The sequence below is a fragment of the Dipodomys spectabilis genome, unplaced genomic scaffold (assembly GCF_019054845.1).
Source record: "Dipodomys spectabilis isolate Male_0828 unplaced genomic scaffold, ASM1905484v1 ptg000018l, whole genome shotgun sequence".
NCBI lineage: Eukaryota > Metazoa > Chordata > Mammalia > Rodentia > Heteromyidae > Dipodomys > Dipodomys spectabilis.
In genome coordinates, this window is record NW_024870695.1 from 21838215 (window position 1) to 21909418 (window position 71204).

Genomic DNA, 71204 nt, shown 5'->3' on the forward strand with positions numbered 1-71204 from the left:
AGTATTGGTTTGAAACAGTAAGAACAATCATGGTGATGGACTGTCTTCTGAGCACACTGTCCTTGGGCTTTGCTAATGTATTATTCTTCTTTAGGATCTGTTCTGGAAGCTTTCCTCATATCCTCTGGGTGACCACACCGACTTCCAGTCCAAATCTCTGCCCTGTGATGCACCTCTGTGCACACTGCCTACACTGGACACCTCAAGTTCAGAGGCTAACATCAAATACAGAGAGTTCCCTCCCCACGCCTCCACATCTGAATTATCTGAATGCCACCTTACTACCAGAGGCTGCAAATCCCAGCACATCCCTCCCCACCCCTTTCTGAACATTCTGTGGCCCTACTCCTAGGTCCATCAAAGCCCTAGATCTGTTCATGCCTCCTTTACAAGGGTTTCCTGGATTCTGGTATCTCCTACTTACTCATTTCTTCATCAATGGTACCCGAGGACCTTCTCCAAGACTGTACCCTCTCTCCCTCCTATAAACCCCTCTTCCTAGGATGTACACACACAGAGCTTCATGGAAAGGAGCAGGGACCAACACCTTGGGCTTCCCTTGTCTGATGTATGTATATCTTTAAACCATTTACTTAACTCTCTCTGTGCCTTGGCTTTTTCTGTCTGTGTTTGGAGTTAACACTGGTGTCTACCTCAAAGGATTCTGGTGAGAATGGAAAGTCTGTGTGTAAGAGCATCCCCGACAGCTCCTAACACGTGACATGTGCAATAACAGCTAGTATTATTATTAAGGTTATGGACCCACTTCTCAGGTGGAGTGTGCTGATGAATGCCTCCCTGCAGTCTCTCCATCTTGAGTCTCTATCTGGAATGTGTAGCTGCCATTCATTGGCAGGCTGATCCATGGCCACTTCACCTTTACGGTGGCCAGTCTGGAACCTGTCATGTCCATATCCTCCCTGACCAGAATAAAGACACCTCTCATTCACTGGAGTTAGAACTCACATGTGGCCTCTCCTATCCCACATGCAAACCCCACAGTAAACTCAGGGATTTCTACTTCCTGGATTTCCTACATTCTTCCTCCTCTTTATTCCCACATTCTGCCCTGGTTTAGGCCCTGCCATCAGGGCCCTGCCTGCCTTAGTGGTAGCAATTGTTTTTCTAAAGAATAAACTGGTGGTATCTTCACTCACCAGGTTTGGGTTTTTTTGTTTTTTGTTTTTTTTTGTTTTTTTTTTTGTCAGTTATGGGACTTGAACTCTGAGTCTGGCTGCTGTCCCTCAGCTCTTCAGCTCAAGGTGAGCACTCTACCACTTGAGCCACAGTGCCACTTCCAATTTTCTGATGGTTTATTAGAGATACGAGTCTCACAGACTTTCCTGCCTGAGCTGGCTTTGAACTGTGATCCTCAGATCTCAGCCTTCTGTGTAGCTAGGATTACAAGCATGAGCCACCAGCACCCAATCACCAGGTATCTTTTTTTTTTTTTTTTGTCGGTCGTGGGGCTTGAACTCTGGGCCTGGGCGCTGCCCCTCAGCTCTTCAGCTCAAGGCGAGCACTCTACCACTTGAGCTACAGCGCCACTTCGTTTTCTGGTGGTTTATTGGAGATAGGAGTCTCATGGTCTCTCCTGCCCGGGCTGGGGGCTGGCTTTGAACTGAGATCCTCAGATCTCAGCCTCCTGAGTAGCTAAGATTACAGGCGTGAGCCACCCGGCACTTTTTTTTTTTTTTAAGAAAAAAACAAGGGCTGGGAAGGTGGCTCAGTGGTAGAGCGCTTGCCTTGCATGCTCAAGGCCCTGGGTTCGATTCCTCAGCACCACATAAGCAAAAAGAAAAAAGCCAGAAGTGGTGCTGTGGCTCAAGTGGTAGAGCACTAGCCTTGAGCTGAAAAGCTGAGGGACACTGCCCAGGCCCAGAGTTCAGGCCCCACTACTGGACCCAAAAAAAAGAAAAAAAAAAGTGCAAGTGTGGCTCAAATGATAGAGCCAGAGATGGTGCTGTGGGTTCAAGTGGTAGAGTGCTAGGTTTTTTTTTTTTTTGTTAGTCATAGGGCTTGAACTCTGGGCGTGGGCATTGTCCCTCAGTGGGCACTGTCCCTCAGCTCTTTAGCTCAAGGCTGGTGCTCCACCACTTGAGCCACAGCACCACTTCTGGTTTTCTGAGTGGTTTATTGAAGATAAGAGTCTCATTGACTTTCCTGCCTTGACTGGCTTTGAACAGTAATCCTCAGATCTCAGCCTCCTGAGTAGGTAGGATTATAGGCACCAGCCACCGGCGCCCAGCCAGAGTGCTAGTCTTGAGCAAAAGAACCTCAAGGACAGTGCCCAGGGCCTGAGTTTAAGCCCTAGGACTGGCAACAGGGAAAGGCAGAAGGAAAGAAAGAAAGGAAGGAAGAAAGAAAGAAGGGAAGAAAGAAAGGAGGGAGGGAGGGAAGGAAGGAAAGAAGGAAAGAGAAAGAAGGAAAGAAAGGAAGGAAAGAGAAAGAGAAAGAGGGAGAAAGAAAAGAAGGAAGGAAGAAAAAAGAAAAATAGGAGGGACTATATACTACATTCATGCTATCAGATTCCAAGCCTCTACTGTTGAGTACACATTGCATTGTGATTTCCCTGCTCCCTGATCTGTCTCTTCTGTCAAGTGTTCTGCCACTTTGGATCCTCTTGAGGTCATTCTCACTCACCTTTGTGTAGGATCATTTATGCCTTGGTGGGTGTATTTCAAGTCTCCTGGACATTGAGACTCATCTACACAGCTGACAGTCAGCAGAAATCACAGCTCTCATAGCCTCCACGAATTTGGGATGAGAGATTTTAGGGATGTAGCAACCTTTTTAAAACCTACCATTCAATTTAGGAACTAGCCTCCCACCCTTAGAGTGCTGGACTTCTACTTTTAACATCCTCCAAGTCATCCAAGGAGGAATGAACCAACGGTCTGCAGTTTCAAAGGGAGCAACATTTAAAGTGGACTTTGCTGGATAACTAGGATTCACAGTGGAGGAAATATGTTGGAGGGCTGTTTATGGCAAGGCATTTTAAGCCAAGAGAACAGCATAAGCAATTGCTGTCTCCTTTTTCTCTTTCCAAAGACATCCCCTCCCCCTTTCCCCAATTCTTCTCCCTCAGAGATCCCTAAGGATCCAGGACCTCTGTTGTTGACAAGGTGACAGAACTCTCTTGTTGTGGACAGGGCCACTCTGAAACCAGAGCCTGCATTCTTGGGATAGGATCCCAGGAGGGAATAGGTCCCTCTCTTCCAGCAGAAAGTGACTTGTGGGTTCTTCCTGCAGAAGGATTCTGTCCTAATCAATTGGATTTTGCCTTTTTCTTCAGTTATTGATGTTGTCTTTATCTGGACAAACAGAGCACATCTTTTCTACCTATTAACAGAAGCTGAAATGATCATAGGCTAGTAGCCTATGAGTCCTCTGAATAATGTCCAGCCCATAGCAGGAGAAGGGTTGGGGGTGATACCATAGGTAACACAAGGATATTGTCTCCAAAATCTGACTCTTTTTCCTTAGCCTCTTTGCAACGTCACAGACTTCTCCCCCTACTTCCACATGCAGAACTGATTTCTCTCTGGCTCTTTTCCCACCACTAACAAAGACAGGAATGTTTGGGCTTCAGAGCATGGGACTTGGAGGATCCAAGTCAAGTCATACCTTTGAATCTGGTTGACTCTGTAGTGACCCTGGCAGAAAAGGCTCTGGTAGCCTTCAACTGTCCTTTGGATTGATAAAGGTCTTACTTTTCATCCCAGTTTCTGAAGCTGACTTTCATCTCTATGAACAGCTTCTAAAGTAGATGTTTGCCCCAGCTGTGGACCTGGGCATTGACAGACAAACTGAATTGCTAGACCTGTTACTGAAAGGGCATGTTCCTCCCCTTCTCCTTGTTCTCCTCCAACTCTTCAGCTTTCATGCCAAAGGAATAGCTTGCTGAAAAGAACAGAATGTTTTCCTCAAACACCCATCTTTAGCTTGGGCTGACTCAGCTAAATGCAGGTGAGTTTCACTTTGAGGAAGCCTGATTCAACAATGCAAATTTACATGATCAGGGGAGAGAATCCTTCCTAAGTAGTTAACAGTTAACTTCTTCACACTGTGCCCTTTTCAGAGATATATAGGGTCTGGGAAGAAGGTGGATAGTCAGGGATGAAGAAAATTTCTGAAATGATGATGTAGTCAGTGGTGATATATTCCTGTGATATGCATGGACCATCGGCAAGAGCCAAACCAAGTGCCCATCTTGGGGGAAGAAAACTAGTCAACTCAGACTGAGTAGGTCTGAGAAAGCTAGCTCACACAAAGACCTAAGTTCCTTCACTCTCCATTCCTCTCTTGGTAACTAAAGGGCTTTCGATTGCCCATAGGTGGCTGCCAAGAGAAGCTGGAATCTGTACTACTACCCAAACTCAGCCCTGGATCATTGCACTCCGAGCTGTTGGCCTCAGCAAAGATGATCCAGTTACCTGCCAAGGGCAGTCCGGCACTCCCCAGTGATTTATAGACCCAATATTCTTTCAAGCTATAAGACTCTTTCTGTCCAGTGGTCATAACGAATACTAAAGTAGAGGCCAGAGGCATGGCTCAGGTGGTAGAACAGTTAGGGAAAGTGTCAGATACCGAGCTCAAGTCCCAATCTAGGACAAAGAAAAAAAAATACTAAAGTGGAAATGTCAATTATCCAATCTACTTCAGAACCCAGGTGTCTCCAGAGGACCAAATTGAAGGATCCTGTTGAGACGTCTGGAAGCTGAGACTGGAAAGGCTAACTAATACCTCAGTGAAAACTCTTCCTTGTTCCTAGGACAAAAACACCACACTTTCCCTCTAACTGTATTCAGTCAAAATTCTAAAGCAATTTTCACAGAAAAATTTGGAAGGTCTCAATTCTACATAAAACAGATATAGAGGGGCTGGGAACGTGGCTCAGTGGTAGAGCGCTTGCCTTGCATGCCCGAGGCCCTGGGTTTGATTCCTCAGCACCACATAAGCAGGAAAAAAAAAAAAAAGCCAGAAGTGGCACTGTGGCTCAAGTGGTACAGCGCTAGCCTTGAGCTGAAGAGCTGAGGGACAGCTCCCAGGCCCAGAGTTCAGGCCCCACAAAAAACAAAAACAAAAACAAAAAAAAACAGATATAAATATCCAGAACTTTTCCAGGAAAGTGTCACTCACTGCCTTGCTATTCAGTGATACTGTCTTTTGGGTACATCTCCCTTAACTGCCTCTTGATGTCCCAATCGTTAACATGCTTCTCAATGCCTGGCACATTGCTTACTTGTGGTCAGCCGAGTTGTACAGCAGGGAGAGTGCCCCTTCTAGTCAGCCTGGTGCCTGTCTACCTGTCTTTTGCATGGTATGGAGATACCAAACAGCCCAGCACTGGCCCTCCCCACTGTTTCCAGCCCTGTCCTGAGAAGTAGTGCTTCGTTTTTTCTATCATCACAGTGAACTGATGAAGCTTCAGCATTAAGCAATCCATCATAGCGTTTGTGACTGGTTAACTTTTAATTTGTCAAAATAAATCTGCAGTATTTTGCATGTTAGTAATACAGTGCTGGTATTGACAGGTAGAATCATCATCATCTGCTTACATAGAAACCTTCATTTAGGAGCACACCTTAGGAGGGAAATGGATACAGAATAAAAGGCAAATGCAGGCCAAGCAGCAAGCCCTAGAGCATAACAGGCTGGATGTCAGATTTGGGGATTATCTAATACAACTGTTTAGCTGCCAATCTGATAAAGGGGAAGCTCTCAACCAGGTTACAACCAGAAGGGAAAAACATATTCTGCTTTTCCATAGAGTGGTGATCATCATGCCTTCACCTGGTTGATTCAGTTCATCAGCATCACAACTCAATTCCAGTTCCAAGACTTAAAAGAGTGTCACCAGACAACCTGTTTGGCCCCCTCTGCGATGGCCTGCCTCACCATCATCCTGCCATCAACTCTCTCCCCCCCAAAAGACACGACGTGGCTTTATTATTGCAGACAAGCTTAAGTGAATAAAGAATGCATACAAAATAGCATTTTAACCGAAGTCATACAATGAACTCTCACTCCTGTTTACCATACAATGAATGGATAAAACAACCATTTCTAGTATATATCTTTAAAAAAAAAAAAAAAAGAACTAATACTTTCAGATTCTGACGACCATACTCCCAGCCTTCAGGTAGGGCCCACACCTGCCCCTATTGAAGATTGCTCCTTTAGCCACTGTGGAGGAAGCCTGAGCTATCTGAATCATGAAGGATTGTGACTTCCAGCCTACCAAAGACATGATAGGTCCCAGAAGGCAGAGCCAGAGCCCAGTCTTGGATATGCACGGAAAGATATGAAGGCTTCCTCCAAACGTGTGCCTTCCCAATCCAGACCTCAGCAGGGCTACTCCTGGGCCTTTTCTACACGAGTCCTGCCAGTAGTCCACACATAATGCTCTACATATTAAAAACAAACCATTTTTGTACTGTGGATAAGAACAGTTATAACAAAGTCATAGCTACATATTTTTCTCTACATTTTGTTTATTGAGACAAACTAATTAAAAGGCACAAACATAGGGCATGTTTACATGGACATTATAACAAACATATACATTAAAAGTGTAGGAATGTGTTGCCTTCCTGCTAAACAGAAAGTTCCTAAGCTTTTATATATACAAAAGTTGTACAATTTAATGTCCTAAAGTACAAAAGATCATTTATAAAATTATTTTACACTAGGTACTATTTATTTAATTTTTCTTTACTATGTAGTTCAACCCCCTAGAACTGTTTTGAATAATGACACACAGATAGATACCTGTCCCTGATGTTCAGAGTCTGCTTCAGATGCAAGGTATTTTGATGCTTGAACTGACACAGTGGGGTATAAACGGAAGTCGCCCAGTTTGATAGTCAGTCCTGAAAACATTCTGCAGAATTAACACAACTAATTTCCATTTCTCTTAACTGCAAGATTAAAAAAATGAAAAGAAAAAAAAAACAAAAAACATATTGCAACTTAAAAAAAAAAATCACAGCGTCTTGGTTTTAGTTAGCTTCTTTAAAAAAACACAAAACACAATGCTTCAAAAACATTAACGTGTGGCATGATGGTGTAGAGTATCTGTTTTCTTAGCTTTTGGTTTCTACCCTATGTACAGAGATAAAACATCCTGTTAAGAAATAAAAAGCACATGTCTCAACATGCACAATCATTGCTGGGTTCCACAGAGAGTGCAGAGCGTTGTCTCCCTGAAAACACCACAAAGCTGATACAAATGTTTTCTAAAAGAAAAAAAAAAGTGACGTCCATATTTACACAGTTGAATGAACAAATCTGCACAATACTTGATTAAACGGAAGGAGGATAAAAAGATACACGCTGCTTGTTCTGAAGGGGCATACTACCTAGTTAGTGGTTAGAATAAAAACTGTATACAATTTAATATAAGACATAAACTCTAGTGAGCATCTAACACATCTGTCCCTGTTGTAACATCAACAGGCTCTGATTGGGAGAGAGAGGGGCATATCACATCCCAGTGCCTCCAGCGTCTTCCAAATTAAAGCAATATATGAGCTGTTCCAAAGTACTCCTTGGCTCCTGAAAAGGAGTCCCACTGGCCTCCATTTGTTAGGAGCCTGTCTGTCTGCACACTTGACTTTCCTCTGTCAGGTGCAGCCTTTTCTTATCAAAAACACATTTTTTTTTTGTTTTTTAATTTTTTTAAAAAGTCAACTACAGTGCTATATTCCATCAGGATTAATATGCTGAGCAATATTTACATCTCCAAATATCAGGTCACAATCCCTATTATATGTTGAAGTTAGAATGATAAATTATCATATGCTTTGCATATCAGAGCTGGTATCACCTTTCCCATAGGGAATGCTGCCTGAAATTAACATATTCCCAAAGGTAAAATGCATATTCTCTGAAATGCATTTTATTACAATGCATGTACTTACTCATAAAAATAATAAACACAGACAATTCTACACTAGCTCTCAATCTGTGGATTTCAGATTATAATTTCAGTATAAAATCAGCCATCCACCTTGTAATATGAAGAGCTCTGCTAGTGTTTAGAATAAAATGACTCCTTGGGATTAGAAATGGTAAATGCTGTTTTTATTTTGAAATGGGCTTTGCTTTTTTATGATAGGTTTTAATTCTGGCATTTCATCCTGCCAAATACTATCTTGTTTAAGCAATGCTGTCAGCTAAAAGGAATCTCTGATTAAACTAAAGTGGTCCAGTGATAAATTACATATTACCCTACTTTGAATAATCCCAGCCAAATTGGAGGAAAACACTACTATAGTCTTATTAACTAATATAATAAAATATCCCAATTTCATTATTTGCTTTTTGTTTTAATCAACTAAAAAAAGCTGCTGGCAAATATTTACTTTAACCCATATTTCAATTGTATAATACTGTTTACCAAGGCGGAGACGTAGGCAAAGCTTGGGGCAAGAAAGGCATGCTTTCTACAGGCCTCATTGCTATATTGAGAGGGGCAGCTAAAGTCATAGGCGTGGGCAGATTCATTGGAGATGTGATTGTGACAGGGTGTGCTATATTCACTGGGGCAGTGACAGGAGTGGGAAGGTTGACTGGGGTAGTGAGTGTTAAAGGAGAGGTCATGGATAATGGGCTGGTTATAGTTACAGGATGTCCTATGTTCATCGGGCTGGTTATGTTAACTGCACTTGAAACATTTACTGGACTTCTCATGCTCATGGCAGCTGCCACTGTGACTGGGTTTGACATAGTCCCAGATGACACAGAGGATGTTATATTGAATGGAGTAGTGAGAGTCACAGGTGTCGTAGCAGCCGTGGAGGTTTGGCACAGGTTAGCAGCTTCTAAAATGAGAAGACAAAAGGGCCTTTAGACTCTCAAAACAGTGGACAAAATTCACAGTTTCTGAATCAACTTCTTTTACAAGAAAGACAAGCATTTAATAAATCAAATTACAAATTTTCTACCAAATGATGAACAGGAAGAGAGGATCCTCTGTACCCAAGCCTGGGAGCCAGGGACCTATGTGCGAATCTCTTCGCAGATGCTTTACCTCCTGCAAGGACTTAGGCAATTTGTTTAGCCTTGCACTTTGGGTTTCAAGTTTAGATTTACTTACCTACCTCACAGTGATGCTGGACCAGTTAACTTCTGTAAGGCACTCTGGGGGCAGAGATACCAAGTAGGGCTAAGTGTCCTCACTACCACTTCATGCAGTTCTTCTGAGTTCTAAAGACTTGGGAAGAGCCAACCACCAGCAGGCCAGGCGAAAAGAGCTTGTTTACAGAGCTGGGCCAATGGTTACACAATAACAGATAATCAGAAAAATCTTCTCATAAGGCACACTAGCAGAGAAAGGTGTGTGTACTCAATGACATGTTAAAGTCTTCTTAGAAGTGAAGTCACATTCTGTTAAGCTTTTTAAAATGCATAATTAGAGAATGATAAATAAGCTAGAGTCATAGGAAAACTGTTCTAATTAAATACATTTGTACTTTCTGCTTACATTTCTTAATTATGTTAATATAAATACTGCTCAGTAGGTCTGTGTTGTCCTTGTCACTTGTACTTCCTCTTCCTTCAAACGTTGACCTAATCACCTACTTTATTATTGAATCATTTAATCACACATACTATATATACTACCAAGCATACCCATGAGTACTAAGGCAAGGACACCCTGCAGTGGATTGGGGTATACTGCAATACCTGGACATTTCTTTTCTTTTCTTTTTTTTGGTCAGACCTGGGGCTTGAACTCTGGGCTTGGGTGCTGTCCCTGAGCTCTTCAGTTCAAGGTGAGCATTCTACCACTTGAGCCAAAGCGCCACTTCTGGTTTTCTAGTGGTTTATTGGAGATAAGAGTCTCACGGACTTTCCTGCCAGTGCTGGCTTTGAACCATGATCCTAAGACCTCAGCCTCCTGCGTAGCTAGGATTACAGGCGTGAGCCGCCAGCACCTGGCTACCTGGACATTTCTTAAAGGAAATTTTCTTCAAAGGTGACACCCCCAACTTAATCCCCAACAAATTTTAGCACCACTGGCTGATTTGGCATAAAATGGTATTGGGGGAAAGTGTGGGCTGGTGGTGACTTGGGTGTAAAAACAGAAAAACCCATTCAAAACTAAAACTAGAAGTCTGCACATGGACGGCATAAGGGCCATATTACCTCAGGTGGACCCCTAAGTAAGCAACTGTTCTTGAATCAATGATCTAACTGCATATTCCACACCAGTATCCCCAAAACTAGAAGATGATCAAAGTCATCTATCGATCTATCGATCTATCCATCTACCTACCTACCTACTTACTTATCTATCTAGGAAGCTTCTTAAAAAAAAACAGATTTCCAGGATATTTAATAATAAAATTTACATGGAATCTAGGAAATTCATATTTTTTAAAACTCCCCTGATGATCTGATTTCATGAAGGTTTGAGAATCTAACTATCTATGTATCTATCTATAAGTTTAGAGTAAGATATTTTATTTTCATTTTTATTTGCTTTGTGGTACTTATATCTGAACTCAGGCACTTAAACATGCTATGCTGGCACACGACCACTTTAGCTATGCTTCCAGCCTTGCTTTTTGCTAATTATTTTGAAGATGGAGTCTATTGAACATCTATGCCAGCTGGCCCTGAATTGTAATCTTCCAGACCTCAGGCTCCTGAGTAGTGAGGATTACATGCATGAGCTACCATTGCTTGTCTAGACCTAATATTTAAAGAGACACTGTGATTTAACTTTAGATTTTCAGTTCAGTAATGTCTTTTCCCCTAAAATATGACTCTACTCAGAAGAATATAGAGGTTTCTAAAACAAGTGGTCATTTCCAGAGAGATTCATGCTACAAATAGAAGCACAATAGTATTTTGTTTCAGAAAGGTCAGAAGATGAGCTAAACAATCAAGTCTCATTGTGCAAAGCAAATTGAAATACAATACCAAACAAAAGAATGCAGAAACAAAGAATGGGAGAGAAATTCAACTCAATTCTGAGGTAATGGTAGCATTGCTAAAGTTCTTCTACTGTTTTCCTGAAAAGATTTTCACTTTGAGAAATGCAGCGCTACTAATGAGCTATTAACAGTGTTTCTTCAGTATGACTTAAAACTCTTTTACTCTTATTCCTTCTCTAAGTAAAATATTCCTCAATGTATTTTCATCCCTGCAATATAATTATCATAGCATTACATTTTTCTCTCCACCCTCCACTTTTTGACAAAGCATTTGTGTGCGTGTATGTGTGTGCACATAAATAACAGTCCGGAAATAAATAAATAAATTAACAGTCTGGGAGCTTGAACTCAAGGCCTGAGTGCCAAGTGCTGTCCCTGAGCTTCTTTGCTCAAGGCCATCATACTGTACTACTTGACACACAGCTCTACTTCTGGCTTTTTGGTGGTTAATTGGAGATAAAAATCTCATAGGTTTTCCTGCCTGGGCTGCCTTTGAACCATGATCCTAAGACTCAGCCTCCTGCGTAGCTAGGATTACAGACATGAACCACTAATGCCTGGCTTTGACAAAGCATTTTTATAAAAATAATGACAAATCTTCATTTGGAAGATAGGAACAAAATCACTGAAGGTGTAGCTTAAGTGGCAAAGCACTTGCCTAGTAAGCTCAAGGCCTGAGTTAGTAAACAAACAGACAAAAAGAAGGAACAAGATGTGCCCTTTTTCTCCAATGCCAGTAGATGTATGAAGATGGTACTATGCCTTTTATTTTATCCAATTACAAGATGTTAGAAGAGATCTAAGTAAAAGAACAAACATGAAAGCAAAGGAAGGAAGACACTAACTACAAAGTAATAGAATTACATATAGAGGAAACTACTCACAGAGGATCTCTTAGACTTTAAAATAGAGGGGTAGTCTGGGCACTGGTGGCTCATGCCTATAATCCTAACTACTCAGAAGGCTAAGATCTGAGGATTGTCATTTGAAGTCAGCCTGGGCAGGAAAGTCCATGAGACTCTTATCTCCAATTAACCACCACTAAGCCGCTGGAAGTGGAGCTGTGGTTCAAGTGCTGGAGCACTAGCCTTGAACAAAAGAAGCTCAGGGAAAGCATCCAGGCCCTAACTTCAAGCCCCTAAACTGGCACAGAGTAAATAAATAAATAGATAAAACAGATAGAAATTTAAAAATAAAATCAAGGAGTAAGACAGCAGGGCTAGAGGAGGAGGGAAAGAATTCAGGAATCTGCCCTACGACTGATAGTATAGTAACAAAATGATTCATTTGAAATGGCTGCACAGTAACCTATAAGTTAAAGCTGTAGCTAGTAAGTGGACAAGCATGTTGAGATTAATTCTTTGTAAGATATACAGAGAAATTCTGAACTTTGTAATAAATATAGTAAAGTCTCTATTAATAGAGGTGCAGACAGGTGTAGCTAAAAGCAGCCCCTGTAATAAACTGAAGGACATCAAGGGTAAGATCAAAAGAGAAAACTGCAGAAAGTAGAGAATGAATCATGTACTAAATAATCCAATGTGGAAAAGATCATTAAAAAAGCAGAAGATAACCCAAGTTACCCAAGTTACTTACGTAAAGACAAGTATATTTCACCTACCTCTACAACTGAGAATAGTTTAGAAATAAAAAAGGAGCCCACAATGCATGGAAGCTGGCATTAATCCTTCACAACAAAGGATTAATATTACCTCAAATTTGTAACAAAATCAAAAGAACAGAAAATACTGAGAATTTTAATTTCCTAGTTATAAAAACTTACCTTATAAAAACTTGGCTTGCTGCAACTAAACTTGATCAGATATTTCCCAGTATGTAACATTTACATGTTTCCATAACGTTTCTCTCCTTTGATCATTTTGTATACTACATGAAAACATGTCTCCAGTCACACCTAAAGCACTAAAATCTCCATCTTACCTTTCTTTCGTGCTTTGACAGCTTCTTCCCACAATCTCAGGGTCTCTACCTGCTTCCCTGGCCAGCTTGTCACATGTTGCTGCTGCTGCTGCTGCTGCTGCTGCTGTTGCTGCTGCTGCTTCTGATTGCTGGTCTCTTCACTCATACATGCTATATATTACAAAACAAACCAGAAACACTGTGTTTAGCTTGAAAATGTATGGCTAATTCTTCAAAACCCCAAACTTAAGATACTTTTGATTCCTCATGTCTATGAATTTTATTATTTAATGCCTCTTACTACGTTGCTGTTTTTATCTGCTTGTGTCTCCATTGATCAAAATAAAGTAGTGCATTTTAAAATGTAGAGACCTAAGGAAAACCAATATTAAGAAGAAAATAATTGTTTGCTACATTAAAACAATAAGTGTCCTAAAAAGTGGAGAGCTGTGGCTCAAATGGTAGAGCAAAATTGAGGACCCGAGTCAAGCCCCATACCTAGTGCACGTGCACACACACACACACACACACACACACACACAGTGGAAGACAGGTAATATTATCATGGGCTCAATATTCATTATACTAATATATTCGCATACTTAACCACAGTAATATATGCTAAAAATAAATTTTAAAGTATGACACTGCAGATAATTCAATGTACTAACAAAAGGAGATGAGATTAAAACACATTAAGCTTTCTGTCCCATTCATTTAAGCCATCCATGGCTACCTTTTTTTTGGGGGGGTCCAGTCGTGGGGCCTGAACTCTGGGCCTGGGCGCTGTCCCTCAGCTCAAGGCTAGCGCTCTACCACTTGAGCCTTTTTTTTTTTTTTTTTGAGAGTTGGATATTTCTGTCACATGCAATCTATATGTAAGATACAGAATTTTAGGAAAATACTTTCTACATTCTTCTAGCAGAAATAGGGAAGCATTTTTTCAAGAAAGGCCGTCTGAGTATGCATAGTATCACGGGCCATATAAAATTATAGACAGATGGGCTGTAGGCAGCCAATCAGAAGAATTATGTGTCCTGTCCTGTAACAAATAACTTCATGGATTTATATAGCCTGTAGGCCAGAGGTTCCTCACTCTTAATCTAGTGGTTAGAGTAACCCCCCAAAAGAGGCCTAGGTAAAATCAAAATATTAAAATTTACCCTTAAGTCTCTGGAATATTTGCTCTTCATCTCTAAACTTAAGGCAAGCAAAGTATTTAAACCTTTAAATGACTATGATATACCCTGTTCTGCTAAAGGTTTGGGTTTGAAAAAGAAGCATTTTTTTTCTTTTTCTTTTTTCCCCCGGTTGGCAATGGGGTTTAAACTCAGGCCCTGGGAGCTTTCCCTGTGCTTTTTCACTCAAGGGTAGCACTCTACCACTCTGAGCCACAGCACAAGCACAACTTCCAGTTTTCTAGTGGTTAATTGGAAATAATCTCATGGACTTTCGTGCCTGGGCTGGCTTTAAACTGCATTCCTCAGATCTCAGCCCCCTATGTAGCTAGGATTATAGGTATGAGCCACTGGTGCCCTCCTGAAAAACAAGCTTTTTAACACTACCTTCACACCTTTAAAATTATTATTATTAGGGACATTTATTAATAAAATCAGGAGTTAGGAGACACATACCTGAGATTCTTCCTGAGTTTAACAAGTAAAATTACCTAGTATAAAACAAGCTTCCTAATGTGGCTCTGTTGACTCAATTCTAACACAGTAGAGCCTTTTATTCAATCCACATGAAAAAAGAACACAGGAAAAAATAGCTGTAGTCTGCTATATTGGTATTACTAGATAAGCACAGGGTGAAAACAAAAAGAGTGGAAAGGTTATCAATACAATTTGCATGCATGAATGTAATGCACAGCTTTGACACTACCACATTCTCTCTATTAATGTCTATTCACCATTCTGGTGACAGGAGGAAATATATTAAATGAACATTAATACAGTCATGAGAACACAGCAAAATACCTCTATTATAGGAAAATCTAGGTTTTATGAATATGAAATGTAAAAGACTACCTCTAAAGCATCACCTACTTTTACTGATGCCTTGTTTACATGTGTTACAGTTGATACTTTGGCTCTGCCCATGTGTCTTTAAGTGGCTGGTGATATACGCTGCACTCAGGAGCTTCCCACAGATGTTACATGATACCTTGCCTTCATGGCGCACCATGTGTGTCCGTAGTCTGTCTTTGGTAGCAAAGGCAGCAGTGCACGTCTGCATGAGGGAGGAAAACTTTTTTTAAATATAGACTATCCTGTTCTACTCGTTTTAAAGTACGTTATATTCTGTGTATTACTCTATTCATGTCAGCAAGTCAATTTAGTTAGTTGACTTTCCATTGTATATGTTACTTAGCGAGTTATAATCATACTAAAACACTTGGTGAATTTTAGATTCTCTCTTTGGGGAGAATTTAAGTTGAGCTTTACAATTTACTAAACAGTTTAATATTGAACAAGTTACTTAACCTACATGATGTTCTTTATCTGCAGAGTGGTGATAATACCTACCATAAAACTATTGGGGATTAAGAGCCTGACACACTTAGCAGACACTAAAAGATACTAACATCCTTCCTCCAATTAGGTTTTTTTGTTTTTTGTTTTTAGACCTCAAATAATTTACTTAATAAAACCAGTTATTAACAAACTTAACTGATTGAAAGCACTGAACAATTCCAGCAACAAACTAGGATTAGTGATGTCTAAAATAGTCATTTGATATGGCAAAATTGTAAACTGAAACAGTCATTACCATAACAAGTCAAGTAAAATCACTAATCTAAACATATTTTCAAGTAACCAGAAAATTATCCATTTTGGTAACAGCAGACAATAATCTAATCAATGAAAACAGGAAAAAATTTCTCTATTTCTATTATACTTAAAACTCCTTAGCCATCAACCCAAAAATTAATTTAAAACTCTTCATTCCACCCCCCCCAACAACGTCTCACTGTTGCCTACATTTAAACTCTTCATTCTTTTATTCATTTTGAATTCACAACAATCTCCACATGATTATAAATATTCTCATACCAAAAATGCTGCTAACCAAGGAAAGGGAAATATAGCTTAATAAAAATAACACACATTTTTAAATGATCTTGTCTTATACAGAAGCTGTCATTTATATTTTATAAAACTAGAATCAAATGGACCACATTTACTCGAGTCAGTGATTTGAAAACTGTTCAAGAATTGTGAGATTTGACTGGCTCAGACCTTTTGGATACTGTGCATTAAGTGCTACACTAAGGATAAGTCATTTTAACTCTTACTTGGCATTTGAAGGGTCTTTCTGTTGAATGGACATGTTTTACGTGACAGCTTAAGTGGTCAGGCCTGTGAAAGAGAGTTTCAAACAGAAGATGTAATGGAACACACACAGAGAAATGCTACTTATGTGATGCTTCTATGCTTGGTAGACCAGAGGGGGGAATTTAAAGAAAGCTAGCAGAATTACCAACTCTTCCCTCTTCCCCAAAGTCTCCTTACCTTTCTTACCATAAACAAAACTCAGTCCTTCTAGCTGTTGTTTTTCTCCTAGTTAACATCAAATGATATTAGGTTCTTGACTCTCGAATTACAAAATACTCAAAAGTGTTAGTCCTACCTAACAGGATCAGGAATACCTGCCACTAACTATATTAATTGGGAAAGCTTTCACAAATGAAGATTTCAAGATTAATAAAATGTTAATGTCCACAGAAAAATGGAAAAATGTACTGTGAGTATCCAAGGTCATCCCAACTTCCAGGAAGTATGTTCCTTTGATTTGCTCAGTGAACCTCATCTCTAGTCCTCTAACACAGGTGGAAACTGATGGTCTATAAACTGGCAAATAAGAAGTATCCATACGCCACATGAAGGCCTGAGTCTATCAAGGCACTTCTTAGATGAAATAACAGGTTAATCACTCTGTCACCATTTGTCAACCACACCAAACTGACCTAAAGGTATAATATTTATATCACCAATCTCCTTCAATAACACAGGTTTGCCCATATCTATTCTCATATAAACCTAGATCCCAGAGACAAAACTAGAGTTCACTGACACCACAATGGAAAAAGCAAAGCAAAATGGAGTACCTCGAGAAGCCTTTCCCACAAACACTGCAAGTATAGGGTTTGGTGATGCCTCCTTCATGAGACCTCACATGGTAAGTCATCCGGTCCTTTCTCTTGAAGCGCTGATTACAAATAGGACACTCAAAGGGCTTTTCATCTGAATGGGAGAGCTTGTGCCGATTGAGGTGGTACACGTCTCGGAAGGCCTTCCCACACATCTCACAAGCATGGTTCTTCTTGACAGGCTTACTTGGTTTCTTGACAGACTGGGTGACGGGCATAGCTGTGGTGCTGGCACTGCTACTGGGGTTGGTGCCCGAGGAAGATGTAGTGACTGTTGACAAGATGCCTGCAATGGTTGAGACCAACGAAGTTCGGCTGCTGTCCCCAGCGATGGTGGAGATAAGGGGAACCACTGTAGTGGGGGTTTTCTTTGAGCGGGACACCAACTTGATCCCTGTGTGGCAGGATACGTGGCGCCTCAGGTGATAGCTGTCCCTGAACGCTTTACTGCAGTAAGTGCACACAAATGAAGTTTTGGGTTTCTCTTTTTTAATCCCAATAGCATCCTTTAATGTTTCTGGTGCAGCCTGAGGTTTTTGAATTATTGGTATTGGAAGCAATGGTTTCTGATCAGGGGGCTCCACAGCAGAGCTCAGGAGGGGCAGTAAGCTGTTCTGTGCTGCCTGCTGTTGGTGATGGGAGGCTTCCTGGGCCTAAAACCAAACATTTACACTTGAGAAACTCAGCCTTTCACAATGACCTTCAAAATTCAACATGCTCCAGACCATAGAGACTAGAAATCAACAGTCCAAGAGGTATTTTCTGCAGTAGAGATCCACCAAAGATCTAGTTAACTCGCAAAGCTTCCAATACAAAGCATTCAAAATTACTTTGCACACACAAAACTTTTGCAACTTAAGTTGCTTACTTGCTTAGTTACCTGCTTCATAAGTACCATACCAGCTGAAATCAGTTTGCACTAGTCTATCAGAGCCAAAACCAAGTTTAAGTAACATGTCAAGAAAAATTACACTCCAGACTTAAGTATTTATCATACCTTACTACAGCAACCACACACACACACACACACACACACACACACACACACACACTCACTCACTCACTCACTCACTCACTAATAATTCTACTTCTTATCTCTTAAGCATCCTTGTTGCTCCCTTCCTCCGAAGAAAACTCTTAGTGACTGAGAAAGGGGCTGTTGCTAAGTGATGAGAGGAATCTAGTTATCTGAATGCACATGCTAATTGTTTATTTTTAAAGTTTTCACTTAATTCTTTTGAAAGATTTGGTTGAAACAAAACCTGCTGTTAATCAACGTGGAAGGCATCTGATGGTAGTCTATGGCAAAACACCTGGCAGTTGTTTTTCAGGTCATTTAATCTCCAGTAGAATCTGTATCCTTTAGCAATACTAGCTGTTCAGACTCTATAAACTCACCAAGATAGAAAAACAAAACTATAAAGACTTAAATTCCTTTTATGTCCATCTTCTTCCAGCAGTTGAAGATTTTTGGTAAAGCGCTAGACATTTTCTATGATAATGTGCTTCTCCACTCCAAAACTGGACACTGAAAAGTTTCTTTAGCTGCACTGAAACCAACATTTCAATGTGGGTTGGGTTCTTGGTATTTATGAATAGTTATTTTCTTGGTTTTGATTCTCACACATCCATATGGATAAACATTTAGGAAATGATGGAAACAATTCCTGAAATACTTCTTCCTAATGTTCTTTATACCACAATTGTTTTTGAAACTCTCTTGACAGTGAGCCCAAGCTCCTATGCTTGAGGGATTTTTGTTGTTGTTGTGTTTTGTTTATTTTTAGTCAATACCAGGATTTGAACTCATTTGCTTGGTTGGCATTCTACCACTTGAGCCACACTTCCAGCCTTTCTTTTTGCTCATTATTTTGGAGATGGGAGTCTCAAGAACTTTTCTGCCTGAGCTGGCTTAGAACCACAACCCTCCAGGTCTCAGGCTCTCAAGTAGCTAGGATTATAGGCATGAGCCACTAGCATCCAGCTTATGTTTGTTTTATAATCCTAAAAAGATATATGCACTAAGAAGAATTCCAAGTATATTAAGCACACTATATCCTAGGAAGAGCCCACTCCATCATCTCAGACACTTTAGACAATTATTTACCCTCTGGCTCTACAATCACTTGATTAGCTAACTTGATTGAAGAAAGGTAGGGAGATACAAGAAAACATACACACATACACAACCACACATACAACCTCCTCTACTGATGGCTACCAACCACACATTGCTTCAAGTTTATAGCTATAAAACAGCTGAACCTGGAACTACTTTCCATCAATGACTAGGAGATATGGTATCCAAAGCATCGGTTTCAATTTAATAATTCTGACTTAAATATCCTTTGGATCCTGGAGGTTCATTCAGAAGTTGTTTGATTACTTACGAATATCTTTCTAGACTTAATACTTAACACTAAATTACAGTCCATATGATTCGTAGAGCTCTTATAAGTATCAGAGTCTACCACCCAAGTGACCTCAGTAGAAAGTTCATAGAATTCAGACTCTAATCTTACCCCTTTCTTTTCCAACTTGGCTGTAGAATACCCATTTCAATACAGCATGCAAAACTTTTATAGCTGAAGATAGCTCAAGATGTGTAATTTCAAAGGCTAATAGGTCAAATAGTCTAAAATGCAAATCTTCTGTACAAAGTTCAAACTTACAACATTTTGAGGCATTTTTCAATCATAAACAATCATTAGGATAATGAAATACTAAAAGCACTGTCATTTTACCAATTCAGATGTCTGTAACAGCATAAAGTATTTTTACAACATTGCTATGCTCTCTCTTATGAGGATCATACCAAGTTCCCACTTCTTGAGTAAAATGCCGTAGAACCTCTACCAAAATAAATCACTGAGGATTCCTAGGATCCCCATATTTCTACATGATTGATGTCTTTTTAAAAGGGGCACTGAGTTTTCACAACAGATAACAAGAGTAAAGAATAACAACCATGGTCTGACTTCAGTTAAGGGATTTATTTTTTAAATATAACTTCTAAATTTCTTTTGATTAGCATCATGAAATCAAACTTTTCATTTTATCTCCTATCTCTCTCAAGAACGGCTTTTTAGTCCTGCCCAAGCTTTACCTTATTTCTAAGACTGACAAAAGCAAAACAGAAGTGTTACTTCATCACTCAGAGTGGTCGGTTACCGCATCATGAAATCTCCAGTGCCAGAGGGTAAAAGATTTTGTACTGAAACAAATTAGCATTGGTGACTCATATCTTGAATGTCCTGTAAGGAAAATCATCCATCAAACATTTTAACACCTATGACTTTCACTTTTCACTAGGCTATCTGGAAAGCAAGCAGGTATTAAATTATTTTAAAACTATAAATTCAACAGGATGTTCCAGGAAACACACAATAGAGCTTAATTCAACATTTCTCAGGGAAAATTACTTAGTTAGAATTGATTATCTATTCATATTTTCCACAGAAAAGACTGATAATATTCTATTCAACTCCTCAACTCTGTTAGAAGTTTTCCAACAATTTTCACCGCATACATTGCAAGACCGGGATCAAATATTAGCTTTCACACATTTCCATAAGTTGGAAAAAAATTCATCAAAGCACAATCATGCAATTTGAGATCAGAATGAGAAAAGGGGAAAGTCCATGGGTTCCATAATTTTAAGAATTTTCAGTTTTATCAAGTCCCAATATATGCGAGTTCCTTAAAAATCAAACTGCCCACATTTGAAAAATGTCTTAATAAAACAGACCAGATCTACACAGCAAGTAATTCTGAACTCCTTCCCTATTTTGCTTCCATTGGGATGAGCCAAGAGATGCTGGAAGGACTTTTTAATTCTACATCCATTCCTCATTAGCGCCTAAAGGTCGCAAGCGCCTAAGCCACACGTCTGCGAGTCCACCAAATGCTCCAAGAGAGAAAAATAACGAGAGAGGAGGGGAAGGAGGCACGCAGAAGTTTGCGAACCTCCTCGGGTTCCCCAGGTTCTCTCCGAGCTCCCCGCGACTGCCCACTAAATGCTTCATTTGCAAACAGAAACGAAGCCAGGGGCGGGAGTGAGGCAAAGCTCCAGACAGGAATCTTCCCCCCCAAAGACGTAGGGCAAGAGGACGGCCGAGGTACCCGCTACGGTCACGCTTAAGTTTCTCGCGGAAAGAGCGGACCAACACGCCAACGAGTGACTCATCTGGGGCTTTGTGAGCGGACTCGGTCCGCGCTCTCCCCTCACTCGTCGGCCCACTCGGCTGGAGGGGCCCTCGGAGCCAGCCGGGAGAGAAAGAGCGCTGCGAGGAGACCGTGCGGGGCCCCCGCCGCGCCCGGCCCGGCCCGGCTGCGGGGATCCCCCGGACTGAATGGGACGCGCGGGAGACTGGACGGAAGACGGAGGGTGCCAGCTGCCAAGGCACGGCACAAAATCGAGACCCAGTGAAAAAGTTTGGGGAGGGCAGACACACTCCCAGCACCCCCCCCCATACACACACGGCGTAAACACGGGGGGGGGGAACCGGCGGGAAGGGGGAGTGGCGGGGAACCCGGGGATACCCGCTATTCGCGGGATGTGGGAGGAGGGTCAGAAAGTCAACACGCAAGCACACACACAAAAAGAGGAGAGGGAGGTGAAGAACACGGAGCGCGGGGGAAAGATGGACGGAGCGTGCGGGGGGAGGCGACTCGGAGCGGGATCGGGGACCCCCCCCCCCCCGGTCTCACCCCACCTTGCGGCCCAGGCCCGATGCGCAGGGGCCGAGCGGCCCGCGCTCTCCAGCGGCCCGGCGCCCTTCTTTCTCCGGGCCGCGGGGTGGTGACAGCGGTCGGCCTCCTCCCTTCCCCTTCAGGGCGGGCGGGAAGGGTGTGCGTGTGCGTGTGTGCGCGCGTGCTTGTGGGCTGGGGGGGCTCCGGGGTTCACCCCAAGGCCTGCTTTCTCCACCGCACCCCGAGAGGCCGCCTCCTTTCACCTCAGCTGCCGGGCTCCGCCGGGGCGGGCAGGCGGAAAAACAAAGGGGGATTAAGGCCGGGCCGGAGCGCGGGGCCGGGAGGGAGGGGAGGAGCGCCCGCCCGCCCGCCCGCCCGCCCGCCCGCCCGCCAGCCCGGGGCCCGGCCCCCCTGTCCCCCCCGCGCCCCCCCCCGGGGGGGCCCCCAGTACCTGGAACAGGAACGCGGTCCAGTTGGCCTCCATGGCTGCGGCGGCCGACCCCCCTCCTCCCCACTCCCCCCGCTCGGGGAGCCTCCTCAGCCGGAGGAGGCGACAACAAAGCGGCGGCGGCGGCGGCGGCGGCAGCGGCAGCGGCGGCTCCTCAACATGGCAGCGCCGAGCGCGGCCACTTCCGGTAACCTCCGGGACGCACCACCGCGGCGGCGAGCGCGGGCGGGGGGGGAGCCCCGGCCCGGCCGCCGCCGCCCCCAGTGGCCCCGACCCCCTCCGGGCGTCCCAGCCGCCGGCCGGCCGCCTTGGAGCTCAGCCAGTGCCCGCCGGCGGTGGGGTCAGAGCCCCCGCGGGGGGGCTGGGGTGGGGCCGGGGGCGGGGACGGGGCGCGGCGTCCCCCCCCGCGGGGGTGTGTGGTGCTGCGGTCCGTGGCTCAGGCAGCTGGAGCAGGGGGAGCGCAGGAGAAAAGATGGAGGACGCCAGGGTCTGGCGCTGGCCCACTGGGCACCGCGGGCGCTCTCTGGTGACTCGGACTCCAGTGTCCGGCTGCGCAGGGACCCTATCCGAACCTCGGCGGAGGGCACAGGCCGCGGCGGCCACCTGGCTCTGCAGTCACCCACGCGCTGCACAGCCGCCACCTCCGCCTTGGGGGACGCTCGCCTCCCGTGCCTCTCCCCTCTGGCGTGTCATTCCTGGCCGGCTAAGCCCTCTGCTCTCGTTGATAAGCCATCGCCCTCTGAATCGCCTCCTCACCCGAACGGGAAATCCCACTGGGTGCAGCCTCAGATCCTCCCAGTGAGGAGGGAAACACTTCCCACGCGCAGAGATGTCAAGTCTGGGTTATATTTGGGTGAAGGGCTGAGCTTCCCCATCCTCCTCTGCACATACGATGTGAAATTACACCCGAAAACCCCTCCTTTCCCATCAGAAAAAGAGGCAATAAAAACAAACAGGAAAGTATTGACATGAAATTCTTTTAGTCCTTTAGTACAGTCTGCTTCCTTCTTCACCCCCCAAAACAAGCATCGAACTTCTGGTTGGACAGCGTCAAGAGATGTCCCTGAGGTGACCCCAGACTCTGTGTGCAGTTTCAAGTCTTCAGTGTAGGCATCACTGCTACTGGAACTTTGTAGGATCAGGAGCCTTTAGGATGTTGTCAATGTTTTCTATCCTTTCCTTACATAGAGGTAGCTACTGGGAATATCAGAGACAAGCTATTATTAAACAAGTGTCTCCAGGCCAAGAAATCTGTATTAGTGTGGTTATATCAACGGGTATTTTTATAAACTCTGTTTTAAAGATTTCTCAGATGGGCATGCTATTTCAAGACTTTAATATCTTTAAAAACCAACTGATTCTTGTCTTACCTCTTCCATTTTTTCTCTTCCAGACACTTCTAATGAAGGTCACATTTCCAACTCCCCCCAATACATACACAATACAAATAATGTTTGCAAAAAGTAAATCGACACTTTTTTTACTCACTATGCAAGCATATCCCCCTCCCACTCTGTCATCAGTCACCAGAATGAAGGGGCTGGAAATCATTGGTATGGTTCCTTTTAGAGCTGATTCCCCCAATGGATATTGCCTGGAGACTTTGGAGATGAATGAATTCTGTGGTTTGGATTAGTAGAAGCAGGTAACACACCAGAGAGATAAAAGGTCAGCCTAAGACAGGAGGGGACAGAAAATGATAGTTTCTAAGACTCAGCTGAACTGTTATAATGACCTCTGTGTCTCCTATAAATGTCCATTAAGTTTATTTTGAAAAGAAATATAAATTGGTTCAGGAAGCCTAAGTTTATATATACATGCAAGCTAAGGAGGAAACTAAGATGCAAACATAAGGTAAAAATCTTTATGTTCTTACTCTGACCTTGGACATTGCATGTCTTTGTATTTTCATTCAGTGGATAACAGTCGTTGTCTTTTCCCTGCCTTAACATACCCACTTCAAGGTCTCCATAGTGCATCTCCTCATTTTACCTCCTTCACCTATGAAGCTATTGTCTTTCCAACTGTGCTGAAAATGAAACTTCAAGATTAGAAAAACTAGTACTTAATGAATATCATTATTCTAATGACAATACTATGGACTGTCTTGTGTTTCTTATCTTGGAATCTTAGGATTCCTTTCCTCTAGTTTTTCTCACAGCATCTGGAAAGGGGTTTCCCCACTAACAGGAAGTAGAAGTCAAGTGAAGACAGTCTAGTTCTCATTATTAAAGAGCTAAGATACAACTGTCTTACTTTTGAGGAAAACTGATCAAGTATTTCTATCCATAAGACAAAAAGAAATCCTGAACTGTTCCCCAAACTCTCCCATAAAAATAAACAACTTTTTAAAGTCAGATGGATTTATTTTTATTTTTTGCTATGCTAGGGATTTGCACTTCAATGCTTGAGCCACATCCTAGCCCCCAGTGAAATTTTAAACAGGATATTTTCTGGAAGGAAAATACCTAAAAACAAAATCAACAAAAACAACCAGCTCCACTGTTAGAAAAATATAATTAAGTTCCTGAGTTATTTCTCTCTCTCTCTCTCTTTCTCAAGGCTAGTGCTCTACCACTTGAGCCACAGCTCTACTTCCTGCTTTTTTTGGGTGCTTATTTGGAGATGAGTCTCACAGGCTTTCTTGTCCCAGCTGGCTTTGAACTTCAATCTTCAGATCTCAACCTCCTGAGTAGTAAGGATTACAGGGGTGAGCCACCAGTGCCTGGCTAAGGTATATCTACATTTAAAGTCAGTATTTTAAACCGTAATGAGCCCCTCTCTTCAGGCCTTCTTCCACAGACCTCATGATAAGATCCAGACAAAATGACTACAAATATCTATAGATAGTAAACTTAGTAATTAAAATCAACTTTTTGTGAATGGATTAATGGTGTTACCTTCAGACATGATGAATATCTAAAATATTTGGTGTTTAAGTAAAAACTGTGTTGTACCTATATCTGACAAAAGTCAGATTCCCAAACTGGGTGCCAGTGACTCACATCTGTAATCCTAGCTACTCAGGAGGCTGAGATCTGAGGATCTCGGTTCAAAGCCAGCCCAGGCAGGAAAGACCGTGAGATTCCTATCTCCAATAAACCACCAGAAAACTGGAAATGGCACTGTAGCTCAAGTGGTAGAGCGCTCGCTTTGAGCTGAAGAGCTGAGAGACAGCGCCCAGGCTGAGTTCAAGCCCCACGACCGACAAAAAAAAAAAAAAAAAAGAGGTTGAGATCTGAGGATCACTGTTCAGAGCCAGCCAGGGCAGGAATATTCATGTGACTCATCTCCAATTAACCACCAGAAAACCAGAAGTGGTGCTGTGGCTCAAGTTGTAGAACCCTAGCTTTGAGCTGAAGAGCTGAGGGACAGCACTCAGGCTCAGTGTTCAAGTCCCAAGACCAAAAAAAAAAAGTCAGACTCCCAACTTGTTTTCTGTTCAGATTGCTCTCCATACCAAGTATGTATGACATATCATAACTTTTCAGGGCCTCAGTTTCCTCATCTAAATAATCAGAGCAAAATATTTATCTCACAAGGGCAACCTGTGGACTAAATGATAAAAGTCTATAAAAATTCCTAGGACGTACCTAAAATGCAACAGATGCTAAGTAAATATTTTTATTGTTTCATTAACCTTAGGGCTAGGAACTCAGTACAGAGGCTTGGGGCCAGTTACTTAGCCATCACACTTTCTCTCAAGATGATGTGGGGCTGGGAATACGGCATAGTGGTAGACTGCTTGCCTATCATGCATGTAGCCCTGGGTTCAATTCTTCAGTACCACTTAAACAGAAAAAGCTGGAAATGGCGCTGTGGCTCAAGTGGTAGAGTGCTAATCTTGAGCAAAAGCAGAGCAGGGACACTACCCAGGTCCTGAGTTCAAGCCCCAGGACTGGCCAAAAAAAAAAAAGAAGAATGTGCTTTCTCCTATCCATCCAGAGAGCTCCAAAAAGTAAATGTGCCAAAGGACATATCACAAAGGAACATTCCATTCCTATTAAAATTTGTTTTTCTAAGCTGGGCACTGATAGCTCACACCTGTAATCCTACCTACTCAAGAGGCTGAGATCTGAGGATCACTGTTCAAAGCCAGCCAGGGCAGGAAAGTCCATGAGACTCTTATCTCCAATAAACCACTCAGAAAACCAGAAGTGGCGCTGTGGCTCAAGTGGTAGTGGTAGAGCGCTAGCCTTGAGCTGAGGAAGGGCTGAAGGACAGCACCCAGGCCCAGAGTTCAAGAAGCCCTATAACCAACACACAAAAAATTTGTCTTTCTAAAGACAACTTGTAGCAAATATTAGAAAGCAACAGAGTATTTCCTTCTTTGTTAGGAAAAGATTTTAAAGCCCTGAGAATACAGAGGCTGGAATACAGACTTTAGAACCTAAAAAAAGAAAGCAATTTCTGTTGTCAATTCCCTATTCCTAGGTAAGACTGTTCAACAAGCCAAAACCAATCAAACACAATACTTTTAGAAGAATATCTAGTTAGAAGAAATTCAAACTTGCTAGTTAATAAATTTCATTAAAAAAAATAGAACAATTAACAAATTGTAGTGACAACCAAGATTGTAGACTGGGAATGTGGCTTAGTGGTAGAGTGCTAGTCTAGCATGTTTGAAGCCCTGGGTTCAATTCCTCAGTACTGCATAAACAGAAAAAGCCAGAAGTGGTGCTATGGCTCAAGTAAAAGAGTGCTAGAGTTCAAGCCCCAGGACTGGCAAAAACAAAAACAAAAAACATTGGCCCAAAACAAATGTTCCCTTTGAACTCTCTCCTACTACCAACCTGCTCAACCAGAAAAATCCCCAAGCTTCTCTAGGAAAAAAGAACAAGGGCTCTCCTCTTCCTGAACTAGATAACCATACTAAATGATTACAGCCACTTGCCTGTGGCACATGTGGTTGGAAATGGTGTTTGTGTCATCACTAGTTATGTCTGTTTTAACTGGCAAAGTAAGGAGGAAGAAACAATGAAGATTTTTTTTCTTCTGAATAAATACTGCTTAAGTTCATTGACAACTGGAACAGCAAAGACCAAAAGAACAGAGAACAAATATGCTCATATCCCTGGGTAGACAGAAGTAGTTGATAGTTGAAGAAGGTTTTTTTTGTTTTGTTTTGTTTTTTTGCCAGTCCTAGGGCTTGAACTCAGGGTGTAGACACTGTTCCTGAGCTTCTTTTGCTCAAGGTTAACACTCTACCACTTGAGCCATAGCACTATCTGGCTCTTTCTGTTTACGTGATATTAAGGAATCGAACCTAGGGTTTCATGCATGCTAGGCAAGCAATCTACCACTAACTCACACTCCCAGTCCTGAAGAAGGCTCTTGACTAAAACATTTATAAGAAAGGTCATACATCCTAGATTCCAAAACATCCAAAGTCAAAGAAAAACATTTGTCTCTTTCACTTTTCTTGACTGTGGCAGAAATCAATGCTAAACATATCAGCATCATTCATAAAGGATTTGTGTAGAAATACTTCCATTTTATAACTCTTGAATGACTGACAGAATATTCAACAAATAGCAAGCAAAATAATATAGATCACAAGTAGGAAAGAAAATAAGACAGATCAAAAATACACCAAGTAAGAAATTCAATACATCTGGAAAATATACTCAGTCACCAACATTTCTCCTTTGGACACCTGTTCCTCATTGCCCTCAGATGCCCCAGGCCTAGATAATTGGCTGAGTTTGGAAAGAGAAAAAGAGAAAGAGAAAGGGGGGGAGGGGAGAGGGAGAAGGAGAGGGAGAGAGAGTGAGATTGAGAGAGACCTAACCACACAAATTTGTCAGGTCTGAACAAAGTTTACATTTCAGTAAAACATTGTGCTAGTAGTAAAAAAAAAAAAAAAAAAAGGAAATTCTTAAATAAAGTTGCTCTGATATACAAAAGTGGATCTCTTCTCAGTAGCTAATGTCTTCATCATAAATACATTGAATGTAATGACATTAAATTACACCGCCATCATCTAAACTAAAAATGCTAATTATGTTAAAAAATATTTACTAATTGTAATACCTTCCTATAAGTACAGAATAGATGCATGGCATAAACAACTTAGTGAATACCCTTTACCTCAGCTCCAACAGTCACATTCAGTTTTTTTACTACTGGATCAATATGATGTTAGCATGGCAACAAAGGGAGGAACCGTGAACAGTGAAACAGGTGATAAAGAACCTATGCATTAGCTTTCTGGTCAAAGGAACTGAGCAGCAGTGAACTATAGTACTAACTTGATGACATAAAACTAACCAGATTAAGCTTTGAGAAGGCTGTTCCATTCTAGAAAGAATGTCAACAAATGTCAAAAGCCAAAACAGCATAAGAGCTGATTAAGGTTCCGGAAGAAGGAATCAAGTCATTTCAGTATGTTTCTTGACTTTTGAGTCTATATACTAGAAGCTATCTGAAGTTTTGATATTCAAAACTTGGCCAAGCATAAAGGGCCATGTAAACTAGTTGTTTAAAAAAAAAACAATATTTTTAAGCTACTAGGTTTTAAGTCTTTAAGTTGTAAATAATGTCTCAAGCTTACCTGTTCCTGTACAAATATTTTACCCTTGGTTGCCTGAAGAAATGACCAGAATTCCAGGAAGGATAGTTTTTCATGTGATGAACAAGTTATTAAGGTACCCAGAAAAGAATCAACATTTTCCTTTGAAGTATCTGTAGTCTCTTTTAGCACAGTATATAAAGCTTTACTCAACCGACAGAATTAGCTCTTTATTCCCAGGGCTTGACCCTGCCCTCTACTTTTTGTTTTACTGACCTTATGTAAGTGTATCACACATTCAGCTTCCAGCTGTTTCCTCTTATTTCTCTAGCTTCCTCTTTCTCCACCTCTCCTTTCACTTTCTCTCCCCTTTCATTCAGCAGTGAATGCTCAGGAACAGATGGTTAGTAGTCAACCCAAGCCAGTGAAAACACTTCCTGTGCATCAGGTATGAAGCAAGCCCTGAAATAGATTCTGTCAAGGTTGGAATACACATAATTTCTGACTTTTCATTTTAGATGGGGAAGTCACAATACACTTATTTTCAGATCAATTCTTTACGTAATATATGGGATGATAAAATCCATTAGTAATACTTCTCAGGGACAAGACGGTTATTTGCATCAGATCTATTAACTATTACAGCAATTTTCACAATTTCCTATATAGTATGTTTAGTAAAACTGATGCCAGAAGTTGTACAGATTTCGTTAGACACAGATTTAGCTAAGGTAGTTTACTCTGATCATTTAAGGTAAAAAGGTCCAAGTGTGAACTATAATCTGTAATCTGGTATGATTAATTTTCTCATCAGAGAAGAGGACAGGCCCAGGTACCAGTGGCTCATGTCTGTAAATCCTTATTGTTGAGGAAGCTGAGATCTGAGGGTAATGTTTCAAACCAGCCTGGACAAATCTGAGATGCCAATCTCTAACAAAAAAAGTTGTAAATGGAGGTGTAGCTCAAGTCATAGAGCACCAATCTTGAGTGGAAAAAGCTAAACAAGAGCAACAAGCCCTTTAGTTCAAATTCTAGTATTGTTCTCCTCCCAAAAAAGAATAGCCGAAGGCTGGTTAAACAGCTCAAGTGGTTAGAGGGCCAGCCTAGAAAGCACAAGGAGTAATGCCATCCCTATCCCCTTCCCTCTCCCTCCCACCTCCGCCTCCCCCCCCCCCCAAAAAAAGGCTAAGGGCTAAGACACTTGTTTAACATGTGTAAGGTCCTGAGTTTCAGTACAGTGAAAAGCAAAACAAAAGTAAGCTCAAAATAAACCATGTCCTAGAGCAGGTTCAAGATGGAAACTTGTGAAAAAGCATGGAAAGTGGACTGTACACAAGTCCTGTATCTAGAACAGTAGTTCTCAAATAGAGGATTCTCATGGTAGCTTGAAGAGCTCATGTATACCACCTAATCCACATTGCATAGATGTCACCTAAAGAAAAAAATCTTAGAGGGGCTGGGAAGGTGGCTCAGTGGTAGAGCGCTTGCCTTGCATGCCTGAGGCCCTGGGTTCGATTCCTCAGCACCATATAAGCAAAAAGAAAAAAGCCAGAAGTGGCGCTGTGGCTCAAGTGGTAGAGTGCTAGCCTTGAGCTGAACAGCTGAGGGACAGCGCCCAGGCCCAGAGTTCAGGCCCCACAACTGGACCCAAAAAAAAAAAATCTTAGATACAGTCCCAAACTAAGGCCATGATAATTCCAACATAAAACAATGCTCTGAATATTTAATTGGAAAAACAAAGACCTCTCTCTTTAGAAAAACTGTCACAGAATTATTGCATGTTATTTCAGTAAACAAATATTTATTGAGCACTTACTAAATGCCATAAATTGTACTAGTCACTTGGAATAGTTTCAAGGGTCTCCAGTGGCGAAACCAGGACTTAAAAATAACTATAATCCATTTACACATTTGTACAAAGCAGAAAGGAGGCAAATTTTTAGAGGGGCTATATGTTCCTTATATAATAATACCAAATCAGACTTCCAACTCATGGGCACTCACATTAAGTGATGGCTTTGCCAATGTAGATCATCTAAGGTTATTGAATATATAAACTAATAGAAGGATGAACCCTCAAGCTAAATATAATGCAAAATTTTTTGACTATGTGCCAGTCCTGAGGCTTGAACTTAGGGCCTGGATGCGGGTAGAGTGCTTGCCTAGCATGCATGAAGCCCTGGGTTCGATTCCTCAGTACCACATAAGCAGAAAAAGCCAGAAGTGGTGCTGTGACTAAAGTGGCAGAGTTCTAGCTTTGAGCAGAGAGCTCAGGGTCAGAGCCCAGGCCCTGAGTTAAGCCCCAAGACTGGCAAAAAAAAAAAAAGATTGGTGCTCTACCACTTGAACTACAGCTTCACTTCCAGCTTTTTGGTGGTAAACTGGAGATAGTAGCTATGATTACAAGCATGAACACTAGCACTGGACTTACAAATATTTTTATTACAAAGTAGAAAATGGACAGTTGCCACACACTTGCTTTTAAAACTTATCCAGAGTAGTAAATAATCTAGTGTTGCTTTTTTTGGATCTTACTAAGAGAAATTACTATTAGGAATTTATTTAAGTGTATACTTGGCTATTGACTATATGCAGATATTTGTAGACATTTACCTATTTCTAGGTTATTTTGTATCTTGTCTTTTATAGATTGCTGCCTAGTTACAGGGTGGCTGATCAGGCCCTAACTTCTGAAGAGCCTGCTGTTTTATCTTAAGACTGGTTTGCCTAGGAGTCACAAAAGGGTAAAAGTCACTGAGAGCTGGCTGTGCCGTGCACATTGAAAAGCAAAGGAGCAAAGCACTGTCTTGAGGCTGAGCTCTGGGCCATGGGCACTCTAATTACATGAACCAGTCTAGAATAATCTGGAATAGCCCCCAGCTTCCAAGGTTAAGAACATGGATGGAACACAGCACCATGGGACACTCTAGTGGCAGGAAATAGGTATTACAGGTGTTCATGAGTCAGACAACATTCTCCCCTTAGAAAACCTCCCATCTAGCAAAGGCAAACTGGCAAAAAAGCAGAAGGGTGATAGGTGACCTAATTCAAGTTTTGGTCCTGCCACTTCAGCATCTCAGAAGCTGTTTCCTCAAATTGCCAAGTGAGGCTAATGAAATTTAAAGCGTATTGAAGAATAAAACAAATTAGAGTCTTATCTACGTGGGTTTGATTACAGAAACTAATAAAGTATTCTCTAAATAATGAAAAAAAAACAAATTAGAATTTATGAAACATCATGCAGTGGCTCATACCTATAATCCCAAACTATTTTTTTGGGGGGGTCCGGTTGTGGGGTCTGAGCTCTAGGCCTGGGCGTTGTCCCTCAGCTCTTCAGCTCAAGGCTAGCGCTCTACCACTTGAGCCACAGCACCACTTCCGGCTTTTTTCTTTTTGCTTATGTGCTGCTGAAGAATCGAACCCAGGGCCTCTGGCATGCAAGGCAAGTGCTCTACCACTGAGCCACCTTCCCAGCCCCTAATCCCAAACTATTTAGGAGAGAGTGGTTAGGAGGATCTCAGTCTGAAGCTGGACCCAAATTAAAGCCCAAGACCCTAACTGAAAAATAAAACAAAAAGGGCTGGGAGTGCAGCTCAAGTAGTAGAGAACTTGCCTAGCAGATGTGAGGCTGAGTTTAAATTTGAATGTTGAGTAGGACGCTGATGGCTCACTCTATAATCCTATCTACTCAGGAGAGGCTGAGATCTGAGAATCATAGCTAAAAGCCAGACAGGGCAGGTTAAGTCCATGAAACTTCTCTCCAATAAACTACTCAGAAAAAGTCGGATATGGCATTGTGGCTCAAGCAGTAGACCTCTAGCCTTGAGAAAAAGAACCTCAGTGCCCAGGCCCTGAGTTCAAGCCAACAACCAGCAGGCACACATGTGCACATACACACACACAGCCACAGGATTCAGTGTCTGGGGGAAACACACAAAACTAGAAAACAATATTAAGAGGATATAACTACATGTAAATATGATACACCATATAAACATGCTGAAAGCAAAGCATAGAATGCAATTAAGAATGCTTCAGAGCAGGGTTCCATAGCTCATGCCTGTAATACTAGCTAATGGGCAGGCAGGCTAAGATCTGAGGATCTGTTCAAAGCCAGCCCAGGCACAAGTCTTGAGATTCTTATCTCCAATTAACCACCAGAAAACTGAAGTGGCATTGTGGCTTAAAAATGGTACAGTGCTTGAGCAAAAAGATCTCAAGGAGGGGCTGGGAATGTGGCTTAATGGTAAGAGTGCTTGCCTAGCACAAAGTTGATTCCTCAGTACCTAAACAAAAAAAAAGTGGGAAGTGGCCTAGCTACTCAGGAAGCTGAGATCTGAGGATCGCAATTTAAAAGCCAGCCCTGGCAGGAAAGACTCTTATCTCCAATAAACCACTCAGAAAACTGGAAGTAGTGCTATGGCTTGAGCTGAAGAGCTGAGGGACAGCGCCCAGGCCCAGGGTTCAACCCCTATGACCAACAACAAAAAAGCAGCTCAGGGATAGTGCTCAGGCCCTGAGTTCAAGCCCCAGGACTGGTCCCCCCCAAAAAAAGAGCTTTGGGAGAGAAGGGTTGACCATTGTCCAAAAAGAAATGTACTCGCTAGCAGGGTGCTGGTGGCTCACGCCTGTAATCCTAGCTACTCAGGAGGCTGAGATCTGAGGATCGTGGTTCAAAGCCAGCCCGGGCAGGAGAGACCTTGTGACTCTTATCTCCAACAAACCACCAGAAAACCGGAAGTGGCGCTGTAGCTCAAGTGGTAGAGCACTCGCCTTGAGCTGAAGAGCTGATGGACAGCGCCCAGGCCCAGAGTTCAAGCCCCACGACCGATAAAAAAAAAAAAATGTACTCGCTACCTGACCTGTGAAACTGTGACCCCTGTTATGTCACCTTATAACAAGTTTAAAAAACAAAGCTTCAGTCATTAGCTGTCCGAGATAAAAAGCTTGCTGCCCGTGGAATTTGGGGTACAAAGAGTGAAAATGTATGCACATTGGGAGCCTGGCTTTGATAAACTGATTTAGATAGTTGGTTTTGATTAGGTCATGTAATGTTTGACTTCCAAATAAAAAAAAAAATGTACTCTCCACTCTCTTTAATCTCAATATAATCTTCATATATGCAGCCTACAGAGGTATAATCTGTAGTCCCAGCCCTTGGAAAACTGCAGAAGGATTTTGAGTTTGAAGACAGTCTATCTCAAAAACAACAAAAACAGCACCCAGGTTTCCTAGGTAAGAAGCTAAGAACGTGAAAAGGAGACTGGAGGTGGTTTTTGTTTAAAGACGTGTGGTGTACTCCTGTCTAACCTCCCTAACCTCCCAACTTCTAAAATTCAAGATGTGAGCCACTACATTTGGCTGATGCCATTTATCAGTTTCTTTGAGTCTCAGCTGTGTAGCTGAGACTGGCCTTCAACTAACAATCTTCAATCTCAGCCTCCAAAGCTCTGGAAGCCTGGGATTACACTTATCTGCCATTTCTAGCTTTATGACATCAATCCCTTAGGATGCTTTTTGGGGGGCCTAGGCCTGGGAGCATATACTTGGGTCCTGTCCCTTAGCTTCTTGAGCAAAGCTAAGGCTCCATCACTTGCGCCACAGCTTCACTTCTGGGTTTTTGGTGATTAAGGCTCATAAACTTTCCTGCTTGGGTTAGCTTTGAATCATGATCCTCAGATCTCAGCCTCCAGCGTTGCTAGGGTTATAGGCATGAGCCACCAATGTCCAGCTAAGTATGCACATTTTACGAGCAAACTAATCTTTCTTAGCCTCACATTTGAAGAGGAATTATTTGAACAAGTTAGAATTACAATACTTTTCTCCAATAGTCCACTCACAGTTACCCAGTTTGTGAACTAGACTTATCTATAACACTTTCTTCCTAGGGAATACTTATTTCCATTTCCTGTCAATCAATAATTAACCCTCATCAGTATTATATTTGGTTCACTGAGAAATACAAAGTGCAATTTTTTCATTAAGAAAAATTATATAAGACACTCAGTAGTAATTTACAAGGAACTAAATGCATGTTGGAGAAAGCTTTAAGTAGCTTGCTTTTTATAGACTCAAGAATCAAGGGGCTGGAAAGGTGGCTCAGTGGTAGAGCGCTTGCCTTGCATGCCTGAGGCCCTGGGTTCGATTCCTCAGCACCACATAAGCAAAAAGAAAAAAGCTGGAAGTGGCACTGTGGCTCAAGTGGTAGAGCGCTAGCCTTGAGCTGAAGAGCTGAGGGACAGCGCCCAGGTCCAGAGTTCAGGCCCCACGACAGAACCTCCACCCCCCCCCCCCCCAAAACAAAAAAGCATCAAGTATGAGCCAGGAGCTGGTGGCTCATGCCTATAATCCTAGCTATTCTGGATGCTCAGATCTGAGGCTCACAGTTCAAAGTCAGTTCAGGCAATAAAGTCTGTGAGACTCTTATCTCCAATGAACTACTCAGTAAAAGCCAGTAGTGGTGCTGTGGCTCAAGTGATAGAATGTCAAGCTTTAAGCAAAAAGGAGCTCAGGGACTGTGCCCAGGCTGAGTTCAAGCCCCAGAACTGGCAGGGAAAAAAAAAAAAAAATCAATTATGACTTGAGCTGAACCTTTGAGGATGGCTAGGATTTGAAGGAAGGTATTTGCAAAGTGGGGACACGCAGAAACAAAAGCAAACATGGTATTTACCAACTAAAATCAGATTTAATAGTGATAAATGGACTCACATTAAGTGAGTGATAGTTTTTGTAGGGTCACAATTGACCTTACTATATACAAAAGTGAGTCACTGAAACCAGTATGAAACTTTAGTAGTGAATTTGGGTGGGTGCAAAGATAAGGATGCTGGAATGGAGTTGGGAGACAAATCCAAATACCACATTTTAAACTCTTTTGAAAGGCACAGAGAAGACTGATTCAAAGCCAGCTTCAGGCTAGACTTGAATCAGTCTTATCTAGTTAGGACACTCAGAAACAAAACAATTTAAAAACAAACCCCATATATTGGCAAATGAACAAAACTTTCAATGTGAATATTGTAGATGTAATGGCACATGCAACTTGATTTGCTGCAATTTGCAAACTGAATTTAGAAAACAAAGGAGTCATTTTTATTTTGTTATAGTATGCTTGTTGTACTGCTTAAAAACATTTTAGATTTCTAGTTAATGTGAACTTGACAATTCTAGTTTCTAGGCATGCCTCTGCTAAGGATAAAAGATATTGTGCCCAGACATTCACCAGGCTGATAATTCAAGGTTCAAAATCAATGTGGACAGTAAAGACTCTAATTTATTTCTTTGCAGTCAATCATCTCCCATTTAACCAGCAAAAAGCCAGAAATGGAGGTATGGCTCAAGGGGCATAGGGACAGCTTTGAGGGAAAAGCTAAGCAAGAATGTGAGACCAAGTTCTAGCCCCAGTACTGGCATACATATACAAAATTATCTGCCTAAGACTCAGTTCCATTCAAGGTTTCCTTTTCTTTCTAGATGCTACATCTATTGTCAGTCCTGTAATGGCTTGAGCACTGTCCCTGATCTTCTTTTGCTCAAGGCTAGCTAGCACTTTACCACTTGAGCCAAAACACCACTTCTGTTTATGTGGTACTAAAGAATCAAACCCAGGGCTTCATACATGCTAGGCAGGTACTCTATCACTAAGTCATATTCCCAGCCCTAAATCTACTCTTATGTAATGAACTTTGCTACCATTCATCCCAAACTAGTAAAAACTTTCTAATATCCAATACCTCAATACTATCTCGTCTAGCTTTTTTTTTTTTTGTCAGTCATTGGGCTTGAACTCTGAGCCTGGGCACTGCACCTGAGCAATTCAGCTCAAGGCTAGCACTCTACCACTTGAGCCACAGCACCACTTCTGGTTTTCTGGTAGTTAAATGGAGATAAGAGTCACACAGACATTCCTGCCCAGGCTGGCTTTGAACTGCTATCCTCAGATCTCAGCCTCCTGAGTTGCTAGGATTATAGATGTGAGCCTCTAGTGCCCGGTAGCTTCTAGCATTTTAACCAGTCCAAGTTTAGTCACTTTTTTTTTGGTCGGTCGTGGGGCCTGAACTCTGGGCCTGGGTGCTGTCCCTCAGCTCTTCAGCTCAAGGCTAGCACTCTACCACTTGGGCCACAGCGCCACTTCCGGCTTTTTCTGCTTATGTGGTGCTGAGGAATTGAACCCAGGGCCTCACGCATGCCAAGGCAAGCACTCTATCACTGAGCCACCTTCCCAGCCCCTAGTCACTTTTACAAAGGGAATTCGATTTTCATTTGTGGCTTGAGAACCACTTTTGTCAGCTATGGCTATTGGGCTTGTACTCAGGGCCTGGCACTATTCGAGCCTCTTTGTGCTTTTCAAAGCTGGAGCTCTACCACTTAAGTCACAGTGCCCCTTCTGGTTTTTGAGTGGTTAACTGGATAAGGGTCTCTTGGGGATTTTCCTGCCTGGGCTGGCTTTGAACCACAATCCTCACCTCAGCCTTCTGAGTAGAGGATTATAGGCATGAGCCACTAGTGCTAAGCTTGAGTGCCACTTTCATGTTAGCTTTTTTGTACTTAATTCTAGGAGAAAGTGCTTACTTCCGGGGAATAAAGGCACTTATATAGAAATAATTTTTTAGAAGAAATGTTAATATTATGATTACCCGAGTACACATCTGGCTCAGTTACATATTCCCATGTTTGTTTTTTGCGACACAACCACCCTGTACCTCAGCTGATATGCTACCCTTCTTTTACAGTAAATTTCCTCGTTTGTGTCATAGCTCCCCCTAGTGGCTCTATGGTTTCCTTTATTTACTCCAATGGAGGGAGTAAATCCGGCAATCCTGTAATTTTAACGTTTTTTTGTTCAATGTGTACACCACTTTAGTAACCTACATCCTTTCAATTTCTAGGTAGTCTTCATGTTGATAGTTCTCATCAATAGCTGACAGATGGTAATTCTAAGGTATAAGGTAAGGAATTACTTTTTAACCTGATGCTCAAATCCTTTTAAGATAAAGCACTCAGGCTGAGCTCTTGGAAATATTGTTACATGTCTTGCTTACCTGTCTAAATGGTAAATGATAACCTCCTTATGAAAAGATATATGACTTCTCTTGCTTTGATAACCCAAACTGGCCATGGCACGTGAGGCCCTGGATTCAAATTCCCAGCAGACAGGGAAAAATAACAAAAAGCAAGCTGTAACTGATGTAGATGTTATTTCCAAAATTCTGTAAGACAAAAAAAGACCTATTCAACTTATTTTCTGATTACTACTGAAGCACCTTATTTTCTGGTGATACTAATGTTTTGAACACAAGGCCATGCCCAAGCCTGATTTTTATAATAGAAAAGATCTTCCTCTTGATCTCTATGAATACAAACTTTCAGGGTTGCCCAGCATATAGCTTTCAAACCTAGCAAGCACTCCAAAATCTGCACTTACAGGTACAAGTGCCAGTTTGAGCACTTAACTTGACAGGTCTATGTCTAAAGCAAGTTACTCAAAAAGCACTACAGACTCCAACTGAACAGCTTTCCTCATAGGATTAAGTAGGTCATGTTCCAAAGTAGAAACAACTACCTTAAAACAGTAGTACTGCAACATGTACTGATTTTAATGGAATCTAAGTGTTCTAAGTCTGCTGTAGCAAGATTATACTGTGGGTCATCTTTTCTTCCACTAGCTAAAATTCAGAGGATCCTGTGTTTTCACTCACCATCTTTTTTTTTTGCCAGTTCTGGGGCTTGAACTCTGGGTTTGGGCTCTGTCCCTGAGCTCTTCTGCTCAAGGCTAGCTTTCTACCACTTGAGCCACAGTGCCATGTCCAGCCTTTTCTGTTTGTGTGGTACTACGGAATCAAACCCAGGGCTTCATACGTGGTAGGCAAGCCCTCTACCAAGCCACATTCCCAGTCCCGTGCTAGGCAAGCCCTCTACCAAGCCACATTCCCAGTCCATCTAACTCTTGCTTTACACAGCAATAAACCCGTGTTACCTAGTGCAGTTCTACAACTGTTACCCAAACCTGAGGATGTCTTTGGAATTCAGTTTTTAAAGCACATTTAATACCTTACGTATATAGGTAAATGAAATGCTCTTACCAAGTCTGTAATGAAAAATGAAGTATACTAGTACTTCTGTAAAAAGTCACATTTAGTATGAAATCACCAATCCTGATCAGTTTTACATTCAATTGGCTTAGCAACAAACGTAATCTGCTGTATTCTTAGTTCCTTAACATTTCAAAATTGTGGGTAAGATTGTGAATGTTTTCATGCCTTCATACTTCATATTGTGATACAAGCCAGAGGTAGTTAAAACAAAAACTTGAGTCTAGTACTTTCTCCTTTTAATACTACAGTAAATAACATACATAAACTTATTTCAGTCTTACAAATTTCACATACAAAGCAAAAAAGGCAAACATGAAATTCATCTTACCACAGAAACTTGAAAATAGCACCAGCCCTAATTAACAAGACATTATTTGTAGACAAGTTAAAAAAGCTAACTCTAGAATTAATCATATCAAACAAGCACTAAGATGGGTGTATGAACACTTGGAATTTATTAAAGGTATAAACAGAAAAATACCATTGTATATAAGAGAAATTACACTCCAAGCATTAGTTTTTAAAGTAAGATTCAGATCCCAAATAATTAGGAGCCAGAAAATAGGTTTCTTACCTTTTGTCTCCCATTGGATATAGGCTGAACAGCAAGATGAATTATTCAGATGTTATGAAAAATAATTGCTTCTTAGAGACTTAAGGGCTTTCTTGGTTAGAAAAAAAGCTAATCATTGGTTCCCTACAATATTCTAAAGGGACATAGAAGGGAAAAATTCAAAAAAGTTTTTATAACTCCAAAATTTCTTCTAATTGCCAATATACAGAGGTCAACTTTCTAAGACCAGAAGTCCCAAATTTAGTACAGCTTAAATAAAAACCTACACTCATCTACCTTTCCTACATATGCACCAAGTCCTTTCTAATCAAGCTGAGGAAAGAATACTTTCGACTCAGGTTTGGAACTATCCTGCCAGTAGAGCACTTTTAAACAGACTACCTTGAGTAAAGGCCATTTCTGTCTTAGCACTGCTTCCAAAATATTTAACTCACTCAGATTTGCTTACATTAATCTTCCAAAAATTATATTCTTAAATCATTCATATCCCTTTAATAACCTGATGCACTGTGGAATATCCTACACACACACACACACACACAAAGCAAATTAGCCATACCTATGAATTGAAACCCGTTTCATCAAGATATAAATGTTACCATATCCCAATCACTCTTGCACATCTTCCCCTATCACAATGTTTCCCCTAGATTTTAAAATATCCTCTGAATAAACAAATCTAGCCTTGCAACTGTAAGGTCTGTCTTTTGTTGGAGACATGGAAGAGTAGTTATTTGTTCTAAGTAAATGAGGAAACTGCAAGACTAAGGACTTTAATAAAATTCCTAATCTCCAAACTCAAGATGAAAATTTTGCAGCAAGGGTCTGTCAAAGTTAAGCACTAATAGGCTGCAAAACTACTTCGATAGAAAATGTTTGGAGAGACTAATCTGATGGCTGAGTTTTACAAAGCAGACTCATCTAAATAAGCAATCATCTATCTATCTTCTGGTATAGTTATTTCAAAAGGGAAAGGTGAGCTGGGTGCTCTCACCTTTCAAATCTAGCTAGTCAAGAGGCTGAGATCTGAGGATTGAGGTTACAAACCAGTCTGGGTAGATTCTTATCTCAAATTAACCAGCAAAAAGAAAGAGGTATGGCTCAAGTGATAGAGCACCAGCCTTGAGCACTTAGGCTGAAGTACCTAAGTGTAAGCCCCAGTACTGGCACTCTTCCCTAAAAAAGTGATCTGTATTGACTTTTCAATACATCTGTGCTAAACATTCAGCACTTCATTTCTATGATAGTTCCATGGAAAATACCAAAGACTATCTCCAACTAGTATTTACTAGTCATCACCAATTCTACACAAATCTGTTAATTAAATGATCAATAAGCACTATGTTTTTTTTTCATTTAGCGAAGTAGTTACTTTCTCAGACTACATCATCCTCCATTGCCATATTACATATGTAACTCCCTTAACATTTTTTCATTCCTTTAAAACTTTCACAATTAACAGTTAAGAGTCAGTTAATACCATTTATTAGCTTGCCTTTTAAGAATCTTTACTAATAAACACAAAAATCAGGATCTTATCTTATCAAAATAAAGGATCAATTGTTAAGAGACTAGTTACCCAGTTAAAATCTTATATGAAGAGGAAAAAGGACAACCATGCATAGTTTTTTAAAAAATGTTTATTTTTTCAAAGAAAAACGGCAATAGCCAATTGGAAACCTATTCATTCTTCAACTCCAATTTGTTTTCTTTAAATTTAGAAGTGACTTACTGATTTACTATTTTAAACAAACCCCCCCTTTCCCCTTTAAATGTTTACCATCTACTCGTGCTGAATCCTTCCAAGGAGATTGCTCCAGCGTATTATCTCCAGGTCCTCGCTTTGCTCCTTTTACCAAAAAATGCAAAACACAATTCCATCGTGCATCTTAAGGGCTCCAATCGTCAAAAATAGGAAAAAAAAAAATCTTTGGAATAGCCAATTAAGTTGAATAAAGAAAAAATCCACACGAATGCGGTTTGGTTGGGGCAGGAATCCACTCCTATGTTCCTGGTAATCTGATCCCGCTCCATGAATCCTTGTAATTCATCCTCCCTATCCTATCCACATTATGATTTGAATCCAATGATCCAGCTCCAAGGATTGGGATCCAGTGAGCCCTCTCCAATCCAAACCTTTATAACCAGCAAAACCAAAAAAGAGGAGGCAAAACGTTAGATACTGTAATCAAAAAAGGTTTCTGGGGAATGATGAGTTATGTCTGTCATCAGTTTAACAGATGTACATCAATAACTATCAAATTCCCCAAAACAAGTTTCTGTATGGTGTCAGATAAACTTTAGAAACTTAATTATCATAGAGACTAATTGGAAGAAGCATTTTATATTTACAGTTCAACTGATAATGCCAACACTTGTTACTGTACAGCATATCACGGCTTTGTGGTTGCAAAGTGTTATGTAGTTGAAAGTTTACTGGTATTGCTACCCATCTAAGTCTAAACTAAATCTAATACTCCCATCTGTAATTTAATTTGTAAATTAAAGTGTTTTAAACATGAGTCAATTATGAGTATTAGCTTATAAAGGGGGAAGGTGACTTAAAAAATACTCCCAACTAGATTATCTACATCAATATGTTGGAATTCTATATTTTGCTGTAATTTTGTCTTAAAAAAATGAAATTGCAACGCTCTATCAGTCACACAGAGGACATGCAGATTTAGCAGTATTGATATTATACTCTATCTGGTTGGACTTAAAAGACACCCTGTACCCACATGTACACCAACAGGAGATCACACATTAACAGTTGTAACTAAGGACTGTGACAAATTAGCCATTTCTTCCCACATTAGTCCCTATTAAAACAAAAAAAGGGGGGGGGGGGCAAAATAATTGTTACAAAATGGGCCATGTAATTTTGCCACAATTGCCAAGGTTTAAAGAGCAGCAATTGTAGCTGAAGTTAACTGCATGTTTGCAAATGTTTTAAGATACATAAAGTCAATTTTAATATTTGCCTTTAGTATAAGGTCAATACTGCCAATTTCATCTGTGACAATAGCACTTGGAGTCATACCATTGCCTCCATTATTGATCTGATCCTCCTCAATCCTCCTTTTGACAATCCTAAAATGATTGAAATGTGCTCCACAATCCTTAATCCAAAGCATTCTTAATCCATCTCTTCAGATATGTCTACAGAAAGACACATGAAAAGCAAGATAAACATAAGAACTTCCCCAGGTAAGAACCACAAATATCCCCAACATCCCAGTTCACACAAACCAGAGCAGAATAGACATTTACACAGTATCAGTCTGAAGAGCATGGAAAGTTAACTAAATTTAAACAATCCTGTCTATGACATCACTTAAAATACAATTTGTCAAAGACATGAGGGGAATGTAGATGTTAGGAGCAAAGGGATATTACACAAGAATGCAATTCAACACTTTAGCCCATTCTGAACAAAACAGTTTGAATTAAAAAATGAAAAGATTGTACTGAGTAAAGGAAAACTGTATACAACATGGGTTCTACAAAAAGTGTCACCAATCATTTTATGTACGAGAGCGAGATCTGCTATGACGGGGAGAATAGCGTGGTGATCCTCTGCTTCTCCTTGGGGAGTAACTGCGACTCCTGCTGTTGCTTCTGCTACGGCTTCTGCTACGACTACGGCTTCGAGATCGAGATCTTCCATAACTTGGACTTCTGGGCCCATCAACTTTAACTCGGATGTAGGCAGTTTCTCCCTATTGGATAGACAGAACTTTCCATTGAAAGATCTAAGCTTTCACCTGTCTTCTAGGCATGCTGAATGAACACAAAGTAACTAAAACCAGGTATCTGGCAATTTATTTGGACACTCTTGCCTGAATCCTTACCTGCAATTCCACTGTTAAGATCATTGTATCCAATTCTGGCCAAAGAAAAAAAATAAGTGTATAACCTACCTCGTGAGATCTAAACTTAGTGTTATCCAGTTTTCGAACTGCATAGGTCATATCTTCCTTCCGTACAAACTCCACGACACCAGTGCCATCTCGGTAAACATCAGCATAACATACATCACCTGCTTCACGCATGTGATCCTTTAAATCCTGCCAGCTTCCACTTGGAGGGAGTCCTGAAAAAGTGATTTCCCCCTCCTTAGTACCAATCATCTCAAGTTTCTTACAAGTACATCGGAACAAAGATTATTTTAAAATGCTTGATGGTACTTAAGTGTGTCCAGGTAAAGAGCTGGTAAGATCCAGAGTCCAAATTTATTTGTAAAGGATCTTCGTATTCTAGTACCGCAACCTAATTTGGGCAAATCACCAACCACAGTAATCTTTATTTACTAAATTCAACCCCCAAAATGAAGTAATTTAAGACCTACCATGAAAAAAAAAAAAATTGTCACCGTCAAACCCGTCATGCAAGGCTAAAAAAATTTAACCCAACAAAGAGAGGAGTAAGCGAACTCACCAGAGACAACCACTCTGTTTTCAGAACGCCTCGATGGGGGACCGTAGCGGCCTCGGGGAGCTCCACCACCTCCACCCCCGCCGCCGCCTCGGCCGGTTCCACGGCCGCTTCGAGGAAACTCCACCCGCAGACGGTATCCATCGTAATCGTAGCCGTCGCGACCGTACACCGCGTCCTCCGCGTCTCTGCGTGATCACAGAAAAGCACACGGGATGAGGGAAGGGAGAGAGAGACCCGCAGGGGACGCTTCACCCGGCCCGGAAGGAGCGGACCCCGCACATGCGCACCCACGCTGGAAGAGCCCCACATGCGCCGCATAATAGGCCGGCCCCTCCCCCACCCCGGGACACGCCAGGCTCGCGACCGCGACTCCAGCCCTCCGCGCCTCAGTTTCCCGCTCCGGCCCTGCGGATGGGTTCTGCGGGTGGGGGGGGGGGGCGTCCACGGCACCCCCGTCACCGGAGAGGCCACACCGACTCGGTTCCTTACCCGACTCCTGCAGGGGCGATAGCGCCTCGTCCCCAGCCTAAGAGCCCCTCCTTCCCCATTATGTGCAGGCCTCGGGAGCCTGCCCCAACTACTCCAGCCTATTTCCTTAAGGCCGCAAGCCCCACGCTGCCTCACCGCGGGTCCTCGAACTCAACGAAGGCGAAGGGCGGTCCTCCGCGGCGGTTCTTGAGGTCGATGTCGCGGATAGCGCCGTATTTATAAAACACGTCCTCAATGTCCTTGGTTCGGATGTCTGGAGGTAAGTTTCCCACGTAGATGCGGCAGTCGTTGTTCCCTGCCGGGCCACGAATCACACCACCTCCCGACATGGCGGCGACGAAAAAGCGCGGACTCGAGAAGAGGCCTTCCCACCAAGCCTAGCGAAAGGCAGAGCGAGCCCGCGGCGGCACCACGTCTCCCGCGGCCCCTCCAAAATGGCGCCTTTATCTGCGCGGCGCACGGATATGGGAGGGGGGAAAAGGAAGAGAAGCGGGAGGAAGCGGCTTTTTTATCTTAACACGCACGCGCAAGAGCGTAACGGGTTTAAGAGAACGACGCTCGCGCACGCGCGACGTCGCCCTCCGCCCGGAGAGGAAAAAGTCCCCCCCCCCCACTCCACCCCACGCTGCCCCGAGTGCACCGTGGCTAGGTGGGGCGACCAACCCCTTGGCGAAAATTATATTTCTCTCCTGAAAGAGGTGATTAGTCCCTTCCGTGCCTTCAAGAGTAGCCTGCTTTCTCGGCCACGGCCCTCTATAAAAACAACTCCGCGCTTTGAAAGGATTTGGTGAAACCTATCCCAGAACCTTGTCCCACCATGCACCGCGGCGCTAACAGCCTTTGGCGGGAAAGACTCGGGGGCGGGGCCAAAGGAGGAAGGCCCAGCGGTTGCTCCGGAAACCGGGGCTTCTACGGAGCTCGCTGCTAGTCCAGAAGGCGGTTTGCGGGTAATTCGATCTAGAGCTGGGCGCAGCTGTGCCTGTGCTCCCCTTCTGTGAGCTGGCGTTGGCTGCTTAGACAATTAGAAAAGGGCCTAATTTAGAAGAGCCCAGATTAGATTTCTTAATAAATACACCAAGTACATAGGTGCAGAACCCCCACACTCACCCCACACTGGAAATTGAGACCAGGCCTTCGTACGTGCGTGGTTCACTTGGATCCCGTCCCGGCCCTCAGAACTTTGCATGACTTAATTCTACCTTCGTTCTAGAGGCGGGGGGTCTACCCTGATCGGTTTACTGGTGGCACCCGCCCTTAGGAGTCCTCTGTCGCCGTGGGCCTTTGCAGATTCAGACCTCTGCTAACTGGTAAATTAACCTATCGTTGGTGGGGGCAGAGAAGAGACTCAGTGAATACTTAACCAATGATGCCTTTGGTTTTTCTCTTTCAAAGAACGAGGGAAAAAAAGAAAAGGGGGAATTAAATAGATACAAGAACGGTAACCACTGGAGATCACAGTTGGCTTCTCAGGACTCTTAAGATCCCACTGGCAGGCTGTCCTAAAGAGAGAAGAACTTTTGACCTTTATCCCAGGGTGGTCGGAAACCTGTATTTTTATGTAAAATCATTAAGTGAGAGGGGTGGTTTCTGGAAGTGGAACGTCGCGCCCGGTTTTTGAAATAAGGGGATTTTTTTCAATGTTAATTCAAGTTTAAAGTAAAACCAGCAATGGACAACACAGGGGGGAAATGTGCTCTACAAAGGTCTCTGGTACACCCACCCCCCCCTACAAATTTAATTAATTCCCATGACTGCCCAAAATTAAGCGTAATAGGATGCTATTTCAAGGAAGGATATCTCTTTGAAATTTTCATTAATTCCTTAAAGGAGTCTAGCTCCTCAGACAGAAAAGGACTTCTAAAAAAATTAGGATAGATTATCTACCATCTTTCAGTAATATATTTAAAAACTGAAGTTTTAATTAAAACAACAAATCACAGTGGCTTGTTATCCTGGCTTCCCAAGAGGTAGGATTAGGAAGGATAGTGAGCCCCTCATCATTAAAAAAAAAAAAAAGCCAGATTCACGCCTGTAATCCTAGCTACTCAGGAGGTTGAGATCTGAGGATTACAGTTCAAAGTCAGCCTGGGCAGGAAAAGTCCCTGAGACTCTTTATCTCCAATTAACTACCAGAAAACCAGAAGTGGCACTGTGGCTCAAGTGGTAGAGCGCTCACCTTGAGATGAAGAACTCAAGGATAGCACCCAGATTGCAAGCCCTATGACCAAAAGCAAAAAACTGGGAATGGTGGTCTTGTGCCTGTCATGCCAACTATTTGGGAGGAATAAATAGGATTGAAGTCCAGGGATTGTGCCTACCTAACAAGTACAAGGCACTGAGTTCAATTCCCAATATTGCCAAAATTAAAATGTAAGAAGATGCTCTTTCAGTAGGTTTAGTCAGTATTGAGCACTGTCACATTCAGTGGCAGAAAAGATGAGAGCATGTGTACTGTGTGGAAATTTTCTATGTATTGTCAGTTTATCTTGCACAATTTTTTCTGTTAATTTAGATTAGATGTTTTCAAGTTCTTCTCTGTGTGTGTGTGTGTGTGTGTGTGTGTGTGTGTGTGTGTGTGTGTGTGTGTGTGTGTGTGTGTGTGTATGTGTGTAACCAACACTGGCCTTGAATTCTCAAGATCCTCCTGCCTCAGCTCCCTGAGTGCTATTGATTTCAAAGTATTTTTGTTCCAGAAAAATAATAAAACTGTGAATTCACTTTGACTTATTCTTTATTTTTATTATTATTATCATCATCATCATTATGCAGTTTTAAAAAAGGGGTTACAACTCCATAAATCAGGTTATAAATATAATGCTTCTTGATCAGTGTCACCCTTTCTTTTGTTTTCCCCCGTTTTTTCCTCCTATCCCTATCCTCAAGTTACATAGTTGATTTTTTTTAATATAATGAAAATGGAATATAATGACTACATTTACTCATCCTTCCTCCTTCCATTCTTGTACCCATTTTGATTTATTCTTGTCAGTCTAATTAATGCAGTCATTTCTGATTTTTATTCAGTTCATAGTAAGGTAGAATTTTACAATAGTGAGGACATTTTGTCCTCTCCCCTCCCCTCTCCTCTCTGCTACTCCACCTCCCACACGCACACACACTTAAAGGATAGGTCCTAGGGTCAGTATGTTATAGGAATGATTAGGTACTCATTCATCAGAGATAGTATTAGCTTGATTCTAAGATTATATTAATTTGATCATTATAGTTAAGAATATGATCTTCGAGGCTGGGAAGGTGGCTCAGTGGTAGAGCGCTTGCCTTGCATGCATGAGGCCCTGGGTTCGATTCCTCAGCACCACATAAGCAGAAAAAAAAAAAGCCAGAAGTGGCACTGTGGCTCAAGTGGTAGAGTGCTAGCCTTGAGCTGAAGAGCTGAGGGACAGCGCCCAGGCCCAGAGTTCAGGCCCCACGACTGGACCCAAAATAAAAAGAATGTGATCTTGGGCTAAGGATATAGCTTTAGTGTAGTGTGCTTGCCTAGCATGTTCAGCAAGGCCCTAAGTTGAAGAAAGAAAGGAAGGAAAGGAGGGAGGGAAGAAAGGAAGGATCTTATTGCTATCAGTGCCCCAAAACTGATTAACATATTTTAGTCTATAAGAGTGAAAAGTAAAAATTAAAAAGAAAAAACAAATGAACAGGTCCGGTAACAGTGGATTAGAACAAACAGGTGAGTCATTCTGAGGGGCTTTAATTTGATCATGATGAGACCTGATAAATGATCTCTGCCAAAGAACAGTATATGTTTTCCAAGGGAGGAAAATAGTCCCTGGATTTTGGGTCTGTTCCTTGACCAGTAAGTAGGTAAAGATTGGCAGTTATGTTTTCATAGGCCAATCTACATAGAAATATCTCATAACATTTTATAGATAAGTGATTCAGTTTTTGCTGACTGAATTAGTCACTTCCAGTTTTGCTTCCTGAGATTACATTCTCATCTTAATTGTAGTGTTGGGGGAGGGGTTGGTTTCTAAACTCAATAGCATTCAGAAGCAGTTTTATGGATTGCTTCCACAATCACCTAATTATATTAAGTATGGACTTCAGGAATTTATTCTCAGAAGCTATCTTATTTTCAAGCCCATCAATAGTTATGAAAAGTTAACCTCCCCAAAACAATTTAAATATTTTCCATTTAGTGTAGTATGTACTAGTATCAACACCATGCCCCACTCTGGAAATGATTACTTGGGAGAAAGGAGAGAAATTCATAGTTAATTATTATAAGAGTTCATTATTCAGCATTTCAAGTCATTGAAAATTTAGTATATCTTTTTTCCAGTATCAGGGTTTCAACACAGGCTCTCACACTTTTTAGCTTGTTGAATAGGTAGTGCTCTGCCAGTTGAGCCATACCTCCAGCCTGGCTTTTTACTGGTTATTTTGGAGATGGCATCTCTGAGACTATTCTGCCCTGGCTGACTTCAAACTGGGATCCTTTGACTCAAAGTAGCTAGGATTATAGGCACAAGTCAGTGAGGCCTGGCCAAATTGAATGTATCATGTTTTTTTTCCAAACATTTCTGATTCTAATGTGAAGGGTAAACAAAGGAGGAGGCTACAATGCCCATGTAATTGTAACCCCTCTGTACAGTATGTTCACAATAAAAAATTTAAAAAATTAAAAAAAAATTTCTGATTCTAAACAAGCATCATGAGTCAGAGTTTAATGTAGGAAACAAACACTCTAGGTGTTTTGGGGTTTTTTTGTTTTTGTTTTTTGTTCATCGGTTGTGGGGCTTGAACTCTGGGCCTGGGGCTGTCCCTGAGCTCTCCAGCTCAAGGCAAGTGTTGAGCCACAGTGTCACTTCTGGTTTTCTGGTGGTTAATTGGAGATGAGAGTCTCACAGACTATCCTGCTAGGGCTAGCTTTGAATTGTAATCCTCAGATCTCAGCCTCCTGAGTAGCTAGGGATTACAGGTGTGAGCCACTGGTGCCCTGGCTCTAGGGAAAAAGATTGACTACAGTAGACTAGGTACTTACAGAGTTGCTGGAAGATTATAGACCTGTAATACCCTCTGTATATCACTTTTATCATAACAAAAATATTTTTTAAATTTCCATTGTCCACTTTAAAAAAAAGTTGGAAGAAATAGAGGCGTGGGCTCTAGGCTGTACCCTTAGGTATCCCTCCCACAACATTGCCTAACTGGTCTGTCAAGAACATTGCTTCCATCTGGGCCGGTGGCTCATGCCTGTAATCCTAGCTATTCAGGAGGCTGAGATCTGAGGACGAAAGTTTAATTCTTTTTTTTTTTTTTTTGTCGGTCGTGGGGCTTGAACTCTGGGCCTAGGCACTGTCCTTCAGCTCTTCAGCTCAAGGCGAGCGCTCTACCACTTGAGCTACAGCACCACTTCCTGAGGACGAAAGTTTAGAGCCAGCAGGGGAAGAAAAGTTTGTGAGGCTCTTATCTCCAATAAACCACTAGAAAACTAGAAGTGGCACTGTGGCTCAAGAGGTAGAGAATTCGCCTTGAGCTGAAGAGCGCAGGGACAGTGCCCAGGCCCAGAGTCCAAGCCCCACGACTGACCCAAAAAATAAAAAAACACTACTTCCAGATGGGCTGGTGGCTCATGCCTGTAATCCTAGCTATTTCGGAGGCTGAGACTAAGGATCACTGTTCAAAGCCAGCCGGGGAAGGAAAGTCCACGAGACTCTTATCTCCAGTAAACCCCTCAGAAAACCGGAAGTGGGGCTGTGGGTCAAGTGGTAAAGAGCTGGCCTTGAGCTGAAGAGTGCAGGGACAACGCCCAGGCCCAGAGTTCAAGCCCCACGACTGACCAAAAAAAAAGAACACCACTTCCAGACTGGGAATGTGGCTTAGTAGTGAGTGCTTGCCTCACATGAATGAAGCCTTGTGTTTGATTCCTCAGCACCACATACACAGAAAAAGCTGGAAGTGGTGCTGTGGCTCGAGTGGTAGAGTGCTAGCCTTAGTAAAAGAAGCTCAGGGACAGTGCCCAGGCCCAGAGTTAAAGCCAAAAAAAAAAAAAAAGAACATTGTTTCCTCTAACACAGCTAGGAAAATGGAGACCAAGTGGCCAGAACTGAATTATTAAAAAAAAAAAAGCTGGGCACTGGTGGCTCACTCCTGTAATCCTAGGTACTCAGGAGGCTGAGATCTGAGGATCACGGTTCAAAGTCAGCCCAGGCAGGAGAGACTGTGAGACTCCTGTCTCCAATAAACCACCAGAAAACCGGAAGTGGCGCTGTAGCTCAATTGGTAGAGCGCTCGCCTTGAGCTGAAGAGCTGAGGGACAGCGCCCAGGCCTAGAGTTCAAGCCCCATGGCCGACCAAAAAAAAAAAAAAAGCCCTGGCACACTGCCGAAAGTGTCATTCAGAGATTATAACTTGGGATCAAGACATTTTAGTAGCCACCAGCATTATTGCCTTATTATTGGATCATGCTATTTCTGTGGCTGCCATTGCTGCAATTGCTTCCCAATACCCAGGAGGCCAGAAACTGGACAATGACATCATCGAATTTTACCAGGATTACCCTCTGCAAAACTTGCCACATTGCTCTCTCTTACTTGATCATTGTTGTTAATATAGATGTTGTAATTATTCTAAGTGAATTGAAACCTTAAGACGCCTCTTTATTTTTCAACTTTGGCCCAGGCACACAAAAATTGCTTGGTAAACTGGTCGCCGGTGGCTCACGCCTGTAATCCTAGCTACTCAGGAGCCTGAGATCTAAGCATCACGGTTCAAAGCCAGCCCAGGCAGGAAAGTCTGTGAAACTCTATCTTCAATAAACCACCAGAAAACTGAAGTGGCGCTGTAGCTCAAGTAGTAGAGCGCTAGCCTTGAGCTGAAGAGCTGAGGGACAGCGCTCAGGCCCAGAGTTCAAGCCCCACGACCGACAAAAAAAGAAAATTGCTTGGTAAATATTCTTCCATGCTTGGACATCTGGTGTGTGTGTGTGTACACATATATATAGATTCCCTACTTTTGATTATTCTCGTCTCCTATTCCTTTCAACTAAATTTCCAGTATACCAACTATCAACAGCTGAAGATGCTCAGTGATTATCAAAGCACTGGTTGTAGACATTGCTAATGGAGCTATTTTCCTGATAGTAGGTGGTAGTAATTATCTACCGCTGAAAGCTTTAAATTTTGTTACATAGGCCAGGTGTCAGTGGCTCACACCTGTAATCTGAGCTACTTAGGAGGCTGAGATCTGGGATCAAGGTTTGAAGCCAGCCCAGGCAGGAATGTACATGAGACTCTTCAGTTAACCATCAGAAAATCGGAAGTGGTGCTGTGGCTCAAGTGGTAGAGTGCTAGCCTTGAGTTGAAGAACTGAGAGGCAACAGCCAGGCCCAGAGTTCAAGCCCCATGACTGACCAAAAAATAAAAAAGAAACGGTTTGTTATATAGGGTACCAATAGATATAGTTGGTCTAACTTAACTTATACCCAGAATTCTAGGTGCAAAAGTGTGTTAAGAATGGCATCTATATATATGACCATCATGCATTCCAATACAAAAAAAAAATCCTAATAAAATATTGACTTACTAGTCCAATAATTATAAAATTGTATTTATAAAATTGACCATATTCTCTTCAATTTTTCAAAATAAAAGTATTATTCAAACTTCTAAACAAAAGTATGGTTTCAGAAGTCTGTTAGTTTTGGGCTGGGAATGTGATTTAGTGGTAGAGTGCTTGCCTAGCATGCTTCTGAAGTCCTGGGTTTGATTCCTCAGTATCACATAAACAGAAAAGCTGGAAGTGGTGCTGTGGCTCAAGTGGTAGAGAGCTAGCCTTGAGCAAAAGAAGCCCAGGGATAGTGCCTAAGCCTTGAGTTCAAGCCCCAGAACCGACTATATATATATATATATATATATATATATATATATACATTAGGGGGTTTTTTTGTTTTTGTTTTTTGTCGGTTGTGTGGCTTGAACTCGGCCTGGGTGCTGTCCCTCAGCTGTTAGCTCTTCAGCTCAAGGCTAGGGCTCTACCACTTGAGCCACAGCACTACTTCCAGTTTTCTGGTAGTTTATTGGAGAGAAGAGTCTCATGGACTTTCCTGCCTGGGTTGGCTTTGAACCTCGATCCTCAGATCTCAGCCTCCTGAGTAGCTAGGATTACAGGTGTGAGCCACTGGCATCTGGCTAAGTCTACTAGTTTTAAGATAACAAAGGATTTGTGGCCCATTTTAATCTTTTTTTTTGGGGGGGGGGGCAGTCCTGGGGCTTGAACTCAGGGCCTGGGTACTGTCCCTGAGTTTCATTTGTCCAGTGCTAGCACTACCTGAGCCACAGCACCAGTTCCGGCTCTTTCTGAGTTATTTATGGGAGGTAAGAGTCTCTGAGACTTTCCTGGGATCCTCAGATCTCAGCCTCCAGAGTAGCTGGGATTACAGGTGTAAACCACCTGTCATCTGGCCCATTTTAATCTTAAAATCTATTTAGAACAGAAATCACAAACACAAACTTAATTCAAATGAAACTAGAAAACAACTGAGGCCTTGGGCCATATAGGAAAGTAGAAAATTGCAGGAGCACTGAGCATGGTAATGTACATCCCTGCACTGGAGAGGGTAAGGTTGGAGGATAGTGAGTTTGAGACCGGGTATGAGACTCTGTCTCTTAAAACCAAAGAGAAGAAAAAAATTTAAAAAGAAAGTAGATAGAAGTGGGGCTGGGGAGAAGGTGGCTCAGTGGTAGAGTGCTTGCCTTATATTCATGAGGGCCTGGGTTCAATTCCTGAGCACCACATAAGCAGAAAAAGCCGAAAGTGGCTCTGTGGCTCAAGTGGTAGAGTGCTAGCCGCTGAAGAGCTGAGGGACAGCGCCCAGGCCCAGAGTTCAGGCCCCATGACCGACAAAAAAAAAAAAAAAAGTAAATAGAATGATGGAGGACTTAGCAATTTGATAGAGTAATTGAAGGAGAAACCTGGGCACCTTAAACAACAAGCTGATACCCCCACAAAATCCATGAAGGGCTCAGGAATGGATTCTAGGAACTTGCATAGGTGGAGCTAACACCATCCATGGAATCACTGGAAAAGTTCAATTTGGCCAAGAAAAGGACAGTAATCATACTTTCAAGAAAGCCCCACTTGTATATCTGGTACTTTTATTTATTTTATTTTTTTTTGCCAGTCCTGGGGCTTAAACTCTGAACCTGGCTCTGTCCCTGAGCTTCTTTATGCTCAAGGCTAGTGTTCTACCACTTGAGCAACACAGCACCCCTCATCTCACGACTTTCCTGCCTGGGCTGGCTTTGAACTATAATCTTCAGATCTCAGCCTCCTGAGTAGCTAGGATTCCAGGTGCCAGGCATCTTTCTGGTACTTTCAATATACTATTCAGTGCCCTACTCATCTTTATGAGTGAAGCTAATGGCAATTAGACATTTAAGAAAAATGTCCAACAAGAGAGATACTGGAACAGGCCAAAAAACATATAATGGGGGAAGAGGTGAAAACTTCAAAGAAACTGTGACATTTTCAAAGAGAGAAAAGAATATGCATGTAGGAGTGTGTGTGTGTGTGTGTGTAAAATGAATAGGAAAGAACTACTCTTTTTTTTTTTTTCCTTTTTTACCTAATGTTACTGGATTTCAACTCAGGGCCTTGTACTTGCTAGACAAGTACTCTTCAGCTTGGGCCTCACCCCTAGCCTTTTGCTTCTTTAATTCATTTTTTCAGCTATCACATTCACTTAGTAAAAAAAAAAAAAGAAATCTCTTCCACTCTACATTCTATACTCAACACGAAGGCAGCATGACACTATCCTAAATATCTGTGCTCACCATGGAATGTTCCTCATCCTTGGCAAGGCTTCTCTGCAGCTTGTCTGTGCCCAGTGTCTGTGAAACAAAATGAATTGTGTTGCTGCCTGTATGGAGACAGAATGCTTTTGGATTTGAGTGACTGGGCTTAGGTAAGAGAAAAGGCAAATTAACTTGTCAAATCCTTCTCAGATAACACTAATACAATAGATTATTGCATAATGAAGGATGTTTCCCAAGAGTGCTGCACATCCATTTTCTTGCTACTTGTGGCTCATATTAATTAGGGTGGTATTTGTAAAAGTTTTATCTTGGCAATTGAGATATGGTTTGCAATATGAGGTATTTCCTATTGCTTTTAAATATATGTGTAGGTACCATGCCAGGTAAAGCATGATAAAGATTCTTTTGGGGTTTTTTCACCTTTTTTTCCTTTTGTCAGTCATGGGGCTTGAACTCTGGGCCTGGGTGCTGTGTCTGAACTCTTCAGCTCAAGGTGAGCTCTCTACCACTTGAGCCACAGTGCCACTGTGGTTTTCTGGTGGTTAATTGGAGATAAGAATCTCACACTTTTCTGCCCAGGCTTGCTTCAAACCTGGGTCCTAGATCTCAGCCTCTTGAGTAGCTAGGATTACAGGCGTGAGCCACCAACACCCAGCTTTATCTTTTATCCAGTATTTTGTTATGACACCTCTAGTGGACTAAGACAAATTGTAAGTAACTTTTAAAAATAAAAATATTACCCAGGCACCAGTGGCTCACACCTAGCTAGTCAGGTAGCTGAGTTCTGAGGATTTTAGTTCAAAGCCAGACCAAGCATGAGTTCATGAGATTCTTACCTCCAATTAACCACCAGAAAACTGAAATGGAGCTGTAGCTCAAAGTGGTAGAGTGCTAACCTTGAGTGGAAAGGCTCAAGGGACACAGCATCCAGGCCCTGAGTTTAAGGCCCATGATCAAGAAAAATAAAATATGATTTAATGATTTTATAATTTAATAATGATTTAATTACATATGAAAACAAAATTTTAATATTCTTTATTTTTATTTAAGATATTGATATTTTTCAATTGTTAAATTTTATAAAATTAATTTTTAAACTAAAATTTGTAAAACATGAATATATTTTAATTTTCTCCTACTTGACATTTATCTTTTAATGCAGTTTTTTAAATATATAATTTTAGCTGGGCACTGGTGGCTCATGCCTGTCATCCTAGCTACTCAGGAGACTGAGATCTGAGGATCGCAGTTTGAAGCCAACCAGAGCAAGAAAGTCTGTAAGAATCTTATCTTCGGGCTGGGAAGGTGGCTCAGTGGTAGAGCGCTTGCCTTGCATGCCTGAGGCCCTGGGTTCGATTCCTCAGCACCACATAAGCAAAAAAAAAAAAAAAAGCCGGAAGTGGCACTATTGCTCAAGCGGTAGAGTGCTAGCCTTGAGCTGAAGAGCTGAGGGACAGCGCTCAGGCCCAGAGTTCAGGCCCCACGACCGGACCTCCCAAGAATCTTATCTTCAATTAACCACCCGAATATTGGAAGTGGCTCAAAATGGTAGAGCATTAACCTTGAGTAGAAAAGCTCAGGGACAGTACCCAGGCCCTGAATTCAAGCCTTATACCTCCCAAAATTTAAAACTAAAATCAAAATCTCTCTTTTTTTTTTCCCTCTCAATTTTAGGGAGGGAAAACTAGAAAATAGCAAGGGAAGAGGTAATTGTCCAAAAAGAAATGTACTCTTTTTTTTTTTTTTTTTGGTTGTGGGGCTTGAACTTTGGGCCTGGGCGCTGTCCCTGAGCTCTTCAGCTCAAGGCAAGCGCTCTACTCCTTGAGCCACAAGTGTCACTTCCAGCTTTTTCTGTTTATGTGATGCTGAGGAATCGAACCCAGGGCCTCATGCATGCAAGGCAAGCACTCTACCATTGAGCCACCTTCCCAGCCCCCAGAAATGTACTCTTGACTTATATACTGTAACCCCTCTGTATATCACCTTTATGACAACAATAAATTTAAATAAATAAATAAATAAATATATATATATACATACATACACACACACACACACACACACACACACACACACACACACACACACACACAATTTTATTTCTTTTGTGATGCCAGAGATGGAACCCAGGGCCTTGTGTAAGGAGGTCACTGGGAGCATATCTTTGAAGGATATGTTTTGGCCAACGAAATAACATCATTCCTGATGTTGTCCTCTGCTTCCTGGGCCATGATTTGAATGGCTCTGATTTATCACACCCTTCTGCCATGATGTACCCTTACCCATTGACCCAGAAATGTGGAACCAAGCCTATCATGGATAGAAGCTTCTGTGAGCCAAAATAAATCCTTCCTCTCTTAGGTAACTGTTTTCTCAAGTGTGTAATCACAGTGACAATAACTTTGACTAAAACAATACCACCCTTAAAAGATACTGTAGTTGTTTTTACCTCTGGTAGGACTGAACTTCCAGTCATTCTACGGATCAGAGTTTCCTCTCTCCACACAATACCATGCACTTCAGACTTCCTCTTTCCCCTCATACTGCCTGCTGCTTACCCTTAATGTAACTTTCTAGATAGACAGCCCTTGCTAATGTGCATTGACTGCTCTGAGAGCAGCTCCTAGGCTAGCTAGAAGCAGCTTTAGCCTGCCACGAGGGCTCTGCAAAGGTGGTTTCTGTGGGCCCTCCTTCTCAAAGTCACTGCACAACTTGAGCAAAAGCCTTGAGTGTTTGGCTGGCCCCACTCTCCCCTTTCTTCCTTTTTCTTATAAACCAGACCATTTCTCCCCTAGTTCTCTAAATGATTGACCTAAAGCTCTTTGTCTTAATTTCAGATTCATACTTCAGTAAAATCTCAGCTTAACAAATGAAATGGTAAATATTAGTTCCTTCACAACTTTTTTTTTTTTTTTTGTCCAAGACAAGACTCCAACTCAGTATTTATTGCTTTTGCTCATTGGCTAGAGCTCTACCATCTGATCCATGCCTCCAACCCCTCTTCACAACTTTCTAAAACTTGACTGAACACTATTTCCTTGGGCCTCCCATTCATCAAGATCTCTATGATTTTACCCTACTACTAGCTTAATGTTATTCCTTCACATTTCCTTTTTCTGTAAAGAAGATTCAAAAGTGAATGGAGCCTAGGTCCTCTAAGGCCCTTCCAGTCCTTACATTTTACTTTCATTTACTTATAAGCCTTTCCTAAAGACTACTACTAACATATCACACCATACCCATATGATGCTTGCTTTTTTTTTTTATATATAGCAATGGTACTGTGGGTGGAAGGTGCCTTGGAACTCTTTGAAAGCAAGATTAAGTAGAATGAGAATTAGAACCTGGGCCCCTAGATTCACTCTGTGCTTCCCCATTACCCATTCTGCCTGTGCCCCTCCAGTGCACAAAGCCATTGGTGTAGTTATTCACATCTTATTGTCAAATGAATTACAGTGCCAACCATTGTACTCAGGATTTCATACAAATTATTTTGTTTAATTCTCATGATAACTCTGTCATCACTTCCATTTTATAGGTAATAAGCTGAGATATAGAGAGGTTAAGTCTGTAGCCCAACATCATTCAGCTAGCATAACAGCTGTCCAGTCCTTAATGCAGATGTTTTTGTTTCTGGAGCTGGAGGTATAGTTCAAGTAATTAAGAGTGCCAGCTTTGCCAGATCAGGTCCCTGGCGTTCAAACCCCAGTATTCCCCAAAAACATTTGCATTTATGAGGATTAATATCTATTCTTATCATCCATCTGAATGGGATTCCTAAATAAGCTTTTATGGAAGAGGAGAGTAGACACATGATCTCCAGAGGGAGACTAAAACAGTACCAACAGTAGGTAAGCAAGCAGGCAATTTCAACATTATTTGAAGAGGTTCTTGGAAAGTGGGAGTCCCCATGTAGCTTTTCCTGAGTGATGAAGTCTAGTTTGAGTTTTGAAACTATTGCAGTTAACCTGCTATTAATCCTCTCCTTGAGGATCTTCTCATCTAGCCCCAGATGAACCCAGACCTTTTTGTGGCCAGTTAAAGCTCAGACAGAAGACTTTTTAAAATTCTTTCAGCCATTTGAAACAGAACCTCAAGTTGTTGCCATAAAAACACAAATACTAAGATCCAGAAGATAAGGTGGGATGGGAGGAAAGACTAAGTGGTAAGATGTTCAGGAAAGAACATCTTAAGGGGTAGAAGAAATGTGAGATTCTCTTGGGAATAGGAATTATCTGAAATAAAGATTTTCTTAAAAGTAAAGTTAATAGAGCTGGGTGCTGGTGGTTCACATCTGTAATCCTAACTCCTCTGGAGGTTGAGATCTGGAGGATCATGATTCAAAGCCACTCCATGGCAGAAAAGTCTGTGAGACTCCATCTGTCAGGCTGGAGGCATAGATCAAGTAGTAGAGGGCCAGCCATGGGCAAGAAAGCTTTATGACCACAAGGCTCTGAATCGAAGTCTCAGTACTGTCCAAAACAAAAGAAAACAAAAAAACAGGGTTTATGGAAGAACCATAGAACTTTTGAGTTACAGGAAAACAAAACAAAAACCAGATTTGATAATCATCCATCTTAATAATTTTATGATGGAAGAAAGGAGAGCTAGAGTAGAGATCGAGGCTGTCCTGTGAAGGACACAGGTCAGAAGAGTGGCAGAGCCAAGCAGTTCCGGGTTTGGTTCACTACTGGCCTCTCTGACCCATGTGGCTGAGACTTCTGGAATTCTGTGTACTGAGGGAGGGCAGAGGATAGGTAAGGAGGGAAGTCAGGAGCATCTTCATGGCCACCAAATAAGGAGAGTTATGAGGAAGAGAAGCGGAGGGAAGGTGGAACAGGTAGGCGATGCGAGGCTTTCCCAGGGCTGGGTAGAGCTTGTAGGTAACAGGAAGAAGGTGAATTCAGAAATATTTATCAAATGATATTATGCAGGCTGTATTTGGGAGGGACTTGTTTTGTGTGTATGCCAGTCCTGGGCTTGAACTTGGGGACTGGGCGCTGTCCTTGAGCTTTTGTGCTCAAGGCTAATGCCCTATTGCTTGAGTCACAGCTCCACTTCTATTTTTGGGGATAGTTAATTGGGAATGAGTCTCAAGGACATTGCTTCCAGGCTGGCTTCAAACCATGATCCTTAGAGCTCAGCCTCCAGAGTAGCTGGGATTACAGGCCTGAGCCAGTAGCACCTGGCTTTCCTTAGTGCTTCATGAGTAATCAATGTTGCACAGCTGGGAGGGATATTTTGAGTTAGGGAGGCCAGTGAGAACACTGTCGTGGTTGGAAAGAATATGCCTGAAATGCCTGACGTTTGTAGAATTTACTTCCTAATGCTGTATGCATGAGTTTGTGTAAATGGGGCAGGAGAAGTGGAGGGTAGGTCTCAGCCTGATGCTCAGCTTGAATTCAGACTTGCTGGGATATCTCATGAATACATTTGGGCTGCATTCCAAAAGCGTGACCTCTAAACTACCTTGAATAATTTCCACACTCTATTTCCATCCTCCTTTGCCCACCTGCATGCTTCAGTTGAAATGAGTTCACTGAGACTGAGCAGTCATATGTACAAAGAGGCCTGTTGATAGTCCTTTGTGAGCAAAGAAACAATTGATGCCAACTGCTCAGCCTAGGGTAGAATTGCTCCCATTTGGACAAATAGAGCAGAGTCTGGGCTCAGGGCTACTCTTACACCAAAGCTCAGCTGCATAATTCTCCATTTCTCCTGTGCAAAACAGCCTGGCAGCTTCAAATCTCAAGGGACAGTGTCCAAGCCTTAAATTCAAGTCCTGGTGGTATTGGGGATTGAACTTTGATTCTTGTTCTCACTAGGTGTGCACTATTCCACTAAACAATACCTCCAGCCCTTTTTTTTTTTCCTTTTTTTTTTTTTCTGTCAGTTGTGGTGCTTGAACTCTGGGCTTGGGCGCTGTCCCTCAGCTCTTCAGCTCAAGGCAAGTGCTCTACCACTTGAGCCACAGTGCCACTTTCTGGTTTTCTGAGTGGTTTATTGGAGATAAAAGTCTCACAGAAGCTGGGAGCCGGTGTAATCCTAGCTACTCAGGAAGCTAAGATCTAAGGATCTCCGTTCAAAGTCAGCCCTGGCAGCAAAGGCTGTGAGACTCTTATCTCCAGTAAACCACTAGAAAAAAACTGGAAGTGGCGCTGTGGCTCAAGCGGTAGAGTGCTCGCCTTGAGCTGAAGAGCGCAGGGACAGCGCCCAAGCCCAGAGTTCAAGCCCCACAACCAACCGAAAAAAAAAAAAAGTCTTACAGACTTTTCTACTCGGGCTGGCTTTGAACTATGATCCTCAGATCTCAGCCTCCTGAGTAGCTAGGATCACACAGGTGAGCCACCAGTGCCTGGCTGTCCAGCCCTTTTATTACACATCTTTTTTGAGATAGGATCTTGCTTCATTGCCCCACTGCCTGGACCACAATCCTTTTGTGTGTGTGTGGGGAGGGGGTAGGATTACTGGGGCTTGAACTCAGGACCTCATGTTCTTATCTGATTTTTTCTCTCAAGGCTGGCACTTTACCACTTGAGCTACACCTCCATTTCTGATTTTTGCTGGTTAACTGGAAGTGTCAGATTTTTCTGCTTGGTCCATCTTCAATCCTTGATCCTCAAAACAGCCTCCTGAGTTGCTAGGATTACAAGCATGAGCCACTGTCATGCAGATTTCTGGTCCTTACAAGGTTGGAGTTGGAAGAAGCAGGTAAATTTCCACTTGCTTTGTCATGGCAGTGGATCTGGCATTAAGGTCCCTGCATTTGGCAGGGGTTTATTGCTGACACTTTGGTGGATGTTATATGTCTTCCCCCACCCCCTCACCCCCACCCCCACCTCCGCCTTCCGCCCACCTCCCACGTTGGGATCTCTCAGCCCAGGTGAACACTTTCTTCAGGCTCGTTCTTTACCCCTTTCTCATCCCTAAGAATCTGGCCATACACTTAACTACTCTTAACTGAGAGCTCTTTGTCCCTCCAGGTTGTCCTTTTTGGATGAGACCTTTGGCTAGATATTTTGGTTTGAATATGAAATGTCTTCTACAGGTTAAATATATTAGAAGTTGGTTGCCAGCTTTTGGGAAGCAATTGGATCCTGAGGGATCTGATCTAAGGAGCCTGATAGATTTATAATATGATGGCATTATTGAGAGGTGGTCCAAAACAGGAAGTGAGGCCTGGTTGGAAGAAGTAGGTCAATGGACTTATACCCTGGAAAAATAAATCTTATCCCCTGTTCCTTCCTCTCTCTCTGCTTCCTGCCATAAGGTGAGCTGGTTTGCTTTACCATATGATGTCACCATGATGCTCAGCCTCGCCTCAGGCTCAGAACATGGAGCTAGCCAAACATGCACTAAAACCTCTGAAATGACTCAATCTTGCCTCCCTTAGGTTGTTTTGCTCACATATGTTGCCACAGTGACAAAAAAATTTACACACGTGGTTCAACCTTCTCTGTTAGCCACAGCTCACACTTTTACCCCCAAAATTCTGTGAGAATAATTCCCACATGTAACCCTCTATTCTCTCTCTTGCCATTTTGGCTTTTCATGCTTCACTTCTCTCATTAAACCAGGACTAGGATTCAGAATTCTCTCCACAGAAGTTCTTTTTTCTTCTTTGCCAGTCCTGCGGCTTGAACCCAGGGCTTGGGTGCTACCCCTAAGCTTCTTTTGCTCAAGGCTAGCACTCTACCACTTGAACCACAGCACCACTTTCGACTTTTTCTGAGTAGTTTATTGGAAATAAGAGTCTCATGGACTTTCCTGCCCTGGCTGGCTTTGAATGGCAAGCCTCAGATCTTAGCCTCACTTTCCTGCCTGGGCTGGTTTTGAACTGTGATCCTCAGATCTTAACCTTCTGAACAGAAAGGATTACAGGCATGAGCCACCAATGTCCGGCTTTCCAATGAAATTCTTTTTTTAAATTTAATTTTATTGTAAAGATGCTGTACAGAGAGGTTACAGTTTCCACAGAAATCCTTATCTAAAATCTTCCCTGAATTCTTTTGTACCTTAATTATTCTTAGCTGTTTTGTAAATCCTGGGCTAGCACTTCATTTTGGTATCTATTTGTGATTTAGTTAATTTTTCTTTTTTTTGGGGGGGGGGTCTGGTCTTGGGGCCTGAATTCTGGGCTTGGGCGCTGTCCCTCAGCTCTTCAGCTCAAGGCTAGCGCTCTACCACTTGAGCCACAACGCCACTTCCGGCTTTTTTTTTTCTGCTTATGTAGTGCTGAGGAATCGAACCCAGGGCCTCAAGCATGCAAGGCAAGCGCTCTGCCACTGAGCCACCTTCCCAGCCCTCCGGCTTTTTTCTTATGTGGTGATGAGGAATCAAACCCAGGGCCTCAGGCATGCAAGGCAAGGGCTCTACCACTGAGCCAACTTCCCAGCCCCTCAGTTAAAATTTCTATTTTAACATCTGATTACATTTGATTTATGACACATAGTGAACTAAGACACTCCTATTATCTGAATCCTGAGTATTTACATAACATTTGCTTCTATTTTTCAAGTATAAGATACCATCTACCACTTGGATTTATTTCCTAGGCCAGGCATTTGTGAATCTAAACCTAGTTTCTAGAGAGAGAGGTTGTAAATAGGAGACAGAGCGAGCCTTGGATCCCTGAATGGTACTCTAACTCTGGCACTGGGAAGAAAGATGTTCTTCCTGTTTCCTAGCATCTCTAGGACCCGGTGTGAGATGGTGGAAGAATAACAAAGGATATCTTCCTCAAGAGCAGATTAGGATATTGTTGGGAGAGCTGAGAATGTGGCTCAAGTGGTAGAGCACCTGCTTGAGTTCAAACCTCAATACTGCAAAAAAATTTTTTTTTGGGGTGGTCCGGTCGTGGGGCCTGAACTCTGGGCCTGGGCGCTGTCCCTCAGCTCTTCAGCTCAAGGCTAGCGCTCTACCACTTGAGCAACAGCGCCACTTCCGGCTTTTTTCTTTTTGCTTATGTGGTGCTGAGGAAATCGAACCCAGGGCCTCAGGCATGCAAGACAAGTGCTGTACCACTGAGCCACCTTCCCAGCCCCCCAAAAAATTTTTTTTAAAGATATTTCTGGGGACTCCCTGAAGGAAGAAAAAAAAAAATAACTAAAGTATTTAAGGCTAGGTATCACCTTGAGAATATCACTTAACCCCTCCGATCTTAGGTTTCCACCAGTGCAGAATGAGAATAACAATCCTCATGTTCCTCGCAGATGACATCTTGTAAAAATGTCTCTTCAGCTGAGAAGATAAGTGAAAGTGTCAGGCTAAGGGCCTTGTGTAGATTTTTCTTAGCCTCTCATCTCAGACTGTGGACAACTTGAAGTCAGGATCCCACACTGGTTTTCTTCTTTCCCAATGAGCACAGTGTTTTGGATGGAGTTGTGGCAATGTTGGCACATATCTGTTCCTCATGTGGATTATGGTGTGGATCTGCTCTGGAGAACTGCATGTTTACCCCAACTGTTCCTCTATCAGGCTGAATCTGGATAAAGTGAGTGAATGACGGGTACTACCTCAGCCCATTATGTTCCCTCCCCATCCGGAAATCAAGCTCAAACTCTTTTGATCATGTATATGAGTGCTTAGCTTCATTTTGCAATATTTTTGAAATATTAAATCTAATTCTCTGCCTGGAAGTGGTAGTGGCTCAAATGATAGCATGCCAACCCTGAGCAAAAAAAAAAAAAAAATCTGAAAAAAAAATCTAAGCAAGAGTATCAGGCCCTGGCTGGGTGCCGGTGGCTCACACCTGTAATTCTATCTATTCAGGAGGCTGAGATCGAGCATCCTGGTTCAAAGCCAGCCTGGGCAGGAAAGTCCGTGAAACTCTTATCTCCGATAAACCACCAGAAAACCGGAAGTGGCGCTGTAGCTCAAGTGGTAGAGCTCTAGCCTTGAGCTGAAGAGCTGAGGGACAGTGCTCAGGCCCAGAGTTCAAGCCCCATGATCGACAAAAAAAAAAAAAAAAGACTATGAGGCCCTGAACTCAAGCCTTGGTATGTGAGGTAACAGAGATTAGAGCCAGGCACCAATAGCTCATGTTGTAATCCTAGCTACTCAGGGGGCTGAGATCTGAGGATTGAGGTTTGAAGCCAATCTGCACAGGAAAGTGAATAAGAATCACCTTCAATTAACCATCAAAAAGCCAGAAGTAAAGCTGTAGATTAAGTGGTTGAGGGTCAGCCTTGAGTGAAAAAACTAAGGGACAATACCCAGGTCCTGACTTCAAGCCCCAGTACTGTCACACACACACACACACACACACACACACACACACACACACACACACACACACACTCCTCTTTGCTTTTCCTTTTGTTTTTGCTGTGACTCAAATGATTATATCTGAGTTTCTTGCTTTCCCCTGTGTTCTTTCAATCATGTATGTCATTTTCATCGTTTGCCTCTGGTTTGTCCTATGAACATTCAGTTGCTAAATAGGGGTGTGAAGAAAGCAAATCATAGGCCAGGAAACCCCAGCAACCTCTAGCTAATGCACGGGAGCCTTTAGCTTGGTGATTACTACAATTGTTGCTTAGTGGAACCGGGAGCCATTAGCTGAGTTCTCACCCCTCTATTAGTATTACCCTGTAATTTCATGACAATTAGATTCCCAGAAACATAGACATAGGAAACAAGTGGGTAAAGGAGGCAGATGGCAGAAGCAATAGCAGTCGGGGTATTTAATTCAAGGCACTGTTTCTAGAAGATACAAAGCTAAGAAAAAGCAGGGTTAGAGTTGGGAGCAAAGTAATCATGCAAATGATTAAAGGGATTTTGAGTTTATTTATTAGCATGGAGGTTAAGGTCTGCTGGATATTGGTCTCATGAGCTGAGCTTGGTTTGCTTGATAGCATTTAGGATGGATTGAAAGAAATATTGGGAAATGCCTCCATCTGCCCTTCCTTCACTTCTTCTCCTTTCAATCTGTGGGGAAGAGGCTCTCAGAAAGGGTTTTCAAAGGAGGTTCTTTGTATACATGATTTTCTTCTCTGGGTCCCAAAGAAGGCTATAGAGTATATATTGGAACCAATATCCTTCCTAAGGTTTACTCTAAGGAGCTCATGGGAGGATCAGAGGTAGTAAAGATGACATTTCAATTGAATGTTGTTGGAATGTTATACTGAATGTTTCCAACAAGCCAACAATTCATTGACCAAAGACTCAGATGTTGACAAATAAGTCCCAGTTAGTGGTAGAACCTTGCCAGGCACCAGTGGCACATGCCTGTAATCCTAGCTACTCAGGCGGCTGAGATTTGAGGATCACCGTTCAAAATCAGCCCAAGCAGGAAAATCTGTGAGACTCATATCTACAATAAACTACTAAGAAAAAGCCCAAAGTGGCGCTGTGGCTCAAGTGGTAGATCGCCAGCCTTGAGCACAGAGAAGCTCAGCCCAGCCCAGCCCAACTCAGTCTTTGGCCATAGTAAAACTGTGGAGGGCAACAATGGCTGTGGGCACTGTGGGGATGGGATGGAGAGGGGAGAGTTGGATGGGGAGAGGTTGCATCCAGGTCAGAGAAGCAAAAAGCTGGGAGCCCAAGCAGCTGTAAGCAAAATTTGGAAACACTTTGGAGGCTTCTCATTTCCCCTTCCTCTCTGCTTCTCTGCTTACCAATCAATCTCTAGTCCTCCTAAGTAGTAGCAGAGTTTGGTATCCCAAAAGGTTCTGGAAACTCAAGCCTCTTTCACTCAAATCAGAGGGCAAAAAAGACAGAGAAGTGAGGGCTTCTCCCTCCTTCGGATTCTCTTGGCATCAGATTCTCCACTTCTTGTGGTAACCGTGTGATCACAATTTGGGGACTTTCCAGGAGAGTTCCAGTTTAAAATATTTCATCCTATTGTCTTCACAAGAATTTGTGAGGCCATGTGCCCTGATTTTGTTGTGGAAAAAAACTGTACAATCCTAGCTCAGAGTACTTCCTGTCTGGCTGAGTCTACATAAATCTTGCTCTTCCTTGGAACCTAGGCAAAGTGGCATTTGGAAGATTTGCAGAAACCCCAGCTAAAGAGAAATTGGTTTGCAGGTCAGCATCAGAGCAAAGGATGGTGACCTCCTCGATTTTCTGGGAATACCTTGATTCTAAAGATTCCCACCACCACCACAAAATATGCAAACACTGATACTTATAATGGACCCACTCAAACTTATCTCCACCCTTAAGCCTCTGGGTAGGTTTAGGAAAAATAAAAGCTTCCATCCAAAACTTTTCAGAATTCTCTCTTCTATGAATTACTTAATTTAAAAACCTCTCCCATAGAAAACAGAAATCTTTTAGCTAGACACTGATAGCTCACACCTATAATCCTAGCTATCAGGAGGCTGAGATCTGAAGATTGTGGTTCAAAGCTAGCCTGGGCAAGAAAGGCCATAAGACTTCTTTTTTTTTTTTCCATCGGTTGTGGGTGCCTGAACTCTGGGTCTGGGTGCTGTCCCTCAGCTCTTCAGCTCAAGGCTAGTGCTCTACCACTTGAGCCACAGCGCTACTTCTGGCTTTTTCTGTTTATGTGGTGCTGAGGAATCAAACCTAGGGCCTCATGCATGCAAGGCAAGCACTCTACCACTGAGCCACCTTCCCAGCCCCTATAAGACTCTTTTTTTTTTTGGGGGGGGGGGGGAAGGTCCGGTCGTGGGGCCTGAATTCTGGCCTGGGCGCTGTCCCTCAACTCTTCAGCTCAAGGTTAACACTCTACCACTTGAGCCACAGTGCCACTTCCGGCTTTTTTCTTTTTTTGCTTATGTGGTGCTGAGGAATCGAACCCAGAGCCTCATGCATGCAAGGCAAGCGCTCTACCACTGAGCCACCTTCCCAGCCGCTATAAGACTCTTATCTCCAATTAACCATTCAAAAAAAATGTGGAGCTCTGGCTGCAAGTGGTAGAGTGCAGAAAAGCTCAGGGACAATGCCCAGGCCTTGAGTTCAAGCCCCAAGATTGACATGAGAGGAAGAAAAAGAGAAGGAAGGAAGGGAAAGAAGGAGGGAAGGAAGAAAAGAAACGAAAGGAAGAGAGAAAAAGAAAAGGAGAGATGAAAGCTAAATGGCCTCTTCTTCCTGGGGCACTTTCATTCAGGCTGACTTCAACTCACTGTTGGGTCATGAGTTCATTTTAGAGGGTTCTGAATCTTTGGCAAAATGTTGACTTTTATATAAAGTATACTATAAACAGAATATCAAAATATGTCATATAAAAACTAGTATAGCTGGGCATTGGTGGCTCATGCCTGTAATCCTAGCTACTCTGGAGGCTGAGATCTGAGGATCGTAGTTCAAAGCCAGCCAAGCAGGAAAGTCCGTGAGACTCTCATCTTCAATAAACCACTAGAAAACCGGAAGTGGTGCCGTGGCTCAAGTGGTAGAGCCCTAGCCTTGAGCTGAAGATCTGAGGGACAGCGCCCAAGCCCAGAGGTCAAGCCCCACAACTGACCAAAAAAAAAAAAAAACAACCCAAACTAGTATATAAACTAGTAATTTAAGTAGAAGTTTATGTATGTGATAGGAGAGAAAAGGACAGAGAGAAGTAAGCATGACAACACGCATTGCTCCTGGTTTGAATAGGCTCTGTTCCGTGGAATTTGCTTCTGTTTTATCTACAGATGCGCATGTTGTCAGTCACCATGTACAATGTTTTTTGTCTTGAGGGTCACAGTTTTAAAAGTTTGAGACTATGCTGCAAGGAAAGGACACACAGTCAGATGTGGACCAGATGATTCCACAGGGAAAGGAGAAAAGAGAAGGCTGCAGAGCCCTTATATGAGTGAGAGAAATGGGGCCAATGGAGTGACAGTGCAGAAAGGGACTGCATGGAGCCAGAGTGGAAGCTGTGTTCCATCTTCTCCACCTAGTAGCCTCAGGGTCAAGAGTAAAGCCAGCACCCTGCCAAGTGTCTTAATGAGCTACCCTTTCAAGCCCCAGCACATCCATAAGGAAAATGAGTACTATTATTACTGCCCCCATTTCATAGACAAGGAAACTGAGGGTCACTTGCCTGAGGTCACATTGCTTGTAGTTGCAATCAAAACTTGGTCTCCAACCCAGGAGTGCCCATTTTCAGTGCATACACATCGTTCTAGCAATTACAGTAGACAGCTGTTCTTGACCTGTTAAAGGAACTTGGGGTTAGCCCAGGATCGATGACCAAGGTCAGCTAGTCCTGGGTTCTTGCCTGTGGATACAAGGCAGGCAGGGGCCAGGAAATGGAGGAGCCCAGGTTTTACAGGACTGGGACTGGGGGCTGATGGCTGCGAGGGTGGCAGCCCTTCCCCAGCCCTGCTGCTGCTTGCAGCCTGCTTTGCCATCGCAGAATATGCTGCTAATTATAACCAAACACAATGAGCAATCACAGCCTGCTGGCGGAGGAGCTCTCCATAGAGGTCTGGCAGGCTTTTCTTTAGAACTTCCCAGCAGCCTGAAGGCAGCAGCAGAGCTGTGAGCTCCAGCTCCTTCCTCCCCTTCTTGCTTCTTCCCCATGCCAGTTCTACTCAATGCAGTCAGTACAGTAACTCACTTAGCTCCTATGGTGCATGGGCTCAGTGTTCAGTGCCGCAGGATGAATGAGAGCCAGGACTTTGTTCTTGCCTTCAATGAGCTAATCATCTTCCCAGCACTCTTTTGATTAGAATTAAAAAGCCTGGCTCAAACAAACTAGTGGTCAGGAGAGTTTTCACCAGCTCTGTATCCCTAACTGCTTTGTTCTCAGGTCCATTCTTTGTTTTTTTGGGGGGTAGAGGGAGATTGGGAAAATTTATTTTCTGCCCACAAAAGTCTAACAATCTCTGGTGGTGCTAGTGGTGCTCAGTTCTCAGATGTCCCAGGAAAAAAGAATTCTTTTCAAATCTTGGGCCAATACAAGATATGCATGAAGTCAGGGAATCCAGAGAAGGCATTTCTCAAAAGGCTGTTTTGAGGATGCTGAGAACTAGAAGGGTGAAGGGGAATGGAATAAACAGCCTTAGATGGGGCGATATCTACCTCAGGCTCTGGGGAAATGCACAGTTATTTATTCCTGGGATGAACCATGGACAGGTTCCATCTTTAGCCAAACTTCAAAGTGTATCAAATTTCTCTCGGGGCCCCCTCATCCTTCTCTCCCCTTTTTCTGTCTTCTAAATTCTTTCAGGGGACCATCCTGGCTGCCCGTTAAACATTTTTTGTTTGTTTTTCACCTAATGTCAACCAGCCACATTGTCTTGAACTGACTAGTGTTTTACCGCTTGAGCCATAGCTGTACTTCTGGCTTTTTTTGCTGGGTAAGTGGAGATAAGAATCTTAAGGACTTTTCTGCCCAGAACCGCCATTCTCAAATCTCAGCCTTTAGTATAGCAATATCTTGTGACCAAATAATTCCATTTCTTGGAATATGATCTTAGGGAAACAGTCAGAGATGTGACTGACGTCTGGGGTACTCAGGTGCTTTTTGCCCAGAGCAATCTCATAATAAAGCCAAATTAGAGGCAACCTAAAATTTCTTCTTAAGAGGCCAGATATAAAAATCAAATTTCTCTCAACTTTTTTTTTTCTCTCAACTTTTTTTTTTTTTTTTTTTTCTTTTTTTTTGGGTCCGGTCATGGGACCTGAACTCTGGGCCTGGGCGCTGTCCCTCAGCTCTTCAGCTCAAGGCTAGCGCTCTACCACTTGAGCCACAGTGCCACTTCCGGCTTTTTTCTTTTTGCTTATGTGGTGCTGAGGAATCGAACCCAGGGCCTCAGGCATGCAAGGCAAGCGCTCTACCACTGAGCCACCTTCCCAGCCCTTCTCTCGACTTTTTAAGTGAAACACTTCTACTCTTCTTTTGGTTTTGCACTCCATGTCCAATTTATACCTTACAGCCTATGTTTTAGATTCAAATAGTTCTTTCTCAAAGAGGAATTTTGCATTAGCTCTTTTTTTGTGGGGGTGTGTCACTCTTAGCTTGCACAACTCACGTAGTACATTGGCTATTCTGTGCTTTGGCATAACTTGGTCAGAGCATTTTTGGTTTTAAATAACAGCAACTAACTCAAGTTATCTGATGGAGGAGGAGGTGCAAGTGAAGGAGGAGGAAAGAATGGCAGTAGACACTCTTAAATGTGGGGGGCTGAGGATTAAGCCCCAGAGAGGGTTTACCTGAAATAGTCCACTTTCTTTTTTCTTTTTGGTCAGTCATGGGGGCTGAACTCTGGCCTGGGGGCTGAACTCTGGCCTGGCCGCTGTCCCTCAGCTCTTCAGATCAAGGCTAGCGCTCTACCACTTGAGCCACAGCACCACTTCCGGCTTTTTTCTTTTTGTTTATGTGGTGCTGAGGAATTGAACCCAGGGCCTCATGCATGGGAGGCAAGCGCTCTACCACTGAGCCACCTTCCCAGCCTCAGTCCAGTTTCTTTCTTTCATTGAACACAATTCTGAGCACACCTCTTAACTCTGGCCCTTATTGGCTTTGTGCCCTTAAGCAAATTACTTAACCTCTCTGTACCTTGGAGGCTCCATCTGTAACAACAGGACATTAATATTTTGTATACTATCGCACTTAGGCAAGGTGTGGTACAACAAAAAATATATTATTTGGATTTTGTCTCCAAAAGAACATAGAGCTCCTAGAACCCATGGGATTTTCAGAGTTATTACTAAAAAGCCTTGAGTTTATATTAATGAGGTGACCCTGTGTGAGATACTACTTCCCAGTGCCCCTAGCCCTCCCTCTCCTGCATTCCTACACTTGCAGAAACTTTTCTTCTGGACACTGATCCTCCATGCTGTCACCTCCTTTCCTTCTCAGAGGCCATTTTCTATCGCTGTAAATGAGGTGTGGTAGCGTGGCATGTACCTGAAATCTCAGCACTAGGTATGCTGGGGCAGGGAAGATTGAGAGTTTGAGACCAGCCTGGGCAACTTGCCAAGATACAAAACAAAAATAAAACCCAATACTAACTAATGCCATTGGCCCTGTGGTAATATTAAAATAAGGCCAACAAGTTCTTTGAAACGTGTGTTAGTTGGTTTAGTTCACCATAAGAAAATGCCACAGATGGATGATTTAAACAACAAAAATTTGTTTTCTTACTGTTTTGAAGGAAATCCAAGACCAGAATTCTGCTAGTTTAGTTTCTGGAAAGTACTCTCTGCTTGGCTTTTAGATGGCTACCTTCTTACTGTCTCTCTCTAGTTTCTCTGTATTCGT

At 42.5% G+C, this 71204-nt stretch overlaps 2 protein-coding genes and 1 long non-coding RNA gene across 5 annotated transcripts; all 3 read right to left on the reverse strand.

The window, feature by feature from the left end:
• Positions 1-6096: 6096 nt before the first annotated feature.
• Positions 6097-22347, reverse strand: Vezf1 (vascular endothelial zinc finger 1). Of its 2 annotated transcripts, none has more exons than XM_042672147.1 (6): positions 22166-22347; positions 16981-17675; positions 16168-16231; positions 14918-15119; positions 12891-13040; positions 6097-8828 (listed from the first exon to the last, which is right to left on the reverse strand). In XM_042672147.1, exons 1-6 carry the CDS (start codon positions 22196-22198, stop codon positions 8401-8403), a joined length of 1572 nt encoding a protein of 523 aa, XP_042528081.1. In that variant the 5' UTR covers positions 22199-22347; the 3' UTR covers positions 6097-8400. The 2 variants fall into 2 exon arrangements, with proteins under 2 accessions (XP_042528081.1, XP_042528089.1); XM_042672155.1 differs by having other exon boundaries at positions 14918-15101; positions 22166-22346.
• A 778-nt stretch (positions 22348-23125) lies between these two features.
• LOC122103559 lies at positions 23126-37969 on the reverse strand. The gene is made up of 2 exons (XR_006146781.1): positions 37715-37969; positions 23126-23836 (listed from the first exon to the last, which is right to left on the reverse strand). It is a non-coding gene; the product is annotated as an uncharacterized LOC122103559 (long non-coding RNA).
• A 2994-nt stretch (positions 37970-40963) lies between these two features.
• Positions 40964-44744, reverse strand: Srsf1 (serine and arginine rich splicing factor 1). Of its 2 annotated transcripts, XR_006146780.1 has the most exons (5): positions 44406-44744; positions 43782-43966; positions 43265-43437; positions 42385-43063; positions 40964-41477 (listed from the first exon to the last, which is right to left on the reverse strand). XR_006146780.1 is itself a non-coding variant. In XM_042674164.1 (4 exons), exons 1-4 carry the CDS (start codon positions 44597-44599, stop codon positions 42869-42871), a joined length of 747 nt encoding a protein of 248 aa, XP_042530098.1. In that variant the 5' UTR covers positions 44600-44744; the 3' UTR covers positions 40964-42868. The 2 variants fall into 2 exon arrangements, 1 of the variants encoding a protein (XP_042530098.1); XM_042674164.1 differs by having other exon boundaries at positions 40964-43063.
• Positions 44745-71204: the final 26460 nt, after the last annotated feature.

Bases quoted from the DNA above. Each gene is read 5' to 3' on its own strand.
- Vezf1 (XM_042672147.1), bottom strand. From the start codon at position 22,198: ATGGAGGCCAACTGGACCGCGTTCCTGTTCCAG. The intron at 17,676-22,165 runs GTACTGGGGGCC...GTTTGGTTTTAG, and splicing joins GGACCGCGTTCCTGTTCCAG to GCCCAGGAAGCCTCCCATCA. The intron at 15,120-16,167 runs GTAAGAGTTAAA...ATTTAAAAAAAG, and splicing joins AAAGACCCTTCAAATGCCAA to TTTTCCTCCCTCATGCAGAC.
- Srsf1 (XM_042674164.1), bottom strand. From the start codon at position 44,599: ATGTCGGGAGGTGGTGTGATTCGTGGCCCGGCAGGGAACAACGACTGC. The intron at 43,967-44,405 runs GTGAGGCAGCGT...GTGATCACGCAG, and splicing joins GTTGAGTTCGAGGACCCGCG to AGACGCGGAGGACGCGGTGT. The intron at 43,064-43,264 runs GTAGGTTATACA...TCTATCCAATAG, and splicing joins CTAAGTTTAGATCTCACGAG to GGAGAAACTGCCTACATCCG.